The following is a 72,089-nucleotide window of genomic DNA, read 5'->3' as shown; positions in this document are numbered from 1 at the left end:
TCAAACATGCAAAAGAATTGGAAAGTGGCAACTGTTTTTTAGGTTTATAAATGAGGGAAGATAATTGGTTGTACTACTCATAACTCATTGAACTTGAATGAATGATGCAATTCTAGAAAATGTTAAAATCTTCATTGATGAAAATCTTGTTTAGTCAAATTTTCTTAGTCAATTAGAATATGGCATAAAGCCCATGGCAGGGGGTTATATGTTGAATACCCTAAGGACAAAGTCAGTATTCAAAGAATTTCACAGATGAGAATACTTGTTCAAATTAAATAACATTAACTTTACTGGAGATAAATGTGATGTCTTAAACTTGGTTTGCATAAACAAAACAAACATTTCCAAATTGCAAGTTAGAGGCAAAACCAAATTATAATATGATACTATGAATTTAAATATGCCTAATGTACAATACTAAGGGAAGGATAATAATGGCCCTGAATAGACCACATAGGGAATCTTGGGTTTGGTTTTTAATATCCTAATTAATTTAAAAAAAAGGAATGTTAATAAGGTAGACAGAATTTCAACCAGAGAAAGCGGCACAGAGAAAGATATCAGGTTCATTTTGTATAGTATTGTGACTGGTTGAAGGAATTGAGGATGATTAGCTTAGTGAAGCAAGGGATTAAAAGTTATGTACGGTACAATTCAATCCCAAAAGTCTTTATTAAACACACACTGTGTGTAAACATCTCAGTTAAGTATTTCAAAAATACAAATTTTAAAAGTCCTTACAATCCCATAACTTTAATTTCGCATGTGTTGTATAAGTTTTTTATGCCATCCTATTTGTCCAGTCTTCTTATACCTTACTCTGTGCCACATACCCATCAATATCATGACACTAACATCTTGAGCTTGGCTCTGGCCATTTTCTCTGGTTAGACACCATGCCAGGAATGTTCTTTCTCTCCTCTGCTTTATCTATTGCTTTCCCTGGCTTACTTTAAGTCTCAGCTTAAACCTCAGCTTCTAAAAGAAACATTTGTAATTGGTTTTAATTCCATTACCTTCTCTCTGTTAATTATTTCCAATTTGTCCTTTATATAGCTTGTTACTATAAATTTGTTTGCATATTTTCTCCCCTATCAGATTGTAAAATCCTGGAAGACAAGGATTATCTTTTGTGTCTTTAGGTATCTTCAGCACGTAACGCAGTGCCTGACCCATAGTCAGTGCTTAATAAATGTTGATTAGTGTAAAATATGCATATATCCATGTAACAATCTGAAGTTATATGCATTGAAATATTAAGAAAATATTATGGTACTATTTGGGTCTTACATTTTCCATTATGGCAAGGAATCATGGGAGAGGAGATGTGAAGATAGATTGCATGTTAGTCAAAGGGGAAAAGATGCAGAAGCATAAAAGAGGGAAGAAGTATTTGCAGAAGTACAGGCAGAAACAAATGTAACACAGTTTTATGATGGGGTGGTAATATGCAATAATCCAGTGAAGGTAAGGGAGGGGGGGATTTAAGAACTTTTGTTGGCAAGTGGAAGGTTTTATATACAATTTAAGAGACAGTTAAAAACCATTAAAAACTCCAGAGTTATAAAGAATTCTTTCATTATTCAAAGGATTGAAACAGAATAGGGATAACATTTTTCTTCTTGAATATAAATAAGAAACATAAGAATAATAAAAGAACAAAAGGGAGTGATTAAGGCTTGATGTATGAAAAAAGTTATAAATTTCTCAAAATACTATGGTTTTGTGGGTGGTTGTGTTTTGTAGGTGGGTTGACACCCTTACTTAATGAGTGTCAAAACAGAAGTATGGATAAGTTATAATCTGTATCACAAGATAACTAACGTTAGAAAAAATTGTGGATAGAAAACAATTGTTCTGATAATTTATTGTGTTGAACACATTTCTTGTCGATGAGGGGTTAAGAAAACATGCTTTGGGGGGCAGCTAGATGGCACAGTGGATAGAGTACCAGGCCTGGATTCAGGAAGACCTGAGTACAAATCTGGCCTCAGACACTTTTCACTTACTACCTGTGTGACTCTGGACAAGTCACTTCACCCCATTACCTTGGTCAAAAAAAAATGCATTAAGCAAGGTCAACTTGACTGAGGATTTGAAGGACGGCTAGGGTTTTGTGCAGCAGAGAACCTGGGAAAGCTCTCTGGGCAGCAAAAATAGGTTCAGCAAAGTTTGAGAAGCTGAACAGTACCTGGCTCCTAAGATCAGAAAAAAAAGTTGGGAGATGCATTTTTTTATTTCGTTTCCTCAAAAAACCCTTATTACCTACATAAAGAATTATGGCTCCTATTTTTGATATTACCTTTCTGAGAAGATAAATGTTCAAATGATATTTTATTTTTCTTGGTTCTTTTGAAATTTAGTCAATTCTTCTTACTTATCAATTATATGTACTGGAGAGTTGAGTTTGAGCATGTCACAATTACAGAATCCTTGAATTTTGAGAGGGAAGTGACCTTGAAACATACAATAAAGAATATTTGTCTTTTATGGATCCCAGGAATATATTGTTGTTATTCAGTCATTTTCAGGCATGTCCAACTCTTCATGACCCCCTTTGGAGTTTTCTTTTCAAAGATACTGGATTAAGGCAAATAGAGATTAAATGACTTGCCGTGGATCAAACAATTAGTGTCTGAGGCCAGATTTGAACTTAGATCTTTCTGACTCCAGGTCCAGCACTCTATTCATTGAGTCATCTAGCTGCCTATCTTAGAAATATAACATAAAACATTCAGTCAAGCTTAGATTTGAAGAAAAAAGAACTGAAGTGACCCAAAAGTAATGATTATGTAGATCAAGATGTCATTGTAGAAGGTGACCATATAGAAACTTGAGTCTAAATGGAACATTGCAAATTACTTAATCCAGTCTCCTTATTTTACAGAGGGGAATACAAAGGACCAGAGGCAGGAATTTGCTCATCTGTTCTGAAAAGGCAGGAAGAAATGTCACAGATCCATGAATTCATTCTCTTGGGATTTTCTGATATTCCCAAATTCCAAGACCTCCTTTTTGTGGATTTTTGGTTATTTACCTGAGCATCATCATAGGAAATGCACTTATCATTGTAATTACAAAAGCTGATCCAGCTCTCCAAACTCCAATGTATTATTTTCTTGGGAGCTTTTCCTTCTTAGAAATTTGTTACACACCAGTCACTCTCCCCAAAATGCTAATGAACCTTTGGGGAGAGTGAACCCTTTCCCAGAAGGGAAATATTTCTTTGTTGGCCTGTGCTGCACAGGTTTCCTTAATTCGAGGCCTGGGAGGCAGTGAATGCTTCCTCCTTGCTGAAATGGCATATGACTGCTATGTAGCCATTTGTAAGCCTCTCTACTATTTGTTTATCATGAACCACGAGATCTGTGTTCAGCTGATTATTGGGTCCTGGATCATTAGGACACCAGTTGTGTTAGGGCAAACATACCAGATTTTTTCTCTACCCTTCTGTGGTCCTACCAAACTCAATGGCATTTTCTGTGGTATCTAACTAATACTACAGGTGGCTTGTGGAGCTACCTCTATGAGTGAGATCTTTATCTATGCAGATGTTGTGCTATTTGGCATTGTCCCTTTTCTGTTGATGTGTGGTTACTACATCAATATCATGGGTAGTATTTTGATGCTGCCATCAGCAATAGGGAAATCTAAAGCTTTTTTCTACTTGGTCTGCTCATCTCATGGTAGTGGGCCTCTTCTTTGGTTCTGGCATCATTGTGTATTTGCAACCCAAGTCCAGACACTCAGAAGGAACAGACAAAATTCTCTCTCTCTTCTACACCACTTTGACCCCATTATGTAATCCAATGATATAAAGCCTGAGGAACAAGGATTTCATTGTGACAATAAGAAAATTATTATCAAATTTGCAAGAATTGGAAACAAATAGATGAATTTAGAGATCCTGGGTTCATATCCAGTTGTCTCATAGATCCTGTGAAAGTAAACTTCTAATCCAATCACCAATACACCTTTGCAAACTTCAACATTCTCCCCCAAAAATCTTAAATCCTTGGGATACTTCTTTCTATTCCTAGCATGATATCAGATTCATCTTCGGGGTGTCCAAAAGCAAATGACACAATATTTAGTGTTCTACTGTGAAAGATCTCTCTCACTTCTCTGAGTAAAAAGACAAAGGGAGACAAACATTTGAATTATTCATATTGAGATACTTTTGTTCCTCCAGCATACATAACACTGAGGCTACTGGGTGTTTCTGTTACTTAAATATGCTGATGAAGTTCTTAAAATGTTAATTTATATTATTGACCCTGAATTTAAGGTTTCACCTATTATATTTTATTTTTGAAATTTTACTGGTGACTTTGACATAATTTATATCACAGCATATGTACATATACTCTGCCCCTGGTGAAATATCCCCCTCATTTTTTGGGGGAGTGAGTGCAGAAGAAAAAATTAAAAAAAAACAATCAATTAACATTTACTGTGCTAAGTGTTGTGCACAGAAATACAAACAAAAACAAAGACACTTCCTACTCTCAAGAAGCTTAAAATCTAATAGGGGAAGGCAATTCACCAAAGGAAGCTGAAATGTGAGTTTGGATGGTGAGAAGGGACCTGATGAATATTCTCAAAGTAGTCTAAATGTAACTTAGCTTGTAGGGTATGTGGTCAACAATTGTACTGAGTCCTTTCTTTAAGTAAATTCCTCAGAGCCCGTGGCTATGCTTTCCAATCAAAAGATCCAAATAGAGGGGCAAAGAGTATGAATGAGAGGTGAATGTCCAACAAATCAATCTTGCAGCTTAACGAGATTTCTCAATGATGAGCTTCCCATGGAAGAAAAGCGTGATGGAGAGTTCCAGAGAAATCCAAAAAAAGTTTAGATGTTGGAAAATTAAGGGAAGCAAGCAAATAAAGAAAAAAACAAATGATGAAGACTAATTTATAATCCATACTTATAGTCTCACAATACTTAAGTGAAAGAAGTCTGACAAATCCCTTTATCTATGCCTTCCAGCCAAGATTATTCATTACCATCCCAAATTATTATTATTTTAGTATATTATTATCTCAATTTGCATTATTATAGTCATTTGGTATACTGTTTTACTGGTTCTGCTTATTTTCTTCTCTATTAGCTCACATAAACTTTCACACGTCTCTGAATCTTTTTTTATCAATTTCCTTATCAATGTACTATGTCAAATTTTCATAACAATTTTTTCAGTCATTGCTAAACTGATAGAAATGTAAAATATTCCTATGTGATTGCTACTGCAATTAATCTTGCTATGAATAGTCTGTTCTGTTTAGATTGCTCTTTCTGTATTTCCCTTTCTTACTTGCTGTGCCAAGCAGTGGTTATTCTGGATCAAATAGGGAGGACATTTTAATCAGATCATGATTTTCTCATAAGTTGTGGCTACAGAGGAAGAAAACAGTAAATGATGATTTGAACTCAGGTCCTCTATGGCTAAATCCATAATTTCCTTCTCAGAATTTCTTCCTTTAGCTAAGTTTATATTTTAACTCCCATTTCACAATTATGATTTATATTAACATCACATAACCCCTATAACTTTTATTGGAAAACTTATTTCATAAGAAATAATTTGCATTTTTTTTATTATCAAATCTCTTGTTTAAAAAAATTATCTCAAGAATTATACGACAGAAATATTTTGGAATTCTGGCTCATTCAGCTATTTTTTTTAAATCACCCATAGTATTTGTTATCTTTAAAGCTGGAAAACCTATATATGCTCGATACACCTATTTCTTCTATGCATTCCTCTATATTATAATTTTCTCTCTCATCATCAACTATTTCCATTCAATTTTTAATCATACCCTACTTTAATAGAATCATGATAACATTAATTCCTTAAAAACAATGTCTTTGGGATCTCTTTATTTCTTCCACTCTTTAAAATCACTTAGAAGGAAAGGTAAATAGACTGTCTTCCACAATGCTATGGTACTATAATCCTTGAAATAACTTGCCCAATTTTAGTTTAATCCATTTTAACTGCCAATTTTTTTAAAAGCAGAATTGCTGTCATATTCCAACCTCAGGGTTGCTCATTCTATCATCTTCAATATTTTATGTATTTTTTTCATCTTCAATATTTTAGCATGGAGCTCATTTAGTCTTCTAAATCCCAGCTCCTTCACATTTATTATTCACAAAAAATAAAATGTTTAAGTTAATGATCAGTTAACTCCATCATTTACTAGTCTACCTCAATGCAAACTGACTGGTCTACATCATTGGATGTGAATCACTCATTCGTAGCCATAGATTGACATTTATACACTTTATAATTCACACATTGATGTGCTTTACCTCCTCTGGATTGAAAGACTGACACAATCTCAGATTTGGAAGGGACATTGGCAGTCACTTAGTTCACCCTGACTTTAGAACAATATATCGTATACAGCTAATTGATGGTCTTCCCAAACTTTGCTTGATGACCTTCAAGAAATGGGAACTCACCAGTCTTTAGGGAGCTCTTTCCAATTTGAATACAGTTATCCCTTCCACATCATGACTTTCCCCATCACAGTTCAGCATATCAAGGGTCAACATAAGAAATTAAATGAGAATTTTTGGGAGTTTTGTGGAAGCTGCAGAAGACATGCAAAGGCCAGCAGGAAACACACAAAAAAGTTATTTTATAATATCAACATATTTGATCTTTTAATACTATAATAATTCAGATTTCTTCTCTGGTAAAAAAGGGAGGGCCAAAAATTTTTACACAGATTTTTCAGATGGCAGAGCTCCACATTGGTAATCCCCAAAACATGGAAGGGATAGCTGGATTTTAATTGTTAACAAATTGTTTTTTTTCTCCTGACATTTAAATGTGCTTTTTTCACCTTTCACCCATCCTTCCTACTCCTACTTATCATGTTCTCAAGAAGAAATCTAATCCTTCTTTGAAATAACAATCTTTCACATGTTTAAAAAAAAAGTGAACATATTTCCCTGAGACTACTCTTCTCCAAATTATATGTGTAAACTTCTTTCAACTGACTCCATAAGGCTTGTACTTAAGACCATCACCATCTTGGATGCCTTCCTCTGGACAATCACCAACTGTTCAATAGCCTCCATAAATTATGGATCCCAGAACATAATGTAGAACTCCAGATGGGTTAGTACAAAGGAAGGAAACATTGGGACTATCACTTCCTCAATTCCTTGTTCTTGTAGCCAGTCTCTTTTTTATTTTATTTGTTTTATTATTTTTTTTGCATGTAGTATTTTTATCCATTTTTTTTATTTTTAGTTTTCAGCACTCACTTCCACAAGATTTTGAGTTCAAAATTTTCTCCCCAACTCATCCCTCTTGCAACCCCAAGACAGCATGCATTCTGAATACCCTTTCCCTGAATCTGTTCTCCATTTCATTCCCCCCTCCTTTTATTTCCTTCTTCTTCTATTTTCCTGAAGGGCAGAATAGATTTCTATGTCCCATTGCCTGTATATCTTATTTCCCAGTTGCATGTGAAAACAATTTTTAACATTTGTTTTTAAAACTTTGGGTTCCCAATTTTCTTCCTTCCTCTTTCCCCACCCACCCTCATTGACAAAGCAAACAACGTGATAGAGGTTATACTTGTATAGTCATATACTTGTATAATAGCCAGTCTCTTAATAGAGTTCACAATTACATAAACTCTTTGGGTGTCATTTAGTATTACTAGTATATTGAAATTTAGGTAAAATAATGTCCTTAGTTATGTTTTCTCCTCAGAACAAAATGATGTCTAGTGACTTCTTCATCACTAGTTACTTGAAAGTTATTTTCTTTGTATTCAAATATAGCACTCTATATTATGTGCAAATGAAGTTCATTGTTGTGTTACCTTTGTAACCCAATTTTCATGTCTGATAAGACCCCTTGGGAATCTGTTGCTCTTATCTTCTATGTCAAATTCCCCTCCCATCTTTACATCATTTGCAAAATTTGTGAGCATATCATCTATTTGTTTATTCAAGTAACTGATAAAAAAGATGTTAAACAGGAGAAAGCCAAACACAGATCTTTGGTGTATGTCACTTGATACCTAGTGTCAGGTTGATATTTGGTCATCACCAACTACTCCTTGAGTCTGATTTTTCATACAGTTCTAAATTCAAAAAAATTTTTTAAAGAAAATATTTACTAAAAAGGTATCATAATATTCTTGCCTTGAAGATGGAGAAATATGAATTATATTATCACATATTTTCTAAAATTTAGGTAAACTACATCTTTAGCATTCCATTCATTAATTGTCTTAGTAAACCAGTTCAAAAAGAAAATGAGGGTACTTTAATAAGGCTTGATCTTGATGAAGAACTGTTAGCTCTCTGTAAGGATCATTTTCCTTTCTAAGCATCCACCAAGTAGTACAAGCAAGATGGTTCCCTGAGCCAGAGATAGACTACTCAGGTCTCATATACATACTTCAGCAAACCTCTGACATTTTTACCAGACTGAAGAACACATAAAAACTCCTATAATAGGGGGGTAGAATCAAGATGGAGTGAAGTCATATTTTTGACAAGCTCTCCCAATACATCCTTTCTACAACAACCTTGAAAAAGAGTGAATTTTTTTTTTCAGGGAAGGGCAAAGTAGGAAGACAGAAAGATGGTCTGCAGATATCAGGAGGTGGCCAGGAGACCAATGCACTGGCAGTAGGCTATAATAGCTGTGGCACCAGGAACAATCCAGTGGCAACAGATAATAATAGGATTTAACACCTACTTAGAAAGAGATCCAAGGAGATCCCTATAATAACACTGGCATCAGGAATGGGTACAATCTGGAGGTCTCCCATCTATTACCCAGTTCTGGGCTGCTATTCCAGAGTGATGAGAAAGAGTTTTGGTTGCAAGAGAACAAGGGAACTTCCAGAGTATGGACCAGAGTGTAGACCAGCAGGGCAGAGAGCAGATCTCTCTCTATCAATCTCATTATCTGGCTTCTGGCTACTTTTTTCTTTCTTTCTTTCTGGCTACTGAGTGTTTGCTCTTTGATATTCTCAAGGCCTGGTCAGTACTGAAACCTACAAACTTTTGGTGCTCCCTCAGTCATCTGATCAAAAACAAAATCTGGTCACTGACCTCCTGATGTGACAAAGAAATAAAGATGGAGAGAGAAGTGAGTTATTTAGTTAGATAGACAGATAGATAGATAGATAGATAGATAGATACATAGATACATAGATATCTCTATATCTTTATATAAATAGATATGCATCTCTAAATAAATAACCAGACATAAGGAAAGATCCACAGTCAGCTAGTCAGCTAACCAGATACATGGACAGAAAAGAAAGAAAAAGGGGAAAAAAGGAAAAGAAGGGAAGAAAGGAAGGAAAGAAGGGAAGAACAAAGAAACATGATTCTCTTAGATAGAATTTGAATTCAGATCTAGTTTATTCCAAATCCATTGTTCTACTCAAAATATCACCTTGCCTCCTGGTACAATAATTTCATACAACTTAATTTGATTCAATTTCCTTTAGTGGGGAAATGGTAAGGAAAATCTATCCCAGAGTTTACCACAAAGATGTAATGACTCAAACCCTTAATCCACTGATACCACTATTGAGAATCTAAATGCTGTTGCCCACTCTGTATCCTCCATGTATTTTTTCTTAAGTGAGAACATTACATGATTGACAAGATCATGAGGTTTTGAGCTAGAAAAGACTAAAGAGGGTACTTAATATGTAATGCCTTTCTTGTCTTCAACATCTTGTCTCAGAGAAGTACAAATTGAGGCTTAGAGAAAGGAATTAATTACCCAAGTTCCTATAGGTGACCAGGAGAGTTGGACTTTGCAACATTTTCCAAAACTTAATTTAATTAATTGTTTTTCCCACAACAAAGTACTATACCAGAGCACTACAATGTACTGTGCTTCCCACAGTCTATGGGGACAGGCAAGCTGAGTGCTTTATTCAACAGACACATCCGGCAAAGAAGAAGAGGTTGGTCAGAAGTAAAGCAAGTTCTCCTCTCAAAAGTAAACTTATCTATTCATTTGTAGCATAAAAATTTATAATAACAAACAAAGATGCAATGCTTTGTCTTTTAGAGAGTACTTTGCTCTCTGCAACCCAATAAAGACTCAAGTACAGGTCTGTGAGTAAAGAGGAATATAGTGATTTGACCAAAGTAACAATGCAGAGTTTCAGAGCTGAGAGGGAAGTCACACTCCCCAAACTAAATGCATGCCTGTATCTACTGAAACTCACTGCCTTATTGTTGTATGTTGAGAACATTACACTTGATAGCAGGAAGGTGCAACTCATTAAAATTTGGAAAGTAACCTAGGAGATGTGCTGTCCCCATAGGGTAGGGCTAAAGAGAGATGCATTCTACTCAAAGAGCTGTCAATGCTTTGAACTCAAAGAGCATCTAGGGTGAGCATCTTGGTGGGTCACTTTTGAATAGTTATAAGGTGCTATTGGGAAATCATAGTTCTCAATGGAGAGGCAGAGTAATGCAGTTGGAATTATGGGTATCCAGAGCTTAGAAAGAGAATGGTGGGCTTAAATCTCAACCCTGTCACTTACATGTAGTGTCAGGTTGAACAAACCACTTGTTTTAGCTTCATTTCATTTATCTTTAAAATGTACAATGAGAATATCTGTTATATTTATGTAACCAAGCTCTAAAGATCAAATGTTATATAAAGACATACCACTTTGCAAACTGTCAAGTAATATCAAAATGGCATTTATCACATGAACATATTATTTTTTAAAAACACACAAATCAAAGAAAGCTGAACAGAACTTTTGGTTTCACCTCTAATAAAGGTAAGCAAGAGCTATTTCATTGATTTGTGTTTAGCTCCTGTCTCTTTGGGTGCATCCTGTTGGGCCACAAAGGAAACATTGGTGTAGAGAATTTCACTTCTGCACAGAAGCTATCACCTCTTGTCCAATTGTGAAAAGTTACTCAAGCTCCTCTAGATCAATGCCTTTATATGGGAAAGACCAAAGAATTTTCATAATTCTTCAAGGAAAGATATTTTCACTTATAATACATTAAGTTCAGTACTCTATCAGTACATAAATTAGCTACTTAATTCATTAATTTATTATTTATTTAAAGCAGTTGGGTAGATTGTTACTTTAGGCCTGTGACATTTGGTTTGTAAAAGCTTATATGAGAATACCTGTTTGTCAGACTACCTCACAGTCATTATTTCTTCCACTAAGATTTGGTTACATGCAAATACTACAGTTTGTCCCATTTTCTCATTATCTTACAATTGTCTAATTATCTTACATTTGGTTTCTTTTGGTTGTACATTTTATTTTGTTACCATAGAATATAAATTGAAATATCCAGCTATATGAGTGATAAGATCACCTCAAAGTCCTTCAGTTGACTCTTCTGTCATGGTAAATGCAGGAAGAGTTTTTAGGAAACATTCAAACTAAGCGATAAAAAAAAAACACTCCATCCTTATCTAGACAATCAATGAAACTTTTTTTGTCTTATCCTACTTTGTTTTCCTGCTCCCATTTTTTACTCATAAACACATACATGTAGTATGTACACATATATGTAAATATGCATGTGTGTTGTGTGTACCTTGTATGTCATTATATGCATGTTGTGTATATGTATATTTGTTGTTGTACCATTTCCACATATATATTCATTTTGTTTATAATAATATATACACACATATAATATATAATATAAATACATATTACTTTTGTAGTTTCTGATATCTGTTGCTAATATATTTTGAACAAGATCATACCAAAATAGAGAAATTATATATATATATATATATGCATATATTTACCTTTATATTTCTATAATATAAGCAGAACTCACATATAATATTATATATAATGTACATGTATGCAAAATGTACATATGCATACGTGAGAACATATGTGCATATATGTATGTATGCACACACACATTTTTCTGTAAAGTTACATACATAATAGATATGTGCAAAAAATGGAATCAAGAAAATATTTGTATCAGGCAGTTGTTATGAAAACATTTCATGGTCCCATAATGTGAGTAAATCTTAGAATGAATCAAGGACTGTGTCAAACTAAGAGTCACAAAAAGGGACTGCTTTAGCTGTATTGGAGGAGGGAGAGAGATCAAAGGAAAATATATTGTTCAAACTAGAAGGAATCAAGTGATAGCTCATAATAAAAGGCAGAAATGCTCTTTCTTCACTTTGAATCTCTTTTCTCTCCCAGAGGAAATTACATTTGGATCAGAAATGATAGAAGACATTGGCTAATAGGCAAAAGAACTGAAATATCCTTCATGAGCTCAGAAATTTTAGCAAAGATGAATGACATCCTTGAGATATCAAAAAAAAAAAATAGGTTGCTGGGTTTTCTGAGCTATTGTCAGTTACATTAAAGGATCCCAGGTTCAAGAAGAGCAGAATCTATCTTTGACTTTGTTCTCAATTTTTTAAAGGAAGTGAATGCAGTTTTCAGACTATATATCAATGAACTTGGATTGGAATTCTGGTGAAAATTCAGGCAGATATTATCAAAGAAAGAGTTGGTGAATTTTTAAAGAGAGCAGTTATCAAAAAGAATCGCCATCATGTTGTCAAGATCAGGTTGCATCAAATGATAGAATAAAAGGATGAAATCAACACATTGTTTCATTTAGCCAAGGGACTTGATAGTATATTCCATTAAATTATTATCAAAAATATGAAGAAATATCAGATTAAAAAATGAATTTCACACTAAATGAGCAAATGACAGAGCTGTGATGTGGGTGAGAAGCAACTACCACATTCAATAATTAAGCTAAGAATTTTTAAAATATATATCTTAAAAGAATAGAGTATTGTGATGCATTATATAAAATGACATTTTCTAGGGAAAATATGAGATCTTTTATATTTGTTAAAGTTAATGAACTTTTGAAGTGTACATTTTAGGGAGCAGGCATAGATTTGTTTATATGGAAAACATCTGGATGGATTGAAGCTTACTATGAGTCAACAAAAAAAATGTTGTAGATATCCTAAAAGAAGCATACTATTCAAGAGGTGATTTTCCCTCTATACTTTGCCTGAGCTAGACTACACCTTGAGTACTGTGATACCTCATACCTAGAATGTAGAAAATTAGAAATATAGAAGTCCTTGGATGTTATCTAATCTCCAACATACACTTCCTTGCTGACCTGCAGGGAAGGAAGGTGATTAGACCACTTTGTCAACAAATAGAAAACACAGCAAAGAAAGAAAAAAGAAGAAGAAATCACACTATTATTCAGAAATCTGTTATGCAGGAATTTTCTGACTTATTTGGGATTTTTACAATTATCAACATGAGTATCCTCATGGAAAATAGTCATTAATAACCATTGATCCATCACTTCATATCCTCATGTATTTTTCCAGGGACATTTTCTTTCTTGGAAATTTGTTTACACATCAGTCACTCTTTACAGAATGGTAATAAACATTTGGACACAAAAAACAAATATTTATGTGGTGCCTTGTAATACTCAACTTTGTTTCTTATTCTGGGAACCACTAAGTGCTTCTTCCTGGCTGTGATTTCATATATCCACTATGTGGTCATTTGTATGCCTAATATTATAATCAACATTATTTTCTTTATTAATAACTAGCATGTATATAAACTTTGTAAAGTTGAATTTTGACAATAAATGTAATGCAGAGACTACAAATATCCATTTTGTAGAATAGAAAACATAGCTTCAAAGTAGTAAAAAATGAATTGTCTTCAAAAAGACCATGAATAAGTACCTAAAACACCACTGGAACTAAGGTCCCCAGACTCAAAACCCAAAGTCTGTTTCATTAGGGCATACTATATAATTAACATCATTGAAAGCAGGGTATTGATCTCTCATAAAAAAAAATGTCAGAAATGACTTTTGGGAGGTGATTTTTCAACAGAAATGGGTAGGGCAGTCATCCTTTCTGCTTAAAGAGCTCTAATGACATTGGACACAAAGATCATCACTAGAGTTTGTTTCTTGTTCCATGGGTGGGACCAGTTTTCTAGTGGCAGCATTAGATAGTTGACCATGGGGGAAAAGACCTATTTAAAATCTAATTTATTGAAATGTTGTTTTTCTTGCTGCGTATGAGCATCAATTTGTTTTTTCCTATGTCAAAGGGAACTAACAATTCCCTTCAGATGTACCTCACAAGATTTTTGTGAGGGTCAAATTAAAAATTGGATAGAAAGATTATTTTTGTTGTTTTTTATAAATCCTGCAAGATTATAAATGCATACATATTAAATAAATGTATTAAATTCAAGCAAGAAACAGCTGACGATTATGTGATCCCATTTGAGAAAGGTAAGCCTGAACTATCCGTCATAGACTCAGCATCTTTCACTTTGTGGGTTTTTGTTAATGGAGTGTCCCTGAACCAGAGAGTCTGATTCAGTATTTCAGAATCTATAAAAGGAATGGAAACATTCAAATAAATCCTGGCAAGATCTCCTCAAGCAAGAAAAGAAAAGATAGTATTCAAAAGACCCTTGTATTGTTCAAATAGGAATCATTATAAGACAGTTATGGAATGAATTTTGAAAATTATAAAGCTTTACACTAATTTAAAGGGATGATTTGCTAATATGAATAAAATAAAAGTCATGCTTAATTACAATCAATAAAAAAGCAAAAAAAATCACTGAGAGAGGCATATCAAGGCCATAGACATTTATTTCAGATGTTCTTGCCTTATTGATTATTATGAAATTTTTTCCCTTTAAAAAATATCCTGTGGGAAGAAGTCTGCCATTTACTGTTTAAAACTTTATACATTAAATTTCTTTCTTTAACCCCACAGCCTTATGCCAACAGAAGTTAGAACATCTATTATTTTCAAAATTCTCTTTAGATTTTCTTTTGCCAAATTACTCTGGCTCAGGCAATTTAAATTACAGATTTGGAACCAAAAGACCATTAAGTCCAATATCTTATTTTATATGTGATGAAGCTAAAGAGAGACTACGTAAATAATGCAGGGTCTCCTGGTTTGTAAGTACAAAGATGGCATTTCAAGCAGTAGCTTGACTCCAAATTCAGTGCTTTTCACCCTACTTCCTTCTATATATCACCTATGACAATTCCACAAACCATGGAAAGAACACTTCTGACATCCTTAGTTGGAGAGTTAAGATCAATTCCTTACTAGAACTAAGAAATTCCTAAGGATTGGGTCAAAATTGTACCTATGGAAGGAAAGTCAATAGCTAAAAATAAAATTAATCAAATTTAAATAGATGTTCTAGCCAATGGGGTTTGCAAATCCAATGTTCCTGGATTTTTGCAGAATTTATTTACTATTTTAATTATATATTCTGTCTGTATTTTTAATATCACAAAGACTTCTGAAAACCCTTCACCTATCCTATGGACATGTAATAAATAGAAATTGCTCTTGTACCAAGGGATAGGCCTAAGGAGTGAAACTCTTGTTTAATTGGTATAGGGAACTTCAAGTTGAACTAAGTCCCTTGAGATAATAAAGTAAAATTAAATAGACTAAATTGAAAAAGTGATCATTTGTTGTAATACATATATATATATATATATATGTGTGTGTGTGTATATATATATATACAATCACACACACACACACACACACACACACACACACATATATATATATATATACTATATGCATTCTGTATGATAGTAAGGGAGAAATGAACATTCAGAAATTATAGAAAAGGAAGAATTTAACCTAGATTTTATTAAATATTTTTAGCAATGTCTCTCATGCTGCCTTTTTAGAAAGAAGGCAAAAAGATGAGTCATCAAATTGTCCTGTTTGGTGAATCCAGAACTGATTGAACATATAGACCCAAGAAATCCTAAACTAGGCATTTTCTAACTCCAAGATTCTAGGGCTAACAAGAAAAACAAGAAAAACAACCTACCTGCTCTCAAATATTTTTATAACAATGGAAAGAAAAGTCATATCCACAAAGGCATTTGAGTAACAATATTAAATGTCCAATTAGTGGTACAGTGATAATGAATGAAACAATGCCTTTAAGATATAGCATTGGAGGGAAAAAAGTAAAATGTACTTGTTCTAACCCATCACTTTAAAGAGAAGAAAAATAAGTTCAAGAGAAAGAAAAAAATTGCTTTTAATTTGACAAGATAGGATTTTAGTGTGGTCTTGAAAAATAATTAGAATTCAGAATCTGATATTGATCATATCAGATTTGTATGCCACTTCTGACTTTTCTGAGTGTTTTATAAAAAATTAGTTGATTTTTAAACAAATCTTTGAGACAAATCTTTAGACAAAACATCTTTAGACAAATGTTGGCATTATTACTCTCACTTTAGAGATGGACAAATGAAACAGAATAAAATGAATAGGAGAAGGAATTTTTTCATAAAATAATGAAAGTGATGGGCTATTTCTTTGTTTCCTCTTTTTTTCCCTGAATTTCTACATTTAGGAAACATTGCATTCTTTGTGCTACTTCTCCCATCACCCAAAGAACTCTAAAGTAACTCAAAGCCAGTAAGATTTCAAAAGAATCTATTATTTTCCGAGTAATATGCTAAATGCTATTAGTTTTCTGCTCCTCTCTTTTTTTTCTCAGTAGACAAACTGACATGTCTGCTGGACCTGAAATTCCTTGGCGAGATTCTGTATGGATTCTAAGCTTTAATATATGTGTGTACATGTAATACGTGATATGCATATATGTGTACATGTAATATGTGATATGTATATATGTGTACACGTAATATGTGATATGCATATATGTGTACATATATGCGTGTATATATACTTATATGTGTGTGTATGTATATATTTATGTATATATGTATATATATATATATATATATACACACACACACACATACATATTCATACACACATACATCCTAACATAATCTATCCAATTTTTGGTGGTGCTCAATTACTACTCCTTAGGAAACTGCCTCATTGGAAAACAAAAAAAGATATAGCATTCAAAATAAGTATTTCTTACTAATGCTGGTCTAATGTGATGCCCTGGTGGCCATTAATAGGACATAATGCAGTGACATAAAGGACAAAACATCTAAGGAAATAATTTCAAGAACTATTCTATATGGGAGTGTATTCTAGATAGAAGGCCTCCCTATTACTGTTGGAATAATTATGCTAAAAACATGCTGTTCTGTTTATTTGTGGTTTCTAATTGTAGAATGAAAGTACAAGACTATACATCTATCTGTCTGTCTGTCTACTTATCTATCATCTATCTCTATCTCCATTTATATAATCCATATCTATTGATCTATGTATCTGGATTTTCCATCCTTAATGAGTTACAAACTTTTTAGAAAAACTGAACATTGATGATTATAATGAGCAAGAATGTTATGATGATGATGAAAGTGATGCTGTCAAAATTTCCAGCAACTATTAATGTACTTGTGTTATATAAATGCTTTATGCATACATAAACACCTACAAAACAAAAAAAAAACAAATATAATTTCTCTCTATATATGTATATATGAATATTATATACATGTGTAATAGATATATTCTATATAGAGAAATATCCTTAAATTGAAATAAATTTTAGAATATGAAAGCCTTGAGTGAAGGGACTATTTTAATTTTTTTCTGTTGCCAGAGATAGCACAGTGCTTAGATTGTGAAAAGGGGGGGGAATAAATTACTGTTTTATTGATTAGTTAATGACAATAAATATAAAAATTACTAATAGCCTACACATTTTCTGATTATAATATATGTTATCTATCTATCTATCTACCTATTGTAAGCCTTTATAAATGTTATTATTGTTGTGATGATTGTTGTTGCCACAACCAAAATGACCACAACTGACACCACCACCATCACTATAATCTTCATTGCCCAACAACTCAAAATTGCTTTTAATCTCTCTGAGGGCAAGAATAATATTTTACATTTTTTGCCTTGCAATTGTATTCTACACATAGCCAGTGGTCAACAGTAGTCATTTAGAAGATAGAGTAGTTTTCCTTTAAGGTAGAATTTCAATGGTATTGTATAGACGTCTTATATCCCACCCCCCCAAAAAAAATCTCATCACAGATTAACTCTTTAAATCTCTACCCCTTGAGGACATTTAGGAATAAGGTGAGAATGATAGTGAGAAAAAATGGGAAGAGGAAAATACACAACAAATAATTATAGCTTAGAATGTGAATGGAATGAATTTACCCTTAACATGGAAACTGATAGATTAAAAATTTGTATTCAACAATATGTTGCTTTCAGGAAATGTTATAAAATGAGATATACAAAAAGAAAAAATAAAGGTCAGGAGTAGAATTTATTGTGAAAAAAACAGGAGAAGTAATCATGATCTCAAACGAAGTTGAATCTAAAATAGATTTAAATAAAAGAGAAACTCAGAAACTACAGTATGTGTAAGCAGTATTATTCAATACTGTTTTAGACCATTTAAAATACCTAGACAGTATAATATATCTGGGCATATGAAGTCAGATCTAAATAATTAAAGTAACATTTCTTGTGTATGGATTGGTAAAGATAACATGATAAAAATAACAATTTTACCTAATACATGTATGTAATGCCATCCCAATTAAATTACTAAAAATTATTTTATTGAGTCAGAAAAAAGATAAGAAAGTTCATTTAAAAGAACAAAAACTCAGGACCTTCAAAGAAACCAGAGGAAAAAAGATGTATGGGAAACAGATTCAGCAATATCAGACCTTAAAGTATATTATAAGGTAAGAATATTACTGAAGTATAAAATGGATAATTTTGATCATTTTAAATGAATTTTTTTCATAAATAAAACATGTGCAGACAAGAACAAAAGAAATGCAAAAAACTGGGGAAAAAACTTGCATAGACAATCTCACAGATTGGATGTGGTTGGGTTGGAACATTGTTGTAGTGAAGGAAATGATGGCACGGTTGATTTAGAAAGATGTGGATAGACTTGGACTTGTGAAGGAAGATGCTATACACCTGCAGAGAAACAGAAGACAAGTGGAAATAAGTATAGAATGGTCTTGCATAAATGTGTATGAATGTATATGTGTATGTGTGTGTATGTGTGTGTGTGTGTGTGTGTGTGTGTGTATTCCTAATTATAGGGGAAAGGAGGGGAAAATGCACAGCAGAGAACAAAAGAAAACCTACAAGGAAGCAAAGAAAAGCTGGGCAGTTTTGAAAACAATGTGTAGTATTTCTTATATAGGTTTTTTAAAATGCAAATTTTTTGTTTTATATTGAATCATCTCATGTTCTGCTGTGCACATGGCAATATTGTTTTTTTTCTTTTCTCATTCTGTATTTAAGTTTAAAATAAATAAAAAATAAATATAATCAATTGCTTAAATTGAAAAAATAAATTTAATCAATTTTTTAATTAATTAAATTAATGTTAAAATAATTCTAAATAAACATATACATATAGAAATATCAACATATGAAAATACATATAAAGAAATTTTTATTCCTATAAAGTCCTTTTGCTCCCATTTAAAATCCTCTAGGAAGAGTAATGTAGCAGGTAGGAAGATTTTGGTTTCAGCTGTTTATAACCTGAATGGCTGTGATGAACAGGTAAATTGTGAAAGGGAATATGTCTAGAACTTAGGTAAATTTAAGACATTGACAATGGAGTATAGGTCCAGATGATCAGTGCCTTTGGGGACTCTCACAAAAGACAAAGATGAGCAGAAGACAATTATGTTATTCTGAGGGGAAGAAAAGAAAACAAACACTGTATTTTCATGTTGCTATAGTTTTATTATCCAAATCTTTATCCTCACATATAAATCCTTTGATATGCATCTGTATTATTTGCTAGATATTAAGATAAAATGTTTGTGTTTATAAATAAGAGAAGAAGAAGAAAAAAATAGAAGAATTAGAAGAGGAGAAAGAAGAAGAAGAATGAAGAGGAAGAGAACAAAGATAAAGAGGAAGAAAAGAAGAAAGAGATTAAAAGAAAGAAAGAATGAAAGGAAGGAAGAAAGATGAAGAGGAAGAAAAGACAACAAATTTAAAATTTCTAATGCATACTATTGCTAATAATAGCAAGCATTTATTTGGACACATTTAAAAAATATTCATATATTCTTTCATTTCTTTTCCCCCAAAATTCCATGAGGTAGATGTTGATTTATTATTATTATTATTAATCATTATCAATCATTATCATATCAATATCACTATCATAGTCATTGTCATCATAACCATCCTTTGAAAATATAAATTTTAGATATGGAATGCCTTTTATATTTGTATTTGTCTGTATTTAATATTGTGGGGAAAAACTATGATTGAGAGACCTTTATTTATCCAGACTACAGAACTCTTTACTAGCTGAAGCAAGATTGTGACTTACTTTTCCTATATCCAAAAGCAGCACTCAACCCATTGCATCTCCACAATGTGTGTTTATTCTAGACATCAGATTTTCTATTGATTCAACAAAAAAGATTGCTCTGATATAGATGCAAAATTCTGTGAAGCAGACATTGAGAAGGTTGAAATTGAACTGACATGTGAAAATAGTGAATGACACTGATAAATGAGGAACAGTGAGTAGAAAAACATTATTCCATAAATACAATAGAACATTTTAGTAGTAAAGAACTTCATGTTGGGCACTACAGCTTCTTTCTTTCTTTCTCTCTCTTTCTTTCTTTCTTTCTTTCTTTCTTTCTTTCTTTCTTTCTTTTTCTTTCTTTTTCCTGTCTTCTCTTTCCTTCCTTCTTTCTTTATTATTTTTCTTTCTCTTTCTCTCTCATCTTTCTTACATTTTTCTGTATTTCTTCTCTTTTTTATCTTTCTTTTCTTTCTTTCTTTCTTCTCTTTCTTCACTTTCTTTCATTTTCTTTCTTTCTTTCCTTTCTTCTCTCTCCACATAGGCTATCACATCCTTACCTGCTGGTGGTCTGCTCAAAGGGAATGTAAATTTCAATCTCTGAAATGTTTTTTTTTGTTTTTGTTTTTCCCTTAAAGATCAACCTTAACTGCAAATCACTCTTGCCCCAGACCAAGTCCTACTTGGTCACTATTTGAGCCCTTATTGGCTCAGAATGAATGTAAACCTGTTAAAGACCTTAGTTTGAGAAGGCCAAGGTCTCCTATGGCATCTTGAGCCATCTCCAGTTGTCCTGATCCATATCTGGTCACTGGACCCAAATGACTCCAGAGGAGAAATTGAGACTGGTGACTTTGCACAGCTCACCCTCGCTAAAATTCAATTCACTTGCATGCCATTGCATCATCTCTCTGATGTCATGGTCCTCTTCAAGAACAAAGGACAGACAACAGCAGCAGTAAAATATTCCTTCTACTCCCCAGAAATGACATCCTTTAGAAAACAAAACAAAAAAGTAGATATAGAGAATGATATTCAGGTGTGTATTGTTTATACTTATTTTTATTTCACAAGATGTTTCCCCCATGTCCTGCCTCCTCATTTCAATTCAAGTATCAATCATTATTTAATTCTGATTTTCTGTAAGAAAATCTTAAACGGAGAAAATGTTTAGATGGAAGCAATCTTAAAACAAAAAACCTAGAATATTACCATTTGGAAAGACCTATACACATACAGTACAGAATGATAGGGCAGAAAGGTTGCTTTGAAGCTCCAAAGACAAAATTGAGAGATTAAGGACTTTAGAGCACCTACCATAAAATGGCAGCCCTAAAATGGAAACACAATGTAAAATAAACAATGTCAAATCTAAAATAACAAAATATACATTGGTGGTGTTTGAAGGGATATTAAAACATAGAATTCTGGTACTCAGAGATTATATAACCTGCCATCACAGTAAAAAAGGAAATTTCAAGCCAAGGGAGATGATGTGACTTTGCTGTCCCAGAACCAATATTACTATAGATGAACTATAGAAGAAAATAATGGTAGGAACAAATCTTACTACTGTAGTGGAATTCATTCTACTTGGATTTTCTGATCTTCATAATTTCCAAGGTTTTTTGTTTGGCATTTTCTTAATTATCTACATGAGTATCCTGACAGGAAATGGACTCATCATTTTAGCAACCAAAGTTTCTCGAGCTCTCCACACTCCCATATATTATTTCCTCAGGAACTTTTCTTTCTTGGAAATCTGTTACACATCAGTCACTCTCCCCAATATGTTGACAAATCTTTGGACCCATGACAGAAGTATTTCCTTTTTGGCCTGTGCTATTCAACTTTGTTTCCTCCTTATTCTTGGAAGCACTGAGTGCTTACTCTTGACTACGATGGCTTATGATCATTATGTGGCCATCTGTAAACCACTCTACTACCCTCTCATCATGAGCCATAAGGTTTGTGTCCAGCTTGTGTTTGGTTCCTGGACCACTGGAATCCCAGTTATGATTAGGCAGACATATCATGTTTTCTCTCTGCCTTTCCATGATTCTAATAAACTTAATCATGTTTTCTGTGATATCCCCCCATTACTGAAGTTGGCTTGTTCAGATACCTTTCTGATAGAGTTCTCTGTCTATGTTGTTGCAGAGTTGTTTGTCATGATACCCTTTCTATTGATAATCAGGTCTTATGTCAAAATCATTACTACCACCTTGAAGCTGCCATCAAACACAGGAAAATATAAAGCCTTCTCAACTTGCTCTTCTCACCTTATAGTTGTTATTTTATTCTTTGGGTCAGCAACCATTACATATTCAAGACCCAAGTCAAAAAACTCAGGAAGAACTGAAAAAATACTCTCTCTTTTTGTATACCATTGTAACCCCAATGTTTAATCCCATGATATACAGCCTAAGAAATAAAGACATCATTGATGCACTGAAAAAATTATTACAAGCAAAATGATAAAAAAATTCTCTATGACAAATTATACTTCTGTCATTGTGTGATCCTTCATCTAAATTCTTTCTGAAATCTCACTCTTTTCCCTTCCATTGAATAACTTTGAAAAGTTTTTTTTTTCTTTTTATGGTAATAATCATGTATGGATGATCATCTATCTATCCATGTCTCATGTTAGAGGATAGCTAGATGGCTCTGTGGATAAAGAATTGGCCCTCTACCAAAAAGAATTAATAGAAGAACTTAAAAAAAACTTTAAAAATCAAATGAGAGATTGAGGAAAAACTAAAAAAAGGAAAATTTCAAGAAAAAACAAGGTTATGAAAAGAAAGTCAACCAGTTAGAAAAGGACATCTAGAATCTTAAGGAATGAAATGACTCCTTGAAAATCAGAATTGGGAAAGAGGAAGCCAGCAAAGTTATAAGAGATCAAGAAATAATAAATCAAAATATAAATAATGAAAAAATAGAAGAGAATGTGAAACATCTCATGAGAAAATTAAAAAAACCCACTGATCTTTAGAACAGATAAAGAAGAGACAATATAATAATAATCATACTACCTGAATGCTATGATCAAAAATAATCTTGATACAATGATATACAAAATAATTAAAGAAAATTGTACTGAGGAATTAGAACAAGAGGGGAAAGTAGCAATAGAAAAAATCCACCCATCACCACATGAAAGGGATCTTATGAGGAAAACCCACAGAATATTATGGTCAAATTCCAGAAGCCCCAGCTCAAGGATAAAATATTATCAGCCACAGGAAAATAATGCATATGGTGGTGCTACAATTAGAAGCACACAAAACCTAGCAGTGTCTACACTGAAAGACTGCAGGTCTTGGAACACAATACATCAAAGAGCTAAAGAACCACCCTTCCAGCTGAAAATAGCACATCCAGCAAAACTAAGCATAAGCCTGGATTAAAAATAAAAAAGGACATTTAATGAGTTGTCAGACTTTCAGGATGTTGTTTTAAGAAGTCTGAACTTAATAGAAGACTTGACATATAAGAGTCAAGAGAAACATAAGGAACATTCCAAGGACTAATTGCAAGGGACTCAATAAGGACAGACTGTTTACCCTTTGTATATGTAAAATGTAAAACAGATGTCTAAGATTATTATTAGTAATTGAGTGGTTCATAAGAAAAAATGGCATAAACCGTAGTATGATATGACTTCAAAAAGTAAAACCATTCAGGAACAGCTAAAAAGAGCAATTATTTTATACAAATGTGGTGTGAGAGGAAGAATCAAGCAGAAGAATTAGATTGGGGCAGAGGACTGTTATTTCTGGAAACTTACTTTCATCTGGAATGGGTTCAAGAGGGAATAAAACACATACATCTAAAATACTATGAAAGTCTTCTAAGTTAAGAAATAAATAAAACACTAAGGGGAAAGGAAGGGATGAGAGGATAGGAAGTGAATCTTTAGAAGGAAGGTTTAGTGAATAGGTTAAAGGGGTTATAGAAGGGTGTTTTGATTAATGGGAATAGGAGAATAAGGAAGGGTTTCTTGGAAGAATGAGGAAAAGATCTTTAGAGAAGGTGAGGGAATAGATCAAAGAGACCCATAAAAGGGTGCTTAGATTTTTGGGAATGGAAGGGCAAGTGAGGGATCTTTGAAGGGAGAATAGGTTAAGTAATAGAAAGTCAAAATTGTGGGTAGAAGTATGGTAGAACAGTCAGGAGGTATAGGAAATAAGAAAGATATGCAGAAATATAAAACTAAAGATTTGAAGTAGAATCTGTTAGGGATGGTATATGTTTATATATATATACACACATATATGTGTGTGTGTGTATACATGTGTGTATATATCTATATATAAAAATATATTCATGCTTAATTGTAGCCTGAGGGGGAGAGGAAAGGGGAGAAGAGACAAAGTAAAAAGTGTACAGCAGACAACAAAAGAAAACCTATAAGGAAGCAAAGAAAAAATAGATAGCTCTCAACACAATTTGTAGTATTTATTATATAGGCCTTCTTGAAATGGAAATCTATTGCTACTTATTTTGAATTCTCTCTTATGTTCTATTATTCATATTACATGTTTTTTCTTTTCTTATTTTATATTTAAGTTTATATGTTTCTTTTTTTCTTTTCACATTATGTATCTATGTTTTAGTATTTAAGTCTAAAATTTAAAAAGAAAGATTAAAAAAAGGGTTGGCAGTGTAGTCAAGAGGATCTGATTTTAAATCCTGTCTTAGGCATTTACTAGCTGTGTAACCCTGGGAAAGTCACATAATCCTGTTTGCCTCAGTTCCTCATATATAAAATGAGCTGGAAAAGGAAATGATAAGCCACTCCTGTATCTTTGCCTAGAAAACCCCACAAATGTCATCAGAGAGTCAGATATGACTAAAATGACTTAACAACAAAAACAACAAAATGTCTCATTTATACAAGTGTATTCATGTGTGTATCTATCATGGATGTGTATTTATATTTTGGTATCCCTATATTCATAGTAATGTGAGTTTTAAGTACTCTCAGAATATAATATTACATAATTAATCCTTAATTCTTTTGTGATTTTTCCCTCTTAAAGTAAAATCAATCCACCCGTTCATTTGTGTAATCCAGTTTCAGATAAGATTATATAGATAAGTTTTATATATCTAATGGTATATACAAAAGAAATTAGTTCAGTTGTCTGTCCTCCAGGACTGAGATTGGTTACTACATTTAATCTGAGATGTTATGTTTTGTATTTTCGCTTTCATTTAAGTTGCAAATGTGTATTTTGTTTTCTTTAACTTAATTTAAAGGTTTCTTTTTTCATTCTGTTTATACTCTCCTTGGGTCTTGTGTCCAGAATTTCCAGTCATGGATCTTCCATGTTCAAATGGCATGCATAATTAAATGCTATCTTTATTTGTCAATATTTCCAATTTTTTTCAGGAATTCTTAGAATATTTCAAAACCATACCATTTCTATATTAGTATGCCTTTTTATAAATAGGCAGTCTGTAAACAGCAGAGAGGGAGAGCAAGTGAATTTACCTACAAGGTAGTTTATCACCATTAGTAAAACATTAATTCATGTAAGTGAGAAATGAAAAGTTCCTTGGGAACTATATAGATTAACATATGTATGACTAGCAATTCATTCTACAGTATACTGCACAATATGATATTTGTTTGAAAATATAACTCGCTAAACAAATGAATACCGTTATTGTATCTGCTCTATTCTTTTTCTCCAGGATATGAAACCCAATTTACATCAATTAATCACGATATTCATATTCTTCACTCTCCTAGTTATGTTCATCAATTAGCCTCTATATATTCAGTGTCCTTCTAGAAATATGGTGGGCAGAAATGGTAAAACATAAGAGAAAAATCAAGACCAGTGTAAAGTACAAAGACTGTTTACTCACAGACCAGAGAACAATCCAGATGAGTAGTAAACACACCACTCCTTAGATCATACTACCGTGGAAAAATTATAAACTTAGAGATATCAATAATTAGCTATGAAAGCAATAACACAAGTAACCCTGAAGCTTGGGACAGTGACCTTCCCACCTTGGAAGAATAGCCCTGCTTTAGCATATAGTTAAAAGTCAGGAAATAGGGTAGAAAATGAGCATGTCATGATAAAGCAAGATTTCCTCACTGTCTTTTTGTGGTCCCAATGACCTAAGTCATATTTCTGTGACCTCCCACCATTACTAAAACAAGATTGTGGGGACACCTCTTTGAATGAGACCTCTGCCTATGGTGATTCTGTGCAGTGTTGGTTTGATTCCCATTCTATTGATATTTGGTTCTTCTGTTAAAAGCATCAACATCATCCTGAAGTTGACATCAACCACAGGAAATCCAAAGCCTTTTCCACTTACTGCTCTTACATGATAGCTGTCACTTTATCCTTAAGATTGGACACAATGGCTTATGTTAGATCGAAATCAGGTGATTCAGCATGAATAGAGAACATGCTTCTCTTTCCTTCACAATTCTGACTCCTATATTTAACCCTATGATACTATGTGGAACACAGATGATATTGCTATACTGAAAAAATACCCAAAAGAATAGGGGTAGGAAAAATAGTTAGGCTTCAAAAATGTTTGTTACTGCAAAACTGTATAAAGGAAACCAAAAAAGCCCTCACCAATGTTTTGGCCCAGTACATATCCAAAAGAAATTTCTACTGTTACATAAATAAGAAGTGGAAATACAATGTCTGCTTGAAAACTCCCTAATAACCTAATAAATGTTTGAGATTGTATCAAAATATTGGATGATTTCAATATTAACAAAACATTTCCCCCTCTTACAGTAAGATTTGCCTCTTACCAATTTAAATTCATTACTCAATAAGTATTTTAAGCACGTACCCCATGTGTGTCACTAGGGATGCAAAGAATAAAATTAAACAGTTTTACCCTCAAATAGCTTACACTCCCTTGAGGAAAATGACATATACACACGTAAATAGATTAAATATATGTGTATATTCAAATTAAATGCTAAATAATTTCAAGGGATGACAGAAGTTGAGGGGCAAGAAAAAGCATTATGTGAGTGGCCATACACGAGCTGAATTTTGAAGGAAGATAGGGCTGTTAAAAGGCAGAAATGTGCAGGGGATACATTCAAGCCATAAGGAAAATATCTTTTAAAAATGGCAATGGAATATGGATTCCTTTGTGTGAGGAAATCCTGTCACTATGGCTTCGTTCTGTTTTATGTGGCCAAACATAAAAACTCATCATTTTTGATAGTGTGATGTGAATTATCTAGGACAGGTAACCACTTAATATTGTTTTTATTTTCTTATAGTACTTTGTATTTTATTCTATTGATACTTCACTGACAACATTTGACTTTGAATGAATGAAATAAGATTTACCTAGTCTTTCCAGCTTTAACTAAATTTCTATCAGGTAATTGTTTTTGTGTCATGTACATGTGTTTCATTGCTTTCTTTTGTTGTAATTTTAAATCTGTTGCTTAAAGAATAGATATTTCTCAAAGAAAATGCAAAAAAAATATACAATTCTAAAAGCACACTTAAATGACTATCAGAGAACTTAATCCAGGGGCTGGTGTGAGAAAAAATCAAGAATTTTAAGGATCATTCAAGCACAAAATGAAACAAGATCACTTCTAATGAAATACATCTGAAAATATGGTTGAAAATAAAACAAGAAAACCATGCCAGGAAGTAATAAAAAGTTGTTCAAGCAGTTTAATTAATTCTAATTTTAAAAGAAGCAAGCAAGGAACCAAACAAAAACAAATGGTGACTTCAGAAGGATCTAGCAGCTAGAGAATTTGTTAATAATTTATTTATAATATTGCTTAGACTTCTTTAAGTTGGAAGAACAGCAATAAGAAATGGTGTGTCTGTGTTTTAGCCACAAGCTGTGGTGATAAAAAAAAGTACTTGCAATAGGCAAGATAATAAATACAATGACTGCAGTACTTAAAATGAAATGTGTGTGTATATATATATATGCATATATATGTTTATGTATATATATATTCACATATATACATACATTTCATATATGTGTATGTATATATATGAAATGTTAAATTTTAGTTTTGAAACTCACTTTTTTCATTCAAAGATATTCCAAAGCTATTGTCACATGAATTCCAGATAAGCTTAAAATATCTAAAGATGCATTAGACCACAAAACATCCATCACAGAATATTTTTAATTGTTTGCCTGTAGTATTTCTAGAAATTTTATTCTCATCAGAGGAGCTATGAACCCTTATGTTATTAGTATACCGAGAAGTAGAATTGTTATATAATTATGCAAATTATCACATGGATATGAAATGTTCATACCACCAGGTTCATTTGTCTATTACCCTAGGATAGTAAGAATAGAGACTTAAAGGATGGCTAGGTAATTTTAAGCAATATTTTGAAAATTTTAAGTTTACCATGTATACCACAGGATGGGATTAAGTATATTTGCCCTTCATCTTTTCAAAACAAAGGAAAGAGATTTAAATGTAGGAATTATGAGTCAATGAGCTTAAATGTATTACTCAATAGAATTCTAAAAGTTATTTAGTTGACATAATATTTGACACTATTGGCCACTCTCTCTTAAAACAGATATAATCTGTATTCGTTGGGATTTTAAGATTGTTGATGTAAGTGAATTGGTTATAGAAACCCACTGGACAACACCATTTTCCCACACATTTAAAAGTCTTACAATTTTCAGCCTGTTTAGAATCCATTCATTAACACTATTTAAACCAAAGAATTTCATTAAATTTATAAGAGCAATTGGCTGACATTAGGGAAGAAATAAATTGACTAGTAAATTGGACTGAAAATTAACATCAACTTTCAAGGTGAAGCTAATGATGAATTTTTTCCATTTAGATTTGAAGTATCTTTTTCAATCATAAAAAACCATTAAAATGAATATTGAAATAACTTCATAATAGAATCAGACTTACAATTCATGTTGTTACAAGGTTTTATTTAAATATTTGAGAAAATAATAATGTATAGTCAATCTTACTATTACCACTAAAATTTTATTTTGAGAATAAAATTTTTTTGAAAGCAAAAATGATTTGTACCATTAATAAATTCTTATCCACTAATTTTCATTCATTTTACATTTCTAATTTAAGGAAAAATTTTACAATGTACATAATAATTTGTATACTAGAATATGTATATGACATCAATAAAATATACATTGCATAGCATTAACTGTGTTCATGATAAAAACTTTGGAGATCTCTTTTATTTTATTTTATTTATTTATTTATTCATTCATTCATTCATTCATTTATTTATTTATTTACTTACTTATTTATTTTTTGGTGAGGCAATTGGGGTTAAGTGACTTGTCCAAGGCCGGATTTGAAATCAGGTCCTCCTGTCTTCAAAGCCAGTGCTCTATCCACTGCATCACCTAGCTACCTCTTGGAGATCTCTTTTAGAGACAGTGGCTAGAGAAAGACTTCAGAATTTAGCATCAGAAAACACCTTCAAAATATTTGTTTCATCCCCGTAATTATACATGGATAAAAACATAGATTAAAAAGAAAATTTACTGGGAATTTGAAAAGGTAGAATTTTATTTAGATGTTGAAGGATGGATTAGAATAGGAAATATTCCCCATTAACTTTGAAATCATATTCTAAATTATATTTCATATTTATGAAGCATGTTCTGTATTCATATCACAAATTTAAGACAAGTAATGGTGATTGTTCCTTTTTTCCAAAAATTACAATGTACTTGAAGAAATAGGACACTGATGATGATAATGATGGTGATGATGATTAACCCTCAGATTTAATTGTTTCTTCAAATTTTACACATATACACACACATAAACACACACATAAACACACACACATATATTCTACACATTGTAAATATATATATATATACACATATATATACATATAATACAGAAATGAGATATATATATATATATATATATATATACTTGTAATTGTTCAGTTGTTTCAATAATGAATGAATCTTTGTGATCCTCATTTGAGGTTTTCTTAACAAAGATATTGAAAAAGTTTGACATTTCCTCCTCTAGTTCATTTTAAAGATGAGGAGCTAAAGCAAACAGAGTTAAGTGACTGACCAAGGGTCACACAGTTTACTAGCTGTATTTGGGACTGAATTTGAAGCCAGTTCCTTCTGACTCCAGAGCCAGTGTTCTATCCATTGAGCAATCTAGAATATGTCTATATGTGTATACAGATGTGTATATGTGTATCTGTATTCTTGTTTTCCCTAATGTCCATATAGATATGGATATATGCACACATACACATATATACTTGCATACATAACTTCACACATACATATATTGTGGAAAAACAGGAATGAACACATATATGTATATACTCACATATACATACAAACATACTTTTATATATTCTGCATATGTATGTATATGTGTACAGGGACAGACAGAAACAAAGAGAGACAGAGACACACAGAGAGAGTGAGTTCTTCATTAGAATGTATGCTCCTCAAAGGGAGAAACTTTTTTTCATTTTTATATTTGTATACTTAGTGATTAGAATAGTGTTTAGACATGTAGTAGGGACTCAATGAACTCTATTAATCAATAATCAAGCACCTATAATTTTCTAGGCAATATGTTAACTATTGAAGATGTAAATAAATAAAAGAGAGAAAAGCAGTCCCAGTTCCCAAGAAGTCTACACTCTAACAGAGAAAATAACAAGGCTATAGATATTAATCTAAATTCTCATTAATATAAAAAATAAATCCAGTTAAATGGTCACTTAATTCAAATTGTCATTGTCTATTCAGATTTGGCTGGAGTCATTTACAATATTTTACATACAAATTGAATTTAAAATAATGAAAATTCAAATATCTATTGAATTTACATATATTAATGATTATAAGTATACATACACACATACATATACACATACACTTATATGTACATGTGTATGATTATTAGTTACTCCAAGAAGAATAATAGGCTATATTTGAGCATAAAGGGGAGAAAACAAAGAAGAATGGACAGGCAAGTAACATTAAATACCAATCGTCCAGTGCTCAAATCAAGGGTTCTTGAGACTTAAAGAAAGCAAAATTTGCTTTTTTCTAAAAACTTCAGGAAAGGCTAAATCAGAAGATGGGGCATCAAAACTGATTTGGAACATGGAGAAAGGCAAGAATTTTGCTAAGCAGTAAAGATTGAGAAAAGCATAATAACGAGACAATATAGTAGAAGCAAAGTGTGGCAGGCTACCAAACCACAGTCTCATATGGCCAGTGTAGTTTAGGAGTAGCAATTATGTCTGTTTTCCATGTCAAATTCTGTACAGAACTAATGTCTCATATTAAAATTAATTTATCCATTGGAAATATAAACATTTTATTGAGAATGTCATTCTTATTCATATGAATTAGAATCATTTCAAATTTTTTTTAATTTTATTTCAGCATTTTTATTTAAATCTACATTTCCTAGAAACCTAAAATAACGGGATTTTGAGATGACAGTGCATAGCAGAAAACATAGAATGCTAGCAGTTGAATAGTAGATATTAGTAGATAGACATTGGATAGAATCATACATGCAAAATGTTCTAATCGGAAGGGAACCAGGTCAAAGAGAAAATACTGCAAGTAGCCAGAAAGAAACAATTTAAATATCATAGAACCACAGTCAGGATTAAACAAGACCTTGAAACTTCTGCAATAAAAGATGGTAGGGCATGAAACATGATACTGTGTAAGCAAAGGAGCTTAGATTACAATCAAAGATCAACTACCCAGTGAAAATAAGCATGATCTTTTGGGAGATCAATGTTTATTTCCTATTTCAATGAAATAGGAAGTTTCCAAATCTTCCTGATAAAAAGACCCCAGCTCAACAGAAAATTTGATCTTCAAATTCAAGACTCAAGAGAGACATAAAAAGGTAAACGAGACAGAAAGAAACATGTTTTTAATAAGGGCAAACTGTTTACATCCCTGCAAGGGAAGATGACACTTGTAACCCTTGAGAACTGTATTGTTATTACACTATTTTAAAGGGGTATAGATAAAGGGGGTGGATATAAGTAGACTTTGATGTAATGATAAAAATAAATATAATCAAGTGGGTTAAATGGATCCAAGTAAGTGGATTAAACTGATCAAACTAAGAAAATGTACTGAGAGAAAAGGAAAGGAGGAGTCAGAAAAGGGTAAATTACAATTACAGGAAAGGCATAAAAACTTATTACAACAGAAGGAAAGAAGGGATGGAGATGGGCATTGTTTGAACCTTACTGTCCTCAGATTTGGCTCAAGAAGGGAATAACATAATCAGTTAGGTATAGAAATCTAACTTGCCCTATAAGTAGTAGGAGGGAAAAGGATAAAAAAGGGGAGGGGCATAGAAGGGAGGGAAGAAGTAGTAAGGGTAAAGGGGAAGAAAAGGGAAAGGGTTAATAGAAGGAAGAAGAGACTGAGGAGGCAGAGGTCAAAAGCAAAACATTAGTAAGGAGGGAAAAGGAGAAAGGAGAAAGAATAGCATGAACAGGGGGGACAGATGGAGAGAAAGACAGATAGTAATCACAACTGTGAATGAGAATGGGATGAACTCTCCCATAAAAAGGAAGCAGATAGCAGAAGGGATTAAAAAAAGTAATCCTACAATCTGTTGTTTGCAAGAAACACATTTGAAACAGAGGGACACACAGAGGGTAAAGGTAAAAGGCTGGAGTAGAATATATAAGGCTTCATCTGAAGTAAAAAAAAAAAACAGGGGTAGCAATCCTGATTCTCAGACAAAGCAAAAGCAAAAATAGATTTTATCAAAAGACATAAAGAAGGAAACTACATCGTGCTAAAAGGCACCCTAGACAATGAGGTAATATCATTACTAAACATATATACACCGAATAGTATAGCACCCAAATTGTTAGAGGAGAAGTTCAGGGAGTTACAGGAAGAAATAGACAGCAAAACTATATTAATGGGGGCCCTCAACTTCCCCCTCTCTGAACTAGATAAATCTAACCACAAAATAAACAAGAAAGAAGTTAAGGAGGTGAATAGAATATTAGAAAAGTTAAGTATGATAGACCTCTGGAGTCAATTGAATGAGGATACAAAGGAATATATTTTTTTCTTGGTGGTTCATGGCACATACACAACAACTTACCATGTACTAGGGCATAAAAACCTCACAATCCAATGCAGAAATACATAAATATTAAATGCATTTTTTCAGATCATGGTACAATAAAAATTATACATAATAAATGGCCATGGAAAGATAGACTAAAAAATAATTGGAAACTAAATAATCTAATCCTAAAAATAATTGGGTCAAACAACAAATCATAGGAATAATCAATAACTTAATTCAAGAGAATGGCAATAATGAGACAACATACCAGAATTTATGGTATGCAGTGGAAGCTGTTCTTAGGGGAAGTTTTGTATCTCTAAATGCTTACATGAATAAAATAGAAAAAGAGGAGATCAATGAATTGGGCACATAACTAAAACAAAACTAGAAAAAGAACAAACTAAAAATCCTCAATTAAACACCAAATTGGAAATATTGAAAACCAAAAGAGAAATTAATAAAATTGAAATTAAAAAAATTATTGAACTAATATATACAATTATGAGCTGGTTTTATGAAAAAAAAACAATAAAATATATAAGCCTTTGCTTAATTTAACTAAAGAAAAAGAAGAAGAAAACCAAATTACCAGTATCAAAAATGAAAAGGGTGAATCTACCACCAAGGAAGAGCAAATTAAAACAAAAATGAGGAACTATTTTGCTCAACTGTATGCCAATAAATTTGACAATCTTAGTGAAATGGATAAATATTTACAAAGTATAAATTGCCCTGATTAACAGAACAGGAAGTAAAATACTTAACACTATCTCAGAAAAAGAAATTGAAGAAGCCCTGGATGAACTCTCATGAGCCAGCTTTTCCACAGGAAAGAGAGAGGTCCTAGCTATAACCCAGATCAAGAGTGGCCCTGGAATGCCTAGAAGAAAGGCTCAACTCTGGTAAACAAAGTAGGTTTTTAAATAAATAACCTAGTCCAATAAAAATGCTTATACCTCTCATTTCTATGACCCTGAATTACTTACAGACATATTCCTTTCATCAACTGCAGCAAGAAAACAGTGAAAACCAACACACCTCTCGGATCAACTTCTTTATCAACCTGTCCTCTAAGAGACGGGACAGGTTGGGAAGAAGATAATAGCATAAAAAAATTGTTACCCAAGGCAGGAAGTGGGTGATTTGGGAGATAATCTGATATTCACATCAGGTGTTGGAGTGGGACAGTACAGGGCTGAACTCAGTAAATAGAAGTACAAAGTAGGGGATAACAATACTTATATTTTCTCTATATGAAACATATACTTAACCCTTGGATGTTATTCTCTCATTAAGAAAAAAAAATCAGAAGCCTGAAAACCTGGACTGCTGCCTGGGAAGACAGTGCTAGCAAATATGGGTTCATGTGGTGTCTCAAGACACTCTCTATCACATCACAATGGCTCTGTCCTCCACTACAGAAAGCGCATCATTTGAATGGTAACTCCAACTTGTTAGAATGGTAGGGAGGTCTAGTGACTGAGATTCATGACTTCTCTCACTGAGTCAGTGTCAAAACAATGGCAAATACATAACTGAGGCTACTGACTCTGGAGTAAACATCTCAATCTAGAAAAGGCTAACCAATGAGGTTCAAAATTTAAAGGCATATGATGAACCACAGGGATGATTTCCCAGAGGCTTTTGGACTCAGCCACAAATTAAGCTTTGCAATAAAACCAAAAAACATATTGTCTAGAAAAAGAAGATTATAACATTCTTAATAAAACTTTGGATATATAGCCAAAAGTTCTTTGAGTAATAGTGTAATTTGTTCTGTGGTTCTAAGATCTTGGCAGATTTCTGTTATAATTTCTTGAAATACTATAATTAGGATCAGAATTTTTGACATGGCTTTCAGGTAGTCTAATTATTCTTAAAATATCTTTACTTAATCTGATTGAAAAATGTTTTTATTATGACTTTTTATTTTTATTTTTCCTATTTTTTCAGATTTTTAAAATTGATTATAATGCTTCCTGCTGCCTCATAGAATCACTAGTTCCTATTTGGTCAATTCTAATTTATAGAGTTATTTCTTGGATAAGATTTTATATCTTATTCCAATATGTTATCTTTTTTCAAATCTTTCGTGTTTATTTTCCTATATTTTTTATTTAATGGTCTCATTTGTTTTATTTTTTCAAATAATTTTAGATTTTTAAACTCTTGCTTTATTTTTTTCAAAAATTCTTGTTGAACTTTTGGACAAATTATATATTTGTTTTCTACATTTAATTTTTATTTCTTTCCCTTTCTAAGCTATTGACTCTCTCTTGCATACCTCTCATTTCTTTTCCCAATGTTTCTTCTCCCTCTCCTGTTTGACTTCTTGAGCTCTTCCAAGAAAGCTTTTTGGACTTCAGACCAGTTCATATTCACTTCTGAGGTTTCAGATGTGGGTTTGTTGACAATGTTGTTCTCTCCAACATTTCTGCTTTGATCTTCACTGTCCCCATGATAAGAATCTATGGTACGTTTCTTTTTCCTCATGGTTTTTCCTTATTTCCTGGCCCTTAAAAAATATGAACTCTCCTGTTGCAGAGCATGGAGCACTGACCCAAGCTTCTTGTGCTGGGAGCCCTGGGCCTGGTCACTGGCTTTGTGTGCTGGGTCTTCAGATGATGGCAGCTGCAGGCTGTAGGGTTCTGGCAGCTTATCTGGTGTTGGGCTGGAATCAGCAATACTGGAACTCTAGGGGTAGGATTGGGTAGTCTGGCCCCTGGTGGTTACCTGCTCACCCAGACCTTTTACTCCTTTCTTTGGCTCCTTGCAAATGTTTACTTTGCTGCTGTAGGAGATTTCTCTGCCTGGTGCTTCCCCCCTTGGAGTTGTGCTCCCCAAAGTTTTGCAAGACACTGGAAGACTTGGCTGCCAGAGAATGCTGTGGCACAGTGGTTTTCTGAGCTGGTTTCCACTAGTTCCCCTGCCACTACTGAGGCACTTGGGGGTCCTGGTGTTGGTACTTGCCTGTTTCACCACCTGGGGTTCAGGATCTTCCCTGGGTGTGCTAAAGTGGGACTTTCTGCTAGCTTTCTGGGATGTCTCCTGTTCCGTACAGTTACCTCTCCTCTAGAGTGAGAGGGGCCTTTTACGTTAATTCCCCAAGCTTCCTGGGTTACCACACAGCTGCACCTCATCTTTCTGCTGGTTCAGCTATTCCAGGGTTGTTCCTGGGGTGATATTTTCTGGGCTTTCATGGGTTAATAAGCGAGGGTGAGAATGACTTACTTCTTACTCTGTCATCTTGGCTTCTGGAAGCAGAGTCTCTAAATTCATATTTATTGAAGGATGTTATATAGAGGTTTTGGAGTCATTCTCTTTGTATTCGTTTGAATTTAGGGCAATTTTGTCACCTTTTGATAGGATATTTTTTCCCTCATTCTTATAGCCTTCTTCTTAACTTATGATTTTATGTTCAGAATGTTATCTATTCATATCCAGTGGAAAGGTCTAGACTTAGCTTTTGTCCTCTTTGTTGCCTCTGCTGCTTTATTCTTGTATTAAGGCTGTTATTCTGAGACCTCTGACTGGGGAATCTGAAGTTTTGCTGTGCTCCCAAAGTAGTGTGAACTAGGGTGAAGATCATTGAGTTCTTTCCTAATAAGAACTCAGCAAGGGCTTGACCTACTTTTAAGTCTAAGCAACATTCTTGTGAGCATGTCCTTATTGGGCAAGTAAACAGCTGCTGGACTCATATGAGCCCACTGGGAAGCTCTGCAAATTCAAAATGACAGAACTGCTGATTCTCCTTTGTTCTGGAATTTCTGCCCTGATTAATGCATTGAGAACATCAGAGTGAAGAGCTGAGAACCCATTCTTTCCCTAGGCTAGAACTATAGAGATGCAACTTAAGTCTTGCCTATGCCTAGTAGAACCACAAGGTTCTACAACAGATGTTTTACTCTTTGTAATCTAAGTTCCAATCAGTATCAATAATCAATCCCATGAAGTTCTTGGGTAATTTGAATTCACAATGTAGATAGATAGACAGAGAAATAGATAGATAGATAGATGGATAGATAGATAATAGATAGTTATATGTTATGTATGTCTGTAAATACACATATCTAGATTTACATATGTGTATGCATACACATACAGACATGAGCTATGTATAGACCAATGGAAATTTGCAATGAAAATTGAGTTTAAAAAAGTTATTTTATTTATATGTTACTCTAAATTTACAGCAAAGCATAAGAAAATATATTAGTGATTCAGGTTAACTACAAAATAATGAAGTTATAGGAAGCAAAATATTGAAATTAAAATAAAATTACTAGATATTGTACTGAAAGATAAACATTCACTGATAAAATTATTAAATGTTGTTGTTGTCATTTCAAATATTTTAGCAGCACGTACCAAAATGTTTTTTTTTTCCTTTACAACTTGAGTCCGTACTGGTAGGTGCAGACAAGTTTATGTATATATCAGTAATTTTGCATGCTCACATTCCCACACAAAGAACCGAGTTTATTTGACTGACCTGCAGTATTATCTAAAATCAGAAATGCTTTAAATGTAATAGCTTTGTCATTGAAATATTTGTTTTTCAACAAATGTCCTAAAATAATTGAAAACCAAACTTAAAAACAACACTTTCATGACCCATGATTTCTTAGGGGTCCACCAATGAACTGTAACTGATTGATGGTGGTTGTCTTTTACAGTGTGAGGATTTTAAGGCCAAATAAGAAGCACGGGTATTTAAAATCCCTTTCAGTACCATCATCCAATAGATGTGTTGGGAAATACTTAGAAATGATGAAGCCAGGTTAAGTGTTTTTTCTTCTTTCCTTCCTTGGGAAAAGTCAGTTTTGGAAGGAATTTTTGTAAGGTAATCCCTAACAGTGGCATTTCTGGATCAAAAGTTATGAATAGTTTTATACTCTTTGGGAAAATTTCAAAGTTGTTCTACAGGATGTTTAGACCAGAACATGACCCAGCCAATAGTGCATTATTGTAGCAATTTTTGGACCTCTCCAAAATTCATCATTTTTGTTTTCATATTAGTAAATCTGGTGGAAATGAGGTGGTATGTTAGAGTTGTTTAATTTTTATTTCACAATCAGTAGTGATTTTAAAGCATTTTATATTGCTGTTGATAACTTTGTTTTGATCTTCTGAAAACTGCCTGTTCATATGCTTTGATCAGTTGGATAATAAGTTGGCTTCTTCATGAATTCAAATGTTACTTATATTTTTGTGAAATTAGGCCTTTATCATCAGAGAATCTTGCTACAATTTTTGTCTAGTGTCCTGCTTTCCTTCTACTTATGGCAGCATTGATTTTGTGCAAAGCCTATTTGATTTCATGTGATCAAATTATCCACTTCACTTCTTATGAATTTCTTTCTCATGGAAAAGGGCAAAGGACCCACATGTTCAAAAATATTTATAACAGCTCTTTTGTGGTGTCAAAGAAGTGGAAATTGAGCAGATGCCCATCAATTTAGGAATGGCTGAATGAGCTGAGCTATATGACTGTGATGGAATATCATTGTGCTATAAGAAATGATGAGCAGGTGGATTTCAGAAAAAATCAAAAATGACTTACATGAACTGATGCATAGTGAAGAGAACAGAACCAGAAGAATGTCGTACACAGTTACAGTGATATTGTTCAATGAAGAAATGTGAATGACTTACCTCTTCTCAGCAATATAATGATCCAAGACAATCCCAAAGAACTAATGATGTAGCATACTATCTGCTTTCCGAGAAACTGATATTGTTTGAATAGAGACTGAAGCATGCTATTTTTCACTTCCAGGTTTTTTTCTTTTATTAGGTATTCATGTACAGAATGACTAACATGGAAATGTTTTACAGAATTGCACATCAATAACCTATATCTGATTGCTTACCACCTCAGGGGGTGAGGGTAAGGAAGAAGAAAGGGGTATAATTTGGAACTCAAATGAAAATGTTAAAATATTGAAAAGAGAGTACTTTATCCTTTATTTAGTGCTTGCTTACACAACAACCCTGTGAGGTAAGGATAGATGGCTTCATCAAATCCTGAAACATAGGTCATGCAAGTGAGGCTGAGATCATGCTACTTATGTACAAACTTTTTATTCTCACATACTTAGAAAGCAGCACAGCCTAACCCACTGCAATGGGTCCCTGACTCTAAGCCCAGGGCTCTTTTCATTTTTCCATATTTTTTTATTAATTAATGCTTAGAGCAGTGGACTTACATCCATAAGATCTTGCTCCTCATTAAAAACAAAAATATGGTCAGGGAGAGAAATTGTCTCCAGAGAGTAGAGTAGGGCAAGGATCCGTTCTATTTAAGAACTCTGGCTCCATTCAACTCAATCATCTTTTTAAATGGGAGTTTGTTTTTTGTGATTTGGCAATGTTTCTAAAAATTATTAATACTTAAAGGAGAGGTCACAGTGGGAACAATGTTGAATGTGAAGAGAGAACTGTGTTCATTGGAAACCAGAAATTTATTAGAAGATTGATTTTGAACAAAACACTCGTGTTTTTTGATTTTCATTTTTTTCCTCTGTAAAATCAGGATAATTATGCCTATAGGACTAATATAAAAAGAAACAACTTTATGAAAATAGAATTGAATGTGAGAATGGATGTTTTCTAAAAACCATAAAATACTACATAAATAGCAGCTAAATGTACACAACATTTTATTATATTAATGAAGGAAACCATCTGAATATGATTTTATCCCACCCAGAAAAGGTAAGTAAGTTATAGTCTATATTTCTAACTTCAATATCTCTCCCTTTTGACTAGAGCTTGTTGTGATTAGTTGATTTCTAAGCTACCTGACACTAGAAAATTTGAAGATCTTACTCAGAGACCGAGATTCAGTAAGGACAAAGGAAGCATTCACATGATATTTTAATAGCAATCTCGTGTTCCAGAGAAGGTTTATGATGTGCAAGCACTTGTGTTATGTAATTGTGAAGCACTATTACATGAAACAAAACCATGGATAGGAAAGCACTTGGAAAAGTAAAAAAAGCTCTTTCTTTCTCTGTCTCTGTCTTTTTGTCTACTTTTTGTCTATAGTTCTAAAGGTCTTTTCATGTGTAGGGAAATTTAGATGGCCTGGTTAGTCCCATATTTCCGCTTAGATATTAAGTGTGTTGAGCAACACATTTCTCCTATGAGATGACTAACCATCTATATTTATACAGCAAATTAAGAGCTCCCTATAACCCAAATGTATGCTGTCCATAGGAAAAAAAAATATCAATTTTGTTAAGTATTTCTTTTTAGCAAGAATTTTACAAATAATACTTTCCTTCTCCCACTTGCATTTTAGTTTCAAAGACTGTCAACTTGCCAGGGGTGAGATTAGGGCAGAGAGAGCATTGAAATATCATTTTCCTTGGTCTTTCAATATGATTTGGGATGATGTTAGGTGACTCTCTGACACATGAAACCAACAGAACTGATGTTCTGTGTTCTGTAACTAATTCTCTTACTATATTAATGAGTATTGTGTTTTATACCACAGACATTTCTGGTACAGACTTCATCTCTGCCATAGTAATTTTCATAGATTGTCATTTATCTGATCTTAGGATCTAAACCCACTCTTTATCACATTCCAGTGCTACCATGAGTTGGTGGTTACCTGGTCTTTTCCAGGCATTCTGTCTTCCAATGACTCAAAAGACCTAGATGTTGAGAGACACATATTTCCCCAGCTTACCTAAAATGCACAACCTGCCACAAAGAATTTTGCTCTGCAAGAATTTTATTTCCACTGGACATAGATTATCAGGTCAGAACCAAAAGTATCTGCCTAACCAGATCTGAATGTACAAATGAAGAAAGAATAGAATGAATTGAGTAGAAAATTATGTCATTCACTGATGTTTATGTTTTCATTTAAAAATATTTGACATCAAAATCTTTTTTGTAGTATCAATAAATTATGCTTTCTACATCAATTCTAACTTCTAAGGTTCCTTATTGAGGCTAGAACAAGCAAAATGAATTTTTGAAGTAGGGGTTGGTTTTGTACTTCCTCAATAATATTGACTGCAATGATACAGTCAGGATTTTTAGAGCTAGAAATGATCTCATAACTCAAAATATGAAAAAGAGAATTTAGAAGGGATATTTAACATTGAATATAACATGTTCCACAAATTAAAAATCTTTAAATATATATCATAGATCATCAGTACAGAAAACCAGGATTTTGAAAAAAAATATTATTTCAAATATAGGACAAAAAGTACAATCTAGCATGTAATATATATTTATGATTTCATAACATAAAATGTCCAAATTGAATATTTAGAAAAATAATAATCTTAAAGTTATCTTAGTCATTATCTAATCTAACCTGTCTACTTTTCTTTTCAGAAACCATGTCCTAGTGAGAAACAAACAACTTTCCTATTATGAATTACTAATTTCAAAGTTATAATATACAGAAAAAATGACAGACAAAAATCTTACTGTCATGGAAGAATTTATTCTCTTAGGATTTTCTGAACTTCCCAACTTTCAAGGGCTTCTTTTTATTACTTTTTTAGTCATTTATATAAGTATCCTGTTAGGAAATGGTCTCATCATTGTAATCACCAATATGGAACCTGCTCTCCAAATACCCATGTATTACTTCCTTGGGAACTTCTCCTTTGTGGAAATTTGTTACACATCAGTCACTCTACCCAGAATGCTTATGAATCTTTGGAGACAGAAAAGAAATATTTCTTTACTGTCATGTGCTGTGCAACTGTGTTTCTTCCTTATTCTGGCAGCCACAGAGAGCTTCCTCCTGGCAGTGATGGCCTATGATCGCTATGTGGCAATCTGTAAGCCCCTCTCTTATCCTCTAATCATGAACCGCAAGATGTGTGTCCAGATGGTGATTGGCTCCTGGGTCACTGGAATTCCAGTCTTCATAGGGCAGACATACCAGGTTTTCTCTGTACCCTTCTGTGGTTCTAACAAACTCAATCATGTTTTCTGTGACATGCCCCCACTATTGAAGTTGGCATGTGGAGACACTTCTGGGAATGAATTCTTTATTTATATTGATTGTTTCCTGTTTGCTTTGATTCCCTTTCTATTGATACTCTTCTCTTACATCAGAATCCTCAGCACTATTTTGAAGCTCCCATCAACCACTGGCAGATCCAAAGCCTTCTCTACTTGCTCTTCTCATCTTATTGTCGTATGCTTATTCTACGGTTCGGGTTCCATTGCATATCTGCAATCCAAGTCCAGTTACTCAGGCAGAACAGATAAGATCTTCTCCCTATTCTATATCACTGTGACCCCAGTGGTTAATCCTATGATATATACTCTGAGGAACAAGGACTTCATTGAGGCAATGAGAAAACTATTTTCTAAATGTATAGGGTAAAGAATAAAATAATTTAACTTGCATATTATTGTATCCTGAGGTATTTCACAAGTTTTTCTTCCTTTTTTCTCTTCTATATGCCTTTCAAACTCTTAACGTTTTCTCTTTGTTATATTAAATCATTTGGCATTCCTTTTCTCAATCCCTCCATGATATAACATATTGTTTTTATGTGTAATCAGAGAACAAACTTATTTTTGTTGTCATTGTGGTTGTTGTTTTCACACAATATTAATTATGGGCTACCTTTCCACCAAAAGTGTGAGGTTATGGAAGCAAACTGATGCATTGGATTCAACACCAGCCTTGGAATCAGGGGGACCTAAGTTCAAATGCAGCCTCAAACACTTATCAGCTGTATGACTCTGGGCAACTCACTTAATCCTGAATGCTTCCAAAAAAGAGTGTCAGGTCACCCTGACACCACTACCTCAATAATCCAGACCAAATTCATGAAGTATCTATAACAGGAACTTATATGATGACAATAAAAATATCTTCAAGGACAATGATTACAACTACAAGCTGAGGCTATTGAGAGATTTTACTTAAGTATGTCAGAAAGCTTCCTGTCCTATCTACATATTTTACTTAATGTTTCTAGATTGAAATGAGAATATTATCAGTTTTCTTTAACCTGAAATGTTGACTGTGGTTAATTAAGCTATGGGATGTGTGATTAGTTTGCATTGCACTAACTTCCTTGTTCATTGGAGATATACTCATTCACTAATAAATGTGACCTCTTTTATTGTTGTCCTTATATTGGGGGGTACACATAGCTGGATTTGGGAACTAGGAACTTTATCTCATTTCATTGCAGTGCTCACAAGATTCACCGATAAATTGAATCATTTTGTCAATATTATTCAAATGAACCACTGCACATCTGTTTGTTTACTTTTTAGCTAAAACACTGAGAAGGGAAAATATATTGTTTTTCTAAACAGTAGGTTATGGAAAAGTGTCTTTTCTATCTTTGTTTTGGTCAAATTGCTCTGTGTGTGTGTGTGTGTGTGTGTGTGTGTGTGTGTGTGTATTTAATAAATATAATATTGGCGCAAGATGATCTAAACCTTGGTCAGAAGTTTGCAAATGTCAGAACAGAAAGGCCTTTAGCACAGTTTTTCTTTGATCATAGCATTCAGGAGCTAGACTACGCTGAAAGTTTGCAAATTCCAAGCTTAATCCACCCCCTGAAAATCTTGAAAAAAACCAGAACCCCGAGAATAAAAAATAAGAAAAACAAAAACCAAAACAAACAAACAAACAAAACAACAACAGCAAGTATTCTTTCCGAAAGTATGCAGAGCCTGACCCAGATAAAAAGTAAAAATATAGAAGACATTCTTGAAAAATGAGTTGACTAAAAAATTTCTAAAAAAAGACAAAACTTGCATGACCTAGGACTTATCTCACTGATCCCCAAAGGAAAATAAAAACAGAAGAAAGTGACATTAAAATACATTAAGTAAAGCCCTAAGAGGAAAAGAAATGTTGACCTCAAGTTCAAATAAATTTCCTAGAATAAATGACACAAGCAAAAACATTTTTGAAACAAAAATTAAAATATAACAACACTGTAAAAAACAACCAATATTTTTGAAATGTATAATCAATTCTTAATAAAAGGGAACAGGAATGGTTACCCATAAAATGTGCAGAGACAAAAGATTTTGGATAAATGACAATATAGGCAATTGTTTTGATTCACTATAGCAATTTTAAAAAATTCTTTTGTTTTCAATGTCAGGAGTGTTGATAAGATGAGAGGGAAAATATTATTAGTTGAGAAATTTTGAATTAAAATATATTTTAATAAAATATAAATTTAAGGCAATTCAAATTTTGAGAAAATTTTAATTTAAATCATATTAATTATAATTTAATTTATATTTAAAACTTAATTTCAAAATTTCAAGTGAAACAAAAGTTTTAAGAAAAAATCAAATGATTTTATGAATAAAATATGAATACTAGAAGAACAAATTAGAAAAGTAAATGAAGCTTTGGATGAAATACTGGAAAGATGAATTAAATATTTTGTATGAAAGTTACAAAATTTTATGAAAATAATAAACTCCTTCCAAAATATAATGGGGAAAAGATAAGCAACTGGATTTGTGAGAAACTAAGATACATTACCAATAAAGACAAATACAGGAAAAATAACATAATGAATGTCATTTCAGGCACAAAATTGTGAATTGAAAAGAAGATAAAAGATAGAGAATTTAAGAATTATTAAATTACACAATAAATAGGACAAAAATGAGCCAGTGTATAATATTTTCTGAAATCAGGAAAATAAAATCCCAAGAAGTAATAGAAAAAAAATAAGCTGACAAAACAAAATACAAGAATTTTGGACATACCTTTAAAGTAGTACTCAATAGTACTCAAAAATCCCTAAAATATTATTAGATTAGAAAAGATAAATAATGAAGGAAATATGTATTCAGAAATTTAGGTAGTCAAAGCCTTTTTTTGTTTGAAAATAGAATTAGTTGACATATTGAAAAATAGAGGAAGAATACAGAAAACTGGTGTATATATCTTGTATTTAACAAAGCACTGGATAAACTATTTCATAACATTTTGAAGATATGGGGAATGGGTTAGCAAATGACAGATGTATTGAGAAATGATTGGATGATATTTTTAGATCATATTTATAAGCTCCTTGAACGTAAGATGGTGATGTCCTTTGCTTTCACCTGCAGAGGCAAACTAGTTTGGACTTATTAAACTCTTCTGATTTGTTCAGACCAGACCACTCATACAAATTGTAAAGCACAGCAACCCTTGACCTCACTCACAGAAAGGACTTGCCTAATATAGCTCAAAGACTGTCATTAGATACCTCTCTTGCAAAGTGATGTTGTTGTCATAATTTAATATCTATATCTATATCTATATCTATATCTATATCTATATCTATATGTGTGTGTTTACCCTGCATGCCATAAAGTTGTTTCTATACTTTAACACACTGTATGTTAAAATGAAATGAACAAAGCAAAACAAAGCAAAACTCAGTGACACGTATAAAAATAATAAATTCTTTGCTAGGACACCTCACTCCATCCTTCGAACAAAAAGAGAAATATAGCAGTGAATGCATAATTAAAATTGTTTTATGATTTTACATCATGACTATGATAGGAAAGAAGATCATCTGACTCTTTAAAGTCTTATTTCCTCAGACTTTAGGTACAACATAGATTTGATATGACTAATAACTTCTGATGCTGACAATATGTATAAGCCTAGTGTTGACCAGATAGATAGCTAGATAAATAGATGGATAGATAGATAGATAGATAGATAGATAGATAGATAGATAGATAGATAGATAGAGATAGATAGATAGATAGAATATGAATCTATTAATAAATGGATACAGCTATATTGACATCTAGATGGAGATATTTTACAAAAGCTTGTGAACTAAAATCCAAGGTTCATGACTAGAATTGAAGTAAAAATGAAGTACATCATGCCTTTGACTTCTTGCTGGTGACAGCGTATTGCCTTAGGAAAGGTTGCTAGGGGTCACTCTGGGTCTTCCATTTACCTCAAAACAACCACTTCCACCCAATGGCACTAGCCCACAAGCAACTTCCATCTCCAGCTGCCAGTCCGAACTCCCAGGTGAGATGTCGAGACTCTCTGGTGTAAAGAACATCCTCCCTTTGACTTCAAGTTTCTCATCTCCTGCTGTACCTGTACTTTGATGGTAGAAGAGTGATGACCTCCACTCAGTAATGAACATTCTCACACTTGGTCATGACCTTCACATACCATGGACTCTGACCTCCTGTATGTCATCCAAATTCCATTCCACACCCCCTACTACCCAATTGCACATTTCATTCCCACTCCACCCTGACACCCGACCACAACTGCTCTCTAAAAAGCTACTAATGTTCCCTTAGTTGCCAAATCCAGTGACCCATTCTCAAACCTCATTCTCTTTAACATCTTTGCAGACTTTGATGCAACTGATCACTGTCTTTTCCTTGATATTCTCATCCCTCTAGATTTTTCGGATATCACTCCCTCCTGCTTCTCCTCTAACTATCTGACTGCTTTTTCTCTATATCTTTTGCTGTATCCTTTTCCAGATCATGTCTTCTAAGTGTAGGTATCCCTCATTATCTTGTTTTAGGTCAACTTCTCTTCTCCTACTACTTCACTCTATGATCTCATCAGCTGTGATGTATTTAATTGCTATCTCTGTGCTCATGATTCTCAAATACACCTGCCTGCCCCAAACTCTCTGCTAACCTCAAATCTCATACCTGCAATAGCCTTTCAAACATTTCTAATTGGTTGTCCAGAAGACATCTTAAACTCACTATGTCCAAAATAGAACTCATTATCCTTTCCCATAACCCCCCACACATCCTATTACTGTAGAGGACAACACCATCCTACCAGTCCCTCAGGCTTGTAACCTAAGAATCATCTTAGCATTTTCACTACATCTCACCCCTCATATTTAATCCATTGTCAAGGCCTGTTGATTTTCTCCTCCCAAAATCTCTCATATATGCCTTTTCTCTCTTCTGATGCTGTCACCACTATAATGTTGACCCTCAGCTCATACCTGGATTTTTTAAATAGACTACTCTGCCTGCCTCATGTCTCTCCTCATTCTGATTCATCCTCCATTCAGCCACTAAAGTGATTTTCCTAAAGCATAGGTCAGTTCATGTCTCCCTCTGCCCCCCCAAAACCTCCAATGGTTTCCTAATGCCTCCAGGAATGAATACAAAATAATGTTTGGCTTCAAAATTCTTTATAACCTAACACCCTCCTGTTTTTCCAGTCTTTTTTATACTTTACTCCCTAATACATATTCTTTGATACAGTAGCACTGGCCTTCTGAGTCTTTCATGAACAAAACACTCCATCTCTTTAATAAAGGCATTTTTTCTACCTATCTCTTGTACTTGAAACTCTTTCCTTCCTCTGCTCCAACTACTTACGTCCTTGACTTCTTTTAAATACCAACTAAAACCAGCTTCTACAAGAAGACTCCTCCAACTTCTCTTAATTCTAGAGTCTTCTCTCTGTTAATTATTTCACATTTAAAATGTGTATAACTTTTTCATATATATACATATATGCATATTATTTCATATATATATGTATATATGCATAATATCTTCCTCATTGGATTGTAAGCAAAGTTTGAAGAGATGCAGGATTCTTGATTCAGCAAGAAAGTAGATGAAATTCAGTTTTATGTTGATAGTAAGAATCCAAAGAATGTTTAAAGTGACCTGAAGGCTATTTATGGGACAAATACCACACTTCTACCTTTTGTATTACTGTATAGAACAACACCATCCTACCAGTCCCTCAGGCTTGTAACCTGAGTCATCTTAGGATTTTCACTACCTCTCACCCCTCATATTTAATCCAATGTCAAGGCCTGTTGATTTTCTTTTTGCAACATCTCTCATATATGTCCTATTCTCTCTTCTGACACTGCCACCACTCTAGTACTGGCCCTCAACTCATACCTGGATTGTTGATATAGATTACTCTGCCTGCCTCAAGTCTCTCCCCATTCTAATTCCTTCTCCATTCAGCCACTGAAGTGATTATCCTAAAACATAGATCAGTTCATGTCTCCCTCTGCCCCCCCCCAAAAGACTCCAATGGTTGCCTATTGCCTCCAGGAATAAATACAAAATACTGTCTGGCTTCAAAGTCCTTCACAACCTAACACCCTCTTGTGTTTCCAGCCTTTTTTATATTTTACTCCCTAATACATATTCTTTGATAGATTAGCACTGGCCTCCTGACTCTTTCATGAACAAAACACTCCATCTCTTTGATAAAGGCATTTTTTCTGGCTGTCTCTTGCTCTTGAAACACTTTCCTTCCTCTGCTCCAACTACTTACTTACCTCTTGCCTTCTTTTAAGTACCAACTAAAACCACCTTTTATAAGAAGCCTCCTCCAACTTCTCTTAATTCTAGTGTCTTCTCTCTGTTAATTATTTCCCATTTATAATGTGTATAACTTATTCATATACATACATACATATATATGCATACATACATACATACATGTGTATATATATATATATATATATATATATATATATATATATATGCACATTATCTTCCTCATTGGATTGTAAGCAAAGTTTAAAGAGATGCAGGATTCTTGGCTCATTAAGAAGGCAGATGAAATTCAGTTTTATGCTGATAGTAAGAATCCAAAGAATGTTTAAAATTCCTTGAAGGCTATTTATGGGCCAAAAACCTTTGATGCAGCTCAACTACTTGGTGCTGATCAAGCCACATATGTCACTGAGAAGGCCAAGATCCTGTCAGATAGGCTGGACCCTTCTGTAGTGTTCTCAACAGACTGTCATCAACCAATGCTGAAGCTATTGAGCTATACCTCAGGTTGAACTCAATCCCTTTCTTGATGAATTTCCAACTGCAGAACAGGTTTTGAATGTCATTAGGCATCTCTAGTGTGGCAAAGTGCCTAGGCTGATTCCATTACAACAGAGATCTGCAAGGCAGGAGTCAATTGATCACACAAAAGCTGATAGAAATCTTCTGGGTTATATGGGAAGAGGAGGTTACCTCTCAGTAGATCAAAATGTCTCCATTGCCCTTCTACATAAAGGAAAAGGAAATAGGTTTTCCTGTGACAACTACAGTGTGTGTGTGTGGGGGGGTTGCTTCTCTTTTATTCATTGCCAGCATGTCCTCCTTAATTGATTGATCCACCACCTGGAAGATGATCATGTACCCAAAAGCCAATGTGGCTTCAGAAAGTCTCAGGAATTGTTTACATAATGTTTGCTGCCCAACAACTCGAAGAGAAATGTGAGAAGCAGAACAGATGTATGTATACAAAATTGGTCAATCAAACTTGATGTTGTGAGTTGTGACAGTTTCTGGAAGATCATGGAGAAATTTGGTTTTCCAGAGAAGTGCATCACTATTGTATGTTACTTCCACACCAGAATGATTGCATAGGTTCTATATAATGGACACTGCTCTTACAATTGAACAGTCGTCAATGGAGTGAAGAAGGGTTGCATACTTGTATCCATACTTTTAGCATTATGTTTTCAGTGATGTTGTCAGATGACTTCAATGAGGATGAAAATGGCATCAAAGTCAGCTACCACACAGATGGTACATTATCTAACTTGAAAAGACTACAAGTCAAGATTAAAGTGGAAGTAGAGTTGGTACATGACTTTTTTGTTCAAAGATGATTGTGAAATACAGCCTCTGAGGCTGAGATGCAACAAAGTATGGACCAATTCTCTGCTGCTTGTTATAATTTTGTCCTACCAAGAAAACAGACATTCTCCACCAGCCAACTTTACACCATATGTGGAACCATTGGTTATATCAAATGGAGGAATTTTGAATGTTGTGGATAAGTTCACTTACTTTGTCAGTTTACCTTCCAGGATGTACACACAGATGATGAGGTTGACTCACACATTGCTGGAGTTAACTCAACATTTGGGAGGCTTTGAAGGAATCTGTGGAAAAGAAGAACTATTAGGCTCCCTACCAAGCTGAAGGTCAACAGAGTCATTGTGCTGACCTCATCGTTGTGTGCCTATGAAACCTCGAAAGTCTTCCAGCACCATGCCAGAAAAATAAACTATATCCATTTGAATTGTTTTAAGACAATTCTGAAGATCACCTACCAGATAAGGTAGCAGACACTGAGGTTTTTCTTAAACTAAACTGCCAAACATAAAAACCCAAATTGCAGAGAGCACAATTCCTATGGGCTGACCATTTTATTTATATGCCAAATGTACATTTACCTAAAAAACTCTTTTAGGGAAAACTCACACAGAGTAGGCATTCATGTTGGGGTCAGCAGGAGTGATACAAGTACACTCTCAAGGTGTCTGAAGAAGTTTGGTATTAATGGTGAGAAATGAGAGACACTGTCATAGAATCATATAGCATGGTATGCCCACATCAAAGAAGATGTTCCATTAACAAAGATTTACTCTATTAGCAAAACAAAATTTCACCAGCTCCAAAGAAACATGTGATGGACAAATGTTGAGACATCTCCTTTCCAAACGGTCATACAGACTATTTGTGCCTGACCTGTGGTAGAGCCTTCTGAGCTCTACTGGTATGATCAGCCATAGCCAGACGCACTGCACATTGCCACTGACATCATGATGCCATTTTGCTCTGTTTCAAGGAAAAATGACAAACAACAATTGTTTGTAAGTTCTTTAAAGGAAGGAATTATTTTTTTGCCTCTTTTTGTATCTACAAACAGCACTATGCCTGACATATAGTAGGGACTTAATACGTGTTGATTGATTAATTGAATTAGATCTTCATAAAAAGTACACTTCTAACCAGGAATATTCTAAAAGCTTCCTTAAATGACTCATAAGATGGACAAATGCAGGGGCAGAGCCAAGATGGCAGAGGGAAAGCAGTGACTTGCTTAGCCTCTCCTCCCAAACCCCTCCAAATACCTACAAAAAATGGCTCCAAACAAAATCTAAAGCAGCGGAACCCACAAGAAGACAGAGTGAAACAAATTTCCAGCCAAAGATAGCCTGGATGATTGATTGGAAAGGTATATTGTGCCATTTGGGGAGAGGAGCGCAGTTCATCGTGGGCTCACAGGGCACAGCAACCCTGGAGCAGGCCTCAAAGGACTGAATCATGGGTAGCTGTGGCAATTTCCAGACTTCTCAACCCAGGAACACCACAGACAACTTAGAAGGTCAGTGGGAAAAGTCTGTGACTGCAGTGAGAGAAGAGCTAGGTCTCAGCCACTCCTGGAGGTGCGGTTATTTCCTGAGCTTTCAGCCCAAAGACTGAGGGGGAATCAAGTGGTTGATCAGAGGGGGATTGCAGGATTCTCTTTTCCAGAGCTGAGGCAGTAATCTCTTGCTTTGCTGGTGCTTGGATCTGTGTTCCAGTTCTGAGGGGAGGTCCTGGGGTGAGGAGGAGTGCTGGTGTGGTAAAGCTTGTTGTGGCAGTGGACAGAAAACACCTTGCCACTTATCATAGCACCTTGAAAGAACTGAAAATTTTCAGTTCCCTAGAAGTATCTCTGAAAACAGATGTACAAACCCCTCAAGCTTGTGGCATTCTCCACATTGGAAACAGACTTTTATCTTAACAAAGAGTTTAAAATTCAAGTAATTGGTTGTGATCATGAGTAAGCAGCACAAAAAGAGTAACACTACATTATCTTACTTTGGTGACAAAGAAGATCAAAACATACAAACAGAAAAAGATAACAAAGCCAAAGCTCTTCCATCCAAAGCCTCCAGACCTTGGAAGAGCTCAAAAGGGATTTTGAGAAGCAAGTAAGAGAATTAGAGGAAAAACTGAGAGTTTTGCAATAAAATCATGAAAAACAAGTCAACAGCTTGCTAAAGGAGACCCCCAAAAAAATACTGAAGAAAATAACACCTTAAAAAATAGCCTAACCCAAATGGCAAAAGAGGTCCAAAAAACCAATGAGGAGAAGAATGCCCTAAAAAACAAAATTGGCCAAATGGAAAAAGAAGTCCAAAACATTACTAAACAAAATACTTCCTTAAAAATTAGAATAGAGCAATTGGAAGTTAGTGATTTTATGAGAAATCAAGACACTGTAAAACAAATCCAAAAAAATGAAAAATTAGAAAACAATGTGAAATATCTCATTGGAAAAACTACTGATCTGGGAAATAGATCCAGGAGAGATCATTTAAAAATTATTGGACAATCTGAAAGCCATGATCAAAAAAAGAACCTAGACATTATCTTTCAAGAAATGATCAAGGAAAACTGCCCTGATATTTTAGAACCAGAGGGCAAAACAGAAATTGAAAGAATCCACTGATCAACTCCTGAAAGAGAGCACCAAAGGAAAATTCCCATGAATATTGTTGCCAAATTCCAGAGTTCCCAGGTCAAGGAGAAAATATTACAAGCAGCCAGAAAGAAACAATTCAAGTATTGTGGAAACACAATCAGGATAACACAAGATTTAGCAGCTTCTACATTAAGGGACCTCAGGGCATGGAATACAATATTCCAGAGGGCAAAGGAGATAAGATTACAACCAAGAATCACCTACCCAGCAAAACTGAGTATAATCCTGCAGGGGAAAATATGGTCATTCAGTGAAATAGAAGACTTTCAGGCATTCTTGATGAAAATTCCAGAGCTGAACAGAAAATTTGATTTTTAAATACAAGACTCAAGTGGAACATGAAGAGGTAAACAAGAAAGAGAAAATCATGAGAGACTTATTATGGTTGAACTCTTTACATTCCTGCATGGAAAGATGATATTTGAACCTCATGAGACCTGTGTCAGTATTAGGGTAGTTGGAGGGGAAAAAATTACGTAGGTATGTATAGATATAGATAGATAGGTAGATAGATAGATAGATAGATAGATAGATAGATAGATAGATAGATAGATAGATAGATAGATAGAAGCCACAGGGTAAGTTGAAGATGAAGGGGTCATATCTGGAGAATAAAATTAAAGGGTGAGAGAGAATTATACTGGGAGAAGGAGAAAGGGAGAGGTAGAATGGAGTAAATTATCTCACAAAAAAAAATATGAAAGAAAAGGCTCTTACAGTGGAGGGGAAATGGAGGAAGGTGAGAGGGAATGAGTGGATCTTATTCTCATAGAATTTGACTTAAGGAGGGAATAACATACACACGCAATTGAGTATGGAAATCTGTCTTACCCTACAGGAAAATGGGGGAGGGTAAGGGGATAAGGGAGTAGGGGGATGATAGAGAGGAGGGTAGACTGGGAAAGGGGGCAATCAGAAGCAAGTACTTCTGAGGAGGGTCAGAGTCAAAAGAAAATAGAATAAATGGGGAGGTGGGATAGGATTAAGGGAAATAGAGTTAGTTTTTCACAGCATGTCTACAATGGAACTGTTTTGTATAACTGCAAATATGTAACCTATATTTAGTTGCTTGCCTTATGAATGAGGGTGGGTGGGGATGGAGGAAGGTGGAAAATTTGAAAATCAAAGTTTTAAAAACACATATTTAAAAAAATGTTTTCACATGCAACTGGGAAATAAGAAATACAGGAAATGGGGTACAGAAATCCATCCTGTCCTACAGGAAAATTGAAGGGGAAGGGGATAAGAGAAGGGGGGTGGGATAGAAGGGAAGGCAGACTAGGGGGAGGGATATTCAGAATGCATGCCATCTTGGGGTGGGGGGAGGGTGAGATGGGGTGAAAATTTGGAACTCAAAATCTTGTGGAAGTAAATGTTGAAAACAAAAAAAAAAATAAATAATTACCATTAAAAAACAATACAAGACAAATGGAAAATTCATATCTATCCTATGAAATGTACCACATTTCTCACTGCACATCCAAGTTCCTGTAGGTTATGTAGCATATCAGCCTTAGCTTGAAATATAGCAATCTTTTTGCATGCACAACGATAAAAACCAAATGGGAATAAAACAATTGTTCATATGCTGAGTATTGTATTCCAAGGATGTATCAGATTTCGAGTAATATATTTACAATCCTAAAAAAAAAAAGAAATGGCTCATAAGAGCCAATTGTTTAATTTTCAGACTCACTTTTGTACTTAGGAAAGTGGAAAATACAAAACCTAAAGGGCAGATATTCTATTTTATAGATTGTCTATTCTTATGAAAATAATATAGAAAAATGTTAATAATTTGGACATGATGTGTGTCATGTGTACATTTTTGAGAGGTAATAGTTAAACACATGCCAATGCCCCTATTAATCTACATCCAAATTGGATGAATGTAAAGACTACTCTAGTCAACAGATCATGGAATTTAGATGTAGAAGGCACTACAGAGGTAATGTCACTCAAAACTCCAACTTCAGAGAACAAAACAAGGTCCAGAAGATTGATGTAAATTCCCCAAGACCATACAACTATTTGTGGAGAGATCTGGGATTTAAAACCATCTCCTTTGGTATCTTTTGTTACTTTATTGTTTTACCTTTTCACAGCTCAAATTCCTCCAGTGAATTATTCCAAAGACTCAGGGAGGAATTATAATTACTGATTTATTCCAAAGATAAATGTTACAGAAAAGAAGAGAACATTGATCAAATGATATTTGCATTTTTTGCCAATCAGTGAACAGAATCTTATTTAAGTCTTAAGTTTTTCCAGGAAGCCCTTCTTAGTACTCCTTAATGGGTTCTCCATGACATTGTTTTCAATTGATTATCTATTTTTTCTATGTACATAATTATTCATATATCATCTTCTTAAACTGTGAGCTCCTTGAATGCAAATTTTTTTTTAAATTTTCTTAGTATTCCCCACACTTATAGGAGTACCTGACAAAAAATAGGAATTTAATAAATACATTTTGACTAACTAAAATCCCAAAAAGCTGAACTCATGCAGCAAATTGAACATAAATACGCTTTGGAATACTGGGTATTCAAACTCAGATCTTCTAATTATATAACCATTCTCTTTGGATTATATACTGTGTAGGCAAAAACAAAAGCTAAAAAGTCTTTACTTTTGAGGAAGGCTTGAAATCTAGCTGGCTGAGATGGCGTGTACACATGCAAATATTATATAAGACTGTAATATATTGTCTTATGTGGAAGATACTTGTATTCAAAGGGATCAGCAAAGGTTTCATGGAGCAACTGATATTTGAATTAAGCTTTGAAGGAAATTGAATTCTAAGAGCTAGAATGTAGAAGGGAAGGTAATCTACTCATAGGGGTGAAGTAGTGAAAAGGCCAGAAAGATTGTCATTTGTTAGCAATAATATTAAAAGTCATTTCACTGGGTTGTAGTGTCCATCAATAAACATGTATTAAGTGCTTACTATGTATCAGGAACTGTTAAGCATTGGGGATAGAAATATGAAAAGGAAAAATAGTCCCTATACTCAAGTACATTATAATATCATGTACCCAGAGCTCCTTCCTTGTGTTCAACAGGAAGTGAAAGAGATTTTCCTCCAGAAAGGGTTGGAACTGCTCAGTGAGCAAGTGAGTAACCTGGAGGAGCTGCCTCTGAATGAGCATCATGACATCATCCAAGTGAAGACAAAGAGAATGAGTAGGTGGCTAACCTGGTGATTTTCTGCAATGACATTAAAATCAACTCCTCTGCATACAGCAGTATCCTGGGTGTTCAAATGGCTGGTAATGGTGCCTTATGGTTAACAATCACTTCCAGGTGGAGGGAGTCAGTAATATCTGTGCCATTGGGAACTGTGCTGATGTGAAGGAGCCCAAGATTGTGTACCATGCTGGACTACATGCCAACATTGTTGTGACCATCATTGTCAACAGTTTGAAACAGAGAATGGGAAAAGTCAACACACAAAAAGGAAGCTCAAATGGGGTTTTTTGGCACAGGACCATGATGAAGTTTAAAGGAGTGCATCCAAGTTGGAAATGAGAAAATGATTGAACTGGACAACTCTCCTTCTATGGAGGTTTGGGGAGCAACTTTTTATGCCACCCTCCAAGAAAAGCAGCAGAGTGTGCTAATGAGATGTGAGTATCAAGGGTGATGTGACTTTGTAGGATGGTGAAATTTCCAATCAGGATATTCAGTAGGGTGTGATGGTGAATTCTAAAGGAGTGCAGCTGGTAGGAAATATGTGGGAAGGGGAATAGTGTGTAAAAATTAATTCATCTCTGCTCCATTGGTGCATGAATATTGTTTCAGTAATCTTTCTGTTCTGGCATCTATGACATAATGACCGACTTCAACCTGGATGTGTTGGCATGAAATACTGGACCATAAAACCTAAATAACCCATCTACTCATTGATAAATCAGTCAAGCAAAAAAGGAACAAGCATTTATAAAATAAGTGTTTATGATATCCCAGACAATGTGCTACACACTAGAGGTTTGAGGACAAAGAATAAAATAATTTCTACCTGCAATGATGTTACTAATTATAATGATCTAATATATAAGTATACAGCATAAATTCAAAGTTAATCAACACTTTTGTGTGATCAAGATCCAGCAGATCTACCATCCACCCTGCCTCTTTCTTTATATACTACTTCCCCAATTAGAATGTGAGCTCCTTGATAGCAGAGAATGTCTATTTTTCTATTTATATATGCACATAGCAAACACTTACTGAATGCTTTTTTCATCCATCAATAATTCAGGAAATGTTTAAAGAAAACTGCTAACTGACGACATGAGCAGGGAAGAAGAGGGCATCCCTATACTTGCAAGCTCTGTTTCTTCTGACTTCAGATCCAGGCACATTATACCATTTCCAATATTTAAGTAGAGAGGTCTAATTAAAGCCAGTCACTTATAATATAATTAAACTTATATTTATTAAATTTAGTAAAGAACTTGAATAGACCTTAGAGAAGGAAAGAGGGATTCACAACCTCATTCTAGGAGGAAACAAAGGCAGCATTATTATTGCATGGATTATTAAATTCTCCATCACTTTGTAAATCTAGACAATCTGAACAAAGCAATAATATATAATTTGTAGCATTTGCCAATTTGAGACATAAATGCTCACATTATAATGTGAAAAATAAGCTTTCATAAACTAGTTTGAACTGTCTCCAATATAGTATTGCACCAAGAAGTCGCAATGCTGATCAGTATTTGGCAACATCCACTCTCAACTTGTGGGCCCAAATTTGTATCATTCATTGATCAATTATATATAGATCATATTATTTACGTCTAGGTGACCTTAAAGATTACATTATTCAATCTCCTATTTTCAGAGATAAATGAATTGAGGCTAAGAAAAGGGAAGAACTTTTTTGCAAAGTCAAGCAGATAATAAGCAGAAGAACTGGTTTACAAGTCCATGTTCTGTTATTCCAAAGTCAACACTTCCTGAATGAGCAGTGAAATTGGAGTCAGAGCACCTCTGTCCAAATCTTCCTCACACCATTTATTACCTGAGTGAATTTACTCAAAACATTTGCACTCTTTGGGGCCCAGTGCCCTCAACTACAAAATGAGAATGTTAGATAATATGATCTCTGAGCTTTCCTCCAGATCTAAAACAATGATTATATAATCCTATTAATGCACTATAACAGCTTTTTAAAATCTAGGGAGACAGTCTTAGTTAGATGACTGCATTTATTAGAATTTTTTATTATAATTGTGTGTAAACTAACATGGAAACTACATTTTACCCTGCATAGCATGATAAAATCATAGAAGTTGTTGAGATGCATGCCCTCATTTTCAGATGAAGGAACATAGGCTTAGAATGATAAGTGTCTAAGGTGAGACTGAAACTCAGGTCTTCATTACTACGAATCTACTTTGTTTGTTTCTTTTTGTTATTGTTGTTGTTGTGACAATAACCCTGTGAGGCTGGCACTACCGATAATCTTTTCATTATTTTGCAGATGAAAAAAATGAACCTGATTGAGGTGTAATGACATGCCAAGTTTGCAAATACCCTATGAGACAGAGAAAATAATCCAACTATATTTCCCTAACTCTAACCTTAATATTTATCTCTATCCATGAAGATGTCTTAATAATTGGTATTTTTGAGCTCTAGACTCAGAACAAGACCTTATTTCTCATTTAAAACAGTAAAAATTGACCTGTAAAAGTCTTCATCCCCAGAACGTAAGGGAAGGGTGGAATACTCTCTATTTAAAGAGTTCTCCTTTGAATTCAAAGACAAATTTTGGTAGGTGGATAATCACTGACACACAGTTTGGTGGAATGTACTGGAAAGTTTTTGTGCTTAACTACAAAATAATATGGTGTAGTGGAACGAATGTGGATGTTGGAATTGAGTCTTGGATTTGAATCCCCCACTTAAGAGTGGGGTAACATTTGACAAGGCATATAAATTATAAAGTTTCACTTTCTTAATCTGAAAAGTGTGAGTAATTCCTGTAATAGTCACATTACCACATTACTGTGATATTCAAATGAGAAATGGATTTAATGAGGTTTGTAAACCTCAAAATTCTATATAAATGTAAATTATTTTAAATGTATTCATCAAAGAAAGCAGCAGCTGAATGAAAATTTCTAATCTGACAAAAGTAAAAACATTATTTTATTATTCCAATTTCAGTGTTTCTGAAACACTTTCTGAAACATACTTTCTTACTGTTGTTTACTTGTAATAATCTCTACTCTCCTTAACAGTTGAATATTCTATGATCCTACTTGAGTTCCAAAGAAATATGAAATTTAATATAAATGATATGAATCTCTTGGATCTGAAAGAGATCTTCTTGACTGAGATGGCATTTACAGTTTTCACATTTAATAGTTCTCTTTACAAATCAGATTTTGTCCAGGACAAAACACTGAGGAGTACGAAATCATTTCCTAATGTAAGGGTCATTGTGATAATATTTATTATGGGTAAAGAAAATGAGTGAAAGAATTAAATGAGGCATAAATAAAAGGTGGCAAAAGAAAAGGACAAATATTATATAAATCTTGTATGTGCTTTGGAAATATTTGAGTAAAATATCTGAGTTAAAAAATCATAAATTTGAAGGATGCTGTAATTACCAACCAACACCAGGCACATTTTCTTCTTCAAACTTCCTGTTTCATTGAAGAGGAGAATGAGATCCTCATTATTTTCTAGGTTTTGAAAATATTTTTGACAAAACATTCCAACTTTAAGGTTGACAATTCACTATGGCTACAAGCAAGGAAATCATGAACCCTGTGAATTTTCCCTAAAGTGTTTGAAGTAAATATAAATGGATACTGGGGAAACATAAAAAAAAAAGGTTCCACATTCCTCAAATTTCCAACAGAAAACCTCTCTGCTGCTTTCCCTTTCAATTGATTCTGAAATTTTAGATAATATGCTATAAGGATGAATTGGGCAAATATTCATGCCTACTCTCAATTTAAGGGAAGATAGATGGCAAAGACTTCAGGGGAATAATTTGGAGGATTCTGTAGTCTAAAATTCAAGAAGAAAATTCAGTCGAATAGAAGAAGAAAACCCTTAAAGCTGATTTTTTTATCATAAAAAGATAAAAGAGCTTGAGGTGGATAGGAGGGAATTATTTTTAATAGTGTAGGTTACTATTTTTAAAAGCGCAAATGCCTCTAGAGACAGATAATAAATAATTAGCGTAAGGTGATAAATATACAAAGGGACAGAGGAAGAGATATATTAAGAAAGATCAAGGAAAATATTGGCCCACTATTATGGGTAGATGAGATGATAATAATTTGCAACAGAAAAATGATAAACTGAAATTTGTTTTATTCTTTTTTTCCCCAACAAGAAAAAATGAACATCAGAAGGAAATGAACACTCACCTTAGAGTAAGGTGGAAAAGGAGAGGGAAAAACATTTTTTGAGCTCTTACTATGAGAAAGATACTGTACTAAGAGATTTACAAATACTATTTCATTTGATCTTCACAATAACCCTATGCTGTAGATGCTGTTATATCCCCATTGTACAGGTGAGGAAACGGATACACAGGGTGTCTGACTCAGTGTTATACAGCCAATAAGTTTCTGAGGTTGGATTTAGACTCAAGTCTTTGTGATTCCAGACCCAGTGCCCTACCCATGGTGTCACCTGTGAATGGTAAAATGGGATTTTCATGTAAATTACTATTCTTGATTACATTTCTAATAATTTTACTGATTAATCTTTTGGAACAACAACTTAGCATACCTTTAACCCAGTCCATTTTTATGCATTGCAGCATCTTCTTATATTGCTGTGGCATGAAGTACTGTGCATGATCCTCCCCCTTTCACTGCTCACAATGTGATCACAGGACCTGAGTTGTCACTGTGTGATCTTGGTAAAGTCACTTAAATTCTCTGGATTTCAATTCACCTAACTGAAATATGAGATGTGTGGAATAAATGGCTTTTAAGGTCCCTTTCTAGCTCTCTATCTAGAAGAATATGAAAGCAGAAAAGGGAGGAGGAGGAGGAGGAAGAAGAGAAAAAGAAGAAAAGTTGGAGGAGGAAAAGGAGAACAAGGATGAGGAAGATGAGAAAGATGAGGAGGACAAATAAAATGATAATGATGGGGAGAATAAATATCACAGTGTCAGAAAATCTTCATCAAGATGAAGCATTGTTACACTAAACTAATGTCCTTCATTATCAGGGATGTTCAGATGATAAGGAAACAGAAGTCCTTGAGTTTAGACAATATTGGCTTCAATTTTAGAAAAAAATAATTCAATAAAATTCCCCATATATTTTTATGTAATATTTTTGAAGACTTGGGAATGGTATTCACAACTGCTTGAATGAACAGACTAAAACACACACCATAAAAAAAAGGTTGTATGTCAGTTTTAAAAGTGATTCCTGGCAGACATTTCTACAGATTTAGTTTGATTTAATAATTTATCAGAGTTGAACATAGAGATGACACATTTAACAAATTAGTCAATTACAGATTGTTGGGAGAAAGCAGTGTCACCAACTCACTGGATGTCAGTCACTATTAAAAACACAACCATTCTTTATGTTGGTCAAATTTAGAACATTGGATTCATTCTTGTTGTTTCTTTGCGTTTTATATCCACTAAATTGCTAAGTTTTGTTGATTCTCCCCTCTGTATCTCTCATATATGTCTCATCTTCAATTATACAACAATCACCTTGATACAGATTTAAAAAGAGAGAGAGAGAGCACCTCAAATTTCAATAGATGGTACTTGAAGGAGATGAAGATTTTGTATGAAAGTTAATTAAATAGTTATATATTCTACTATATATAGGTTTATGCCTTTTTATTTATTTTCACATCAATTCTTTCAGGTGAGAGATGAACCTAATGTGTGTTATGCAAATCTATGCATTTACTATTGTTTGCATTTTATATATAAGTAAATTAAGTCACTAGAAATCAGTATCACTTAATTGGTATCACAAAGCTACTTTATACAATGTCAAGATTAGAATTCAGTTCCTATTCATCCTACCTTCTACCCAGCAATGTTGCATTTCCTCCTTCGTGACTGGTGCATAAAAATATATCTGGTACTGAGAGTTAGAAGAATTTAATTAAATTTATAAATATTGATATGATGATGATATTACCTAGAGTCAGTGATCAAATAATCCCAAAGGAAGGAAAATATGTCAGGAGCTGGGATGAAATTGTATCACATTTTGAGGATGTCAGTATCTCCCTTCTACACTCCCATTCTCTTCTTGGTAACTCTCTCTGCATGTTAAAAAAAATAGTAATATCTCCTTTCTATATTTGCCTGGGCTAGTCCTCCATTACCAGTGTCTCAGATAAGCTTACACTCCTAACAAATGACTACTATTATGTCCATACAAATAGTTTCCATTCTCTCAGTGATTAATGCTCTACTAACTACCCAGTTAGAAAAACATATAATAAGTAATTATCTGCATTAGTGACCTATTACAAATTAATTTATTATTATTTCTAGAGTTTATCAAAAAGATAATGAATTAACACAAATAAATTAATGTAAAATTTAGAGATTTAAGCATCAATTGGAAAGTATGAAATTTGGGATAACAATCTAGCTAGTGGTCCAGAAATCTTTTCCTAAAAACAGTCCATTATAACAATGAACATCTACTGAACACCTATTCTGTGCCAGACATTATGCAAGGCATACATTTAAGATGGCATTCTCACTTTCAAAGTATTAATAATCTAACTATTGACATTAAATATAAAAATGTAATTGGGCAACTAAGGCTGTAAGGTGCTACATAGTAAATTTCACATCAATAGTATAGAATGTAAGTTTTCTAGAAATTCAAACATAGAAGAGACTGCCTGGATTTGGGATGAACAGAAAAAGCTATAATGTTACAGAACATGAGAAACCTGAATTGTGCTTTGAAGAGAAATATTCACATTGACAGAGTATGCCTATTTCTACCTCTGAAATGTGAATTAGAATATGGAATATACTTGAACATATGCATATTCACATATGGGTATGTGCATACCCATGCATCTGTGTATAAATAGGTATTGGTGTACTTGTAAAGATACATAAGTGTATGTATAGACAGGCACACATATACTTATGTTTGTATATGTGACACTATATAAATACACATATGCACAATGTGTACTTTAGTAGTTATACATACATGTATACATATATGCAAACATGCAATGCAGATATACTCCTATACCTTCATGCATGTGTATGTCATTTGCAAATTTATTGAACATAGTACCTATGTCTTTAACCAGTCATTGATAAAAATTGAAACAGTCCAGAGTTAAAGGGAGACTTTTAGGGAATCACACAGCTGAAGACCTACTACCAATTTAACATGGAAACATAAATATTTCCTGGTCAGCTAGGCAATGATAGATCCATCCAATTGTATATCTTAATTTATATTTAAATCTTCACAAATATCTTATGAGATATTTGATATTTCCCAAAAAGTTTTGTTAATTGCTAAGATTTGAAACCAAAAGTGATTAGTGATGACTCAAGGAAGAAAAGATACTTTTTATCAGTGAGGTACAGATTTGACATGAGGCAGAAGGATTACACTTTTTCTGTTTGCTCTAAAGATATTATCAGGAGCATGGGGAAGAAATTTCATGGGAAAAATAAGCTTTCCTCAAGAGATGCTGGGTTCCCATTCCTTGGAGCAGTCCATTCAGAGACTGTATTGGGCACTTGTCAGGTATGTACAGTTGAGGTTCCTTTTTTGTAAAGGCTGAGAATGTTAACCACTGACATCCCTTTCAACACCCTACTCGATTTTGTGATTCTATAATGTAATACTACCCATTCATTTTTTAGAGATGGAAATGAAATGCCAAAAAGGAAAAAAAGATTTACCAGTGCTGACTTCACTATTTTCACATATGGAAAAGAGAAAAAAGGAACATAATATCAGGAACAAAATTTCATTCTCATTATGGAATTTATTCTTCTTGTATTTTCTGACCTTCCCAATCTCCAGGGATTTTTATTTGGTGTCTTGTTAGTCATCTACATGAGTATTTTGATAGGAAATGACCTTATCTTTGTCATAACCAAGGTTGATCCAGCTCTCCAAACACCTATGTATTTTTTTTCTTGGAAATTTTTCCTTTGTGGGAATTTGTTACACATGTGTCAGTCTCCCAAGAATGCTGATGAATCTTTTGACATAGAACAGATATATTTCTGTAGTGGCTTGTGCCCATCAGCTTTGCTTCTTTCTTATTCTTGTTGTAACAGAGTGTTTACTGCTGGCTGTGACGGCATATGACTGCTACGTGGCCATTTGTAGGTCTCTGTACTATCAAGTCATCATGAACCACAAAGTGTGTGTCCAGCTGGTCATTGGCTCCTGGGTCACTGGGATGCCAGTGGTGATAGGGCAGACCTATCAGATATTTTCTCTACAATTCTGTGGTTCTAACAAGCTCACTCATGTTTTCTGTCACATGCCCCCAGTGGTGAAGCTGACCTGTGGGGACACATTTGTAAATCACCTCTCAGTCTATGCTGATGCTGTCCTCTTTGCATTGATTCCCTTTCTGTTGATACTTGAGTCCTATGGAAAAATTATCTTGACCATCCTGAAATTGTCATCAGCCCCTGGAAGACACAGACTGTTCTCCACTTTTTCTTCTCACCTCATAGTTGTCATCTAATTCTTTGAGTCTGGTTTCATTGTACATTTCAGTCCTAAGTCCAACCACTCAGGAGGATTAGATAAAGTTTTCTCCCTGTTCTACACCATTGTGACACCAATGTTTAACCCTGTGATATACACATTAAGGAACAAAGATGTCATTGGAGCAAAATGCTATTAACATTTTGGTGTAAGATAGATGATAAGTAAATACATTATAGTAGATATTGGTGATGATATTGATGGTGATGATGATAATAGAAAAAGATAGATACATGGATAGATTATATTAAGTGGCTATTGTGCAAGGTACTATGCTAAATATTGGTCAGTTAGGTGGTGCAGTGGATAGAGTGCTGGGTTTAGTTGCAGGGAGGGCGACCTAAGTCCTGGAGACCATCTAGGTCCTCGGATGCAGACTTTAGTCTGAGCCCAAATTTTACAGAACAAATCCTTTTATTAAGAGGATTTGTTCTGTGAAGTTTGGACCCAATCAAAGGGTCACAGTTGAGGACCTAGAGGACCAAATGTGATCTACAATGCACATGTTCTCCACCCTTGGCTAGAGTTGGGAAAACCTCAGTTCAAAACTGACCTCAGACACTTGTTAGCTATGTGACCTTGGGCAAACCACTTAACCCTGTTCACTTCAGTTTATTTATATGTAAAATAAGATGGAGTAGGAAATTACAACTAACTAAGAAACATTTATACCTCATATTGTGACTTCTATCTCTATTGACTAAAAGTTCACACACTAGTTGATTTTACTACATAATTCCAACGTTTCTACAAAAGGACAAATGTTTTTATGGATGACTTAGTAAGAGGGACTCACAATATGCATGCCTGGAAGCAGGATAACCAAGGCTTTGCTTGGGTTGAAACCAGCAGAGTATATTACATGTGCTTTCAAACTGGATCTTAATCAACCCATTCCATCATTACATTTCTTATATGGAGCGAAATCAAAGCTATCCCCCACAATTCACGTGAAGATTCAAACATGGGTATTCTGTTCTCTGATCCGTTGCTTTTTCCCCACAATTTAGCAACATTCTGCCTCACTTTTCTTTAAAAGTTTTGAGTTTCTTCCTATGAATGAGGGAGAACAATTATGTTTAATGGTGTTTTCTGCCACAGAGATGGAAGGTGCTGTTAGACCATGGTGAGAATTATCATCCAAAGGAATTGAGTATAATCACGCAGTGGTTTCATTACTTATAACAAGAATTGGCAGAGAAACAGCACCTATTCTTTGTAAAGTGTTTTTTTCTCACAAGAATCCTGTGAGGCAGACAAGCTATCATTTCATAATCCCCAAATTGCAAGGTATTCAGAAGAACATAAACAAATGCTTCAAATCCCTAATAATAAGAGAAACACAAAACAAAACAACCTTCACATCCTGCAGTTAGGGAAAAATCACCCACAAATGCAGCAATGCTGGGAGGGATGTGTGGAAAGATAGTCATACTAATATATTGTGAGTGGAGCTGTGAAATGTTACAACATTTTGGAATTATGCAAATAAAGTCAGTAAAATATCCACACCTTTTGAACCAGAGGCTGCATTACTGTGCTTATACCAAGAGAATCCATCAATAGGAAAAGAAGGTTCTCTTATGCTTGAATTTATTTTAGCAACACTTTTTTGTGATAGTTAAGGATTGGAATCAAAAGAGATGGCCATCAATGACTAAAGAAATTACCACCATTAATGTAATGGAATATTACCGGGCTGTAATCAGTGATGTGTGTAAAACAAAGCCAATGCAACCAAGATTAAGAGGGAAGCAGAAAGCTGGGAAATAATTTTTACAACCAGCATCTCTGTTAAAGGCCTCATTTCTAAAATATATAGAGAACTGAGTCAAATTTATTAGAATATAAGTCATTCACCAATTGATAAATGGTTAAAGGATATGAACAGGCAGTTTTCAGAGGAAGAAATTAGAGATATGTATAGTTATATGAAAAAATGCTCTAAATCACTATTGGTTAGAGAAATGTAAATCGAAATGGCTCTGAGATACCACATCACACCTATCAGATTGGCTAACATGACAAAAGAGGAAAATGATAAATGCTGGAAAAGATGTGGAAAAATTGGAATACCAATGTGCTGTTGGTAGAGTTGTGAACTGATCCAACCATTCTGAAGAGCAATTTGAAACTATGCCTAATGGACATAAAATTGTGTATACCCTTTGACCCAGCAATACTACTTCTAGGGCTGAATCCCAAAAAGATCACAAAATGGGAAAAGTACGCACATGTAACAATATTTATAGCAGTTCTTTTTGTGGTGGCAAAGATTTACAAATTGAGGGAATTACCTTCAGTTTTGAATGGCTGAATGAGCTGTGCTGCATGACTGTGATGGGATATTATTGTGCTATAAGAAATGATGAGCAGGTGTTTTTCAGAAAAAAAAGCCTTATAATGACTTATATGAACTGATGCATAGTGAAGAGAATAGACCCAGAAGAATGTTGTACACAGTAACAGCAATATTGCTCAATGAAGAAATGTGAATGACTTAGCTCTTCTCAGTAATACAATGATCCAAGACAATCCCAAAGGACTAATGATGTAATATACTATCTGCTTCCAGAGAAATTGATATTGTTTGAACAGAGACTGAAGCATGCTATTTTTTGCCTTCAGTTTTTTTTTTCTTTTTTTAGGTATCCATGTACGAAATGACTAACATGGAAATGTTTTACAGAATTGTACATGTATAACCTATATCTGATTGCTTACCACCTCAGGGGGTGAGGGTAAGGAAGAAGAAAAGGGTAGAGTTTGGAACTCAAAATTTCAAATAAAAAAGTTAAATATTAAAAAAGAGAGTACTTTATCCTTTATTTATTGCTTGCTTACACAACAACCCCATCAGGTAAGGATAGCTAGTTTCATCAAATCCTGAATTATATATCATGTAAGTGAGGCTGAGATCATGCTACTTATGTACAAACTTTTTATTGTCACATACTTAGAAAGCAGTAGAACCTAACCCAATGCAATGGGTCCCTGACTCTAAGCCCAGGGCTCTTTTCATTTTTCCATACTTTTTTATTAATTAATGCTTAGAGCAGTGGACCTTCATCCATAAGATCTGACTCCTCATTAAAAACAAAAATATGGTCAGGAAGAGAAATTGTCTCCAGAGAGTAGAGTAGGGAAAGAATCCTTTCTATTAAAGAGCTTTGGTTCCATTCAATTCAATTATCTTTTTAAATGGGAGTTTGTTTTTTGTGACTTGTCACTGTTTCTGGAAATTATTAATACTTACAGGAGAGGCCATATAATACAGTGGGAACAATGTTGAATGTGAAGGGAGAACTGTGTTCACTGGAAATTAGAAACATATTAGTAGTCTGACCTTGGAGAAATCACTTGTATTGCTTGAGTTTCATTTTTTTTCCTCTGTAAAATAAGGATAGTTATGCCTATAGCACTAATAAAAAAACAACTTTATGAAAATAGAATTGATGTGAGAAGGGATGTTTTCTAAAACCCATAAAGCACTACATGAATTACAGCTAAATGTACACAAGATTTTGTTATATTAATGAAGGAAACCATCAGAATATGATTTTATCCCACAAAAGAAAAGGTAAGTAAGCTATAGTCTATATCTCTAACTTTAATATCTCTCCCTTTTGACTAGAGTTTATTGTGATTAGATGATTTCTAAGCTCTCTGACACTAGAGAAATCAAAGATCTTACTCAGATACCAAGATTCAGTAAGGACAAAGGAAATATTCACATGAAATTCTAATAACAATCTCCTCTTCCAGAGAAGGTTTATGATGTGCAAGCACTTTGGTTATGTAATTATGAAGCCTTATTAAATGAAACTAAACCATGGACAGGAAAACATTTGGAAAAGAAAAACAGCTCTCCCTTTCTCTCTCTGTCTCTTTTTGTCTTTTTTTCTCTCTGTCTCTTCCTCTGTCTTTTGTCTCTGACTCTGTCTCTCTCTTTCTCCCTCCTTCCATCTTTGTGTTTCTCTGTGTCTCTGTTTCTCTTTGTCTCTCTGTCTTTAACTTTCTCTCTGTTTCTCTCTATCTCTGTCTCTCTGTCTCTGACTCTTTTTCCCTTCCTCCCCCCCCCCCATGGGACTATTCTCTCATTATCCTTATTATTATACAGATGTGTTGAATTAGAATAGGTTAAACAAGGTACTAACAATGAGTGTGAGATATAAAGGAGGAGATTTATTTTGCCTAATTATTCTTTGCTTAGACTTTAAGGAGTGGTGTTATTTTAAATGTGAAGCAAGTAGTTCTAAAGGTCTCTTCATGTCTGGGGAAATCCAGGTAGATGGCTTGCTTAGTCCCATATTTCCCTTTAGTTACAAACTGTGTTGACCAACACATTTCTCCTATAAGATGACTAACCATCTATATTGATAGACCAAGGGAGGAGCTCCCTACTATCCAAATGGATGCAGTCCATAGAAAAAAATAATCAATTTTGTTAAATATTTCTCTTTAGCAAAGATTTTACAAGTAAGACTTATTTGTCCCACTTGAATTTGATTTTTAAAAACTGTCAACTTATCAATGGTGAGACTAGGGCAGAGAGGTCATTGAAACATAATTTTCCTTGGTCTTTCAATATGATTTGGGGTGAGGTTAGATGACTCTCTGACACATGGAACTAACAGAGCTGATGTTCTGTGTTCTGTAACTACTTCTCTTACCACTTTATTCATGACTATTGTGTTTTATATTATGGACATTTCTGGTACAGACTTCATCTCTAAACCCATAGTCATTTTTATAGGATGTCATTTATCTGATCTTAGGATCGAAACCCACTCTTTATCACATTCCAATGCTACCATGAGTTGGTGGTTACCTAGGTTTTTCCAGGCACTCTGCCTTCCAATGACTCAAAAGACATAGACATTGAGAGACACATATTTCCCCAGTATACTTAAAATGCAAGACCTGCCACAAAGCATTTTACTCTGCAGGAAATTTATTTACACTGGACATAGATTATCAGGTCAGAACCAAAAGTATCTGCCTAACCAGATCTGAATATATAAATGAAAAAGGAATAGAATGAATTGAGAAGAAAATGATGTCATTCTCTGATGTTTATGTTTACATTCTAAAATATTTGACATCAAAAGCTTTTTTGTAGTATCAATAAATTATGCTTTCTATATCAATTCTAATTTCTAACATTCCTTATTGAGAGTGGAACAAAAAAAATGAATTTTTCAAGGTGGGGCTGGTTTTGTACTTCCTCAATAATAATGACTACAGTGATAGAGTCAGAGTATTTAGAGCTAGAAATGATCTCATAACTCAAAATATGAAAAAGAGAATTTAGAAGGGATATTTAACATTGAATATAACATGTTCAGCATATTAAACATCTTTAAATATATACCATAGATCATGAGTACTGAAAACCAGGACTCTGAAAAAATAACATATCATTTCAAATATAGGACAAAAAGTACAATCAAGCACATAGTATATCTTTATGATTTCATAACATAAAATTTCCAAACTGGATATTTAAAAAATTAATAATCTTAAAGATATCTTAGTCATTATCTAATCTAACCTGTCCACTTGTCTTTTCAGAAATCATGTCCTATTGAGAAATGAATGACTTTACTATTATGAATTACTAATTTGAAAGGTAGAATATACAGAGAAAATGGGAGAGAAGAATATTACTCTCATTGAAGAATTTATTCTCTTAGGACTTTCTGAGTTTCCTAACTTTCAAGGGTTACTCTTTGTTATTTTTTTTAGTCATTTATATAAGTATCATATTAGGGAATGGTTTCATCATTGTAATCACCAATATGGAACCTGCTCTCCAAACACCCATGTATTACTTCCTTGGAAACTTATCCTTTGTGGAAATTTGTTACACATCAGTCATCTTCCCCAGAATGCTTATGAATCTTTGGAGACAAAAAAGAAATATTTCTTTACTGTCATGTGCTGTACAACTGTGTTTTTTCCTTTTTCTGGCATCCACAGAGGGCTTCCTTCTGTTGGTGATGGCCTATGATCGCTATGTGGCAATCTGTAAGCCCCTCTGCTATCCTCTAATCATGAACCACAAGATGTGTGTCCAGATGGTGATTGGCTCCTGGGTCATTGGAATTCCAGTCTTAACAGGGCAGACATACCAGGTTTTCTCTGTACCCTTCTGTGGTTCTAACAAACTCAATCATATTTTCTGTGACATGCCCCCACTAATGAAGTTGACATGTGGAGACACCTCTGGGGATGAATTATTTATTTATATTGATTGTTTCCTGTTTGCTTTGATTCCCTTTCTATTGATACTCTTGTCTTATATCAGAATCCTCAGCACTATTTTGACGCTTCCATCAACCACTGGCAGATCCAAAGCCTTCTCTACTTGCTCATCTCATCTTCTTGTCGTATGCTTATTCTATGGCTCTGGTCTCATTGCATATCTGCAATCCAAGTCCAGTTACTCAGGCATAACAAATAAGATCTTCTCTCTATTCTACACCATTGTAACCCCAATGGTTAATCCTATGATATATAGTCTGAGGAATAAGGGCTTCATTGAGGCAATGAGAAAACTATTTTCTAAATGTATAGGGTAAAGAATAAAGTAATTTAACTTGCATATTATTGAATCCTGAGCCATTTCCCAAGTTTTTCTTCCTTTTTTCTCTTCTGTATGCCTTTCAAATTCTTAACATTTTCTCCTTGTTATATTAAATCATTTGGCATTCCTTTTCTCAATCCCTCCATGATATCACATATTATTTTTATGTGTAATCAAAGAACAAACTTATTTTTGTTGTCTTTGTGGTTGTCATTTTTACACAATATTAATAAGGGACTACCTTTCCACCAAAAGTGTAAGATGAGGGGAGCTAACTGATGCATTGGATTGAACACTGGCCTTAGAGTCAGGGGTACCTAATTTGAAATAGAGCCTCAGACATTTAAGACCTGTTTGACTCTGGGCAAGTCACTTAATCTTGAATGTTTCCAAAAAATATATGAGGTCACTCTGACAATACTACCTCAGTAATGCAAATCAAAGTCATGCAGAGTCTATAACAGGCACTTACATGATGACAATAATAATATCTTCAAGGACCATGACTATAACTACCACTTCAGGCTATTGAGAGATTTTACTTAAGTACATCAGGAAGCTTCTTGTCCTGCCTACATCTTTTTCTTAGCTTTTCTAGATTGAAATGAGAATATTTTCAATTTTCTTCAACCTGAAATGTTGACTGTGGTTAATTAAGCTATGGAATCTGTGATTAGGTTGAATTGTACTAGCTTCCTTGTAAATTTGAGACATACTTATTCACTAATAAATGTGACTTCTTTTATTTTTGTCTTTATGTTGGGAGATACACATGGCTGTTATTGTGGAATAGGAACTTTATCTCATTTCATTGCAGTGCTCAGAAGATTCACAGATCAATTGAATCATTTTGTCAATTAATATCATTCAAATGAACCACTGCACATCTGTTTGTTTACTTTTGAGCTAAAATACTGAGAAGGACAAATATATTGTTTTTCTAAACAGTAGGTTTTGGAGAAGTGTCTTTTC

The 72,089-nt window shown here is 33.9% G+C and overlaps 2 protein-coding genes across 2 annotated transcripts; both read left to right on the top strand.

Annotated features, from left to right (window-relative positions):
* Window positions 1–22,028: 22,028 nt before the first annotated feature.
* On the top strand, window positions 22,029–22,781 carry LOC114031606 (olfactory receptor 10AG1-like). Its single transcript, XM_027846739.1, has one exon. It carries the CDS (start codon window positions 22,029–22,031, stop codon window positions 22,779–22,781), a length of 753 nt encoding a protein of 250 aa, XP_027702540.1.
* A 19,146-nt stretch (window positions 22,782–41,927) lies between these two features.
* On the top strand, window positions 41,928–64,505 carry LOC114031605 (olfactory receptor 10AG1-like). The gene is made up of 3 exons (XM_027846738.1): window positions 41,928–42,868; window positions 46,417–46,526; window positions 64,087–64,505. Exons 1-3 carry the CDS (start codon window positions 41,940–41,942, stop codon window positions 64,503–64,505), a joined length of 1,458 nt encoding a protein of 485 aa, XP_027702539.1. The 5' UTR covers window positions 41,928–41,939.
* The last annotated feature ends 7,584 nt before the right edge of the window (window positions 64,506–72,089 follow it).

This window comes from Vombatus ursinus, unplaced genomic scaffold, assembly GCF_900497805.2.
Source record: "Vombatus ursinus unplaced genomic scaffold, bare-nosed wombat genome assembly UNPS02015184.1, whole genome shotgun sequence".
Lineage (NCBI taxonomy): Eukaryota > Metazoa > Chordata > Mammalia > Diprotodontia > Vombatidae > Vombatus > Vombatus ursinus.
The sequence above is the reverse complement of the archived record's forward strand: the minus strand, read 5'-3'. Positions and strand labels throughout refer to the sequence as shown.

Coding starts and splice junctions, on each gene's coding strand:
- LOC114031605 (XM_027846738.1), top strand. CDS start 41,940: ATGACAGACAAAAATCTTACTGTCATGGAAGAATTTATTCTCTTAGGA. Junction 42,869..46,416: donor CTATTTTCTAAATGTATAGG/GTAAAGAATAAA, acceptor GCCTTAGGAAAG/GTTGCTAGGGGTCACTCTGG. Junction 46,527..64,086: donor CTGCCAGTCCGAACTCCCAG/GTGAGATGTCGA, acceptor TTGTTGTAACAG/AGTGTTTACTGCTGGCTGTG.
- LOC114031606 (XM_027846739.1), top strand. CDS start 22,029: ATGAGTATCCTGACAGGAAATGGACTCATCATTTTAGCAACCAAAGTT.